General features: G+C 44.9%; 1 protein-coding gene across 3 annotated transcripts; it reads left to right on the top strand.

Annotated features, from left to right (window-relative positions):
* The first annotated feature begins 8,201 nt into the window (after positions 1 to 8,201).
* PSAT1 (phosphoserine aminotransferase 1) lies at positions 8,202 to 33,096 on the top strand. Of its 3 annotated transcripts, XR_011233925.1 has the most exons (10): positions 8,220 to 8,341; positions 11,137 to 11,197; positions 12,123 to 12,192; positions 14,505 to 14,710; positions 15,740 to 15,912; positions 17,795 to 17,964; positions 22,863 to 22,991; positions 30,637 to 30,774; positions 31,982 to 32,542; positions 32,576 to 33,096. XR_011233925.1 is itself a non-coding variant. In XM_069474094.1 (9 exons), the coding sequence occupies exons 1-9, from the start codon at positions 8,282 to 8,284 to the stop codon at positions 32,085 to 32,087; spliced, it is 1,113 nt and encodes a 370-aa protein (XP_069330195.1). In that variant the 5' UTR covers positions 8,202 to 8,281; the 3' UTR covers positions 32,088 to 33,096. The 3 variants fall into 3 exon arrangements, 2 of the variants coding, with proteins under 2 accessions (XP_069330195.1, XP_069330194.1); XM_069474094.1 differs by having other exon boundaries at positions 8,202 to 8,341; positions 31,982 to 33,096; XM_069474093.1 differs by lacking the exon at positions 30,637 to 30,774 and having other exon boundaries at positions 31,982 to 33,096.
* Positions 33,097 to 66,602: the final 33,506 nt, after the last annotated feature.

Here is a 66,602-nt window from a genome sequence, read left to right as displayed (position 1 = left end):
TAAATGACTTTACTGACATCTTTAAATCATTTTAAGAAAACAGGGCAGCGTGCATAACACAGAGGATTGTATCTTTTAGAATAGAAATGCAGTGATTTGGTGTCCTCTCCTTGGTTCAATGACCAGACTATTGGTGACCCTGGATAAATCCTTGATGTGGGTTTCAGCTTGCCCATCTATGGAATGGGTGGATATGTTACCAAAAGGGGACAAGAGATACACCTGTGAAACCCCAGATGGAAGGAAAAGCCCAGCCTGCCAGCATCATTTTTATCCTCTTGGGCCGCTTTCTTCATCAGAATGTGAAGGAGTTGCCCCAAATTCCTGAGATTTGTGATTTGAATTCAATAATTCAATAACAAACACCAAAAATATATGTAAGACCCATTGAAAATACTTTATATTTTGATACATGAAAATGATCCTATATTGTTCAAAAGAGAGTGGGTGCTTTTGACTTTATTCTTCATTAAGTACATTTAGTGATTTTCTTCTTTCTGTAACCTTAGAGTTCAGAATGCATGCAGAGTTTCTTTGGGCTCCTAAATTCCACAGGGTCAGAATATTTAACCAGAATTCGTTAATCATCTTTAGCTGCCCAAGGAAGTTTATTCACATTTAGAGATTCGAGACACATGGGGCTAGTCTGAGGACACTGAGTCATGCTATATTACCTAAGAGTTCCATTTTGGTGATGCAAGTTAAAGGATGATAAGATATACAATCAGTATAAATATTATTACTATTTTTAAAGTTCTTTCGTCCCATTCGTTAGTTCTGCAAACCTCCACCCAAATCCTCGGGCAGTCATCCAGAACGGCTTTGTGCTGACTTAGAAGGTAACTTTTCCTCCTCACTGCCTTAGAACAATGCTGGAAGAGGCTGGCTCTCAGAATGAGTGGGTAGATGATTCTAGATGACATCCCAAGATTGCTTCCAGCTCTGTGAGTCTGAGGAATAAACGTACACTGTCCTCTCGCCCTGGCCCTCCAGCCGCCTCTTCTCCCTCCACAAAACATATCCCATCTGTAAACGTCAAGGTCTACCATGAACTTTGAGTGGTTGTGCAAATTCAGAGGAATGTGACTGGATCCAGTGCAAGTTGAAAAGAAGTGATTATTGGGTAAGCTCCCACATGTAGTATCATTTGTCAGTGAAAACGCTGACCTAGAATTCTAATTGCATGGTGACATGTTAGTACTTGATGAGGCCGTCAGCCTCTGCAGAAATGTCCTGTGGGAGGAGGGCCTCCGCAGACATAGGCTCACAGAGGCTGCAAAGAGGTGTCTCAGGATCTTCAGGGTTTCACCCCACTCTTTTAAACTTACCAGCCCAGCAACTGACTGTTAGCATTTTCGTTGATTTCCTTCTTCTTGCCCTGTACTTTCGCTCAGAAATATTTACCAAGCGCCTAATATGCTTGATACTGGGAAATAGCAGTGACCAAGGCAGATGCAGTCTCAGCTTCGTGGAGAACTTACGTGCTAGTGAGGAAATGGACAATAAATACGCTGTATTGCAGAGACTGGTAACTTATGAGAGAAATAGTTAAGGCTGAGCCAAGAGGTGACCAAGAACCAGGTCAAGAATGGTCTTGTGGGCCTGTTAGGAGTTTGGTGGTTGTTCTGAATGCAATAGGAAGCCGTTAGAGAGGTTTAAGAAGGGGACTTCCAAGAACTACTTGACATGCTTCAAAAAGATGACTGTGGTTGCTGTTGGGAGAGTGGATTCTAAGTCGGGGGAGGGGGGCAGAAAGTCAATGCAAGAAGACCAGGCCCAGGCGTCTGAAAAGGGTCTTGGGACCTTGGACTATGCAGGCAGCATGGAGAGAGGATGGATGGATAGGAAGAAGGTTCTGGGGTAGAACAGACAGGATATGAGAATGAGGAAAGATGAAACCCCCTTTGAAACTTTGCTGAAAGGGGTAGGGGAGAATTAATTAATAATGGCAAGCAGTTTTCTGTCTCTAGAGGTGAAGACTTCAAGTTTGGGACAGACTCTTTGTTTTAGGAAAATTATCACAGTAGGTACAGTATGTATAACTTCATTCTTTCATCCAACAAGTGCAAGGCGATGTTCTTGGTATATCAGCAAACCAAGCAGGAAAAAAAAGCACAGAGTTTGCATTCTACCAGACAATATATGTAATAAATGAATTTATTATATAACATGTTAGAAAGTGATTCACGCTTTGGAAAAAAAGAGAAATGTTAGCAGGGTTAGAGGAATCCAGAGGACTAGGTGTGGAGGGGGAGGTTGCGGTATTAAACAGGGGATCGGGGCTGCCCTCATTGAGTGGATAACATTTGTAAATAGGAAACAATTCTATGTAAACATACCAAATACCAGCTCCAGGAGGGCAGGGGCCATGGCTGCTTTCTTCATTCTACAAGGTAGGTAATGCAATACTGTCACGTGCTGCATACTGACGTCTTGATCAACAACAGACTGCATATACTACGATGGTCCCATAAGATTATAATACCATATTTTTACTGTGCCTTTTCTATGTTTAAATGTATTTAGATTACACAAATACGTTGTGTTCCAGTTGCCTACAGTACAGTAGCAATAAGCCACACCATATAGCCTAGGTGTGCAGTAGGCTACACATCTAGGTTTGTGTAAGTTGTCTGTGACGTAAGCACAAAGATGAAATTGCCTAAGGACACATTTCTCAGAAGGTAACCCCGTTGTTGAGCAATGCATGCCTGTCTTTGTTGAATGACTGAATGTTGAATGAACGAATCTGAATGCATTTGTTAATGTTCTGGTTTGGGACTATGAATTGTTGTCTAAGTTTCAGTAGGAATTGTGATTCCAAGGAAGTGGGCGTAAAAAAATTTTTAGTGGGGGAAATCATTGTTATTTTCTTCTGCGTGCAAGCAGAGATGGTTAACTGCTGTGGTGATGGGAAGCAGCTTTTATTTTCATTCTGATACTTCTCATGGAGCATATTCCTGTGTCACACACCATGCTCGGTGGTGTGTGGAAGTGTCCCATTTGCACACACCACAGGACAGGCCAGCCTCCCCTCCCCTCCAGCGACTCTGCTCCCCTCACCTCCCCCGATTCGTTTCTAGTGTGACAGAAACATTCCTCTCACCACTGGCAGGGTTGAGTTCTTGTTTTTTTTTTTTTTTATTTTTAAATTAGTCTTTACTGCCTTTCTGTACCAAACATAAGCCAAACAATAAAGTCAAATAACAATCCGTGTTTATGTCTAAGGCAGTGTATGTGGTTCTTTGGAGTTGGGACTTAGTTTGGGGTATAAGAAAAAAGAGAAGGAAGAAGCAGGAATTTTCAAGTCCTGAACTGGCTTCTGCCCCCATTATCCCTGAATTTGCTCTGTCTCCTTCCTTTGCCTGAGTATTTTCTCTGGCTCCATAAAGAAAAGAAAGAAAAAAACAATTCACAGATTATTGGCTCTATAAAAGTCATTCGAAAACTGAGACTGGATGGTTGTCTATAACAGGTGCATGCAGACTTTGTACAGGTAATTAAAAAAGTGCTCTGTGGCTGATTTTCATGCTTCCATGTGGAACCCTCCCGAGAGGCAGCCCTGGTGAGCAGAGCTGCTCCAGCAAAGCATACGCACATGAGCAGGGCCAGCAGGGCTGGGAAAGAGAATACCAGCAGGCAAACAAGTCACAGAGACGGTGCCAGGAGCTGCGCTCCTTTCCTTCAAAAAACAAAAAAGTAAAATAAGTATATTTTCATGCTTAAAAAAATCCTAATGCTCTTTCCATATTGGAATCTTTTTTTTTTTTTTTTGAGACAGAGTCTCACTCTGTTGCTCAGGCTAGAGTGCCATGGCATCAAGCTCACAGCAACCTCAAACTCCTGGGCTTAAGCAATCCTTCTGCCTCAGCCTCCCGAGTAGCTGGGACTACAGGCATGCGCCACCATGCCCGGCTAATTTTTTTCCTATATATATTTTTAGCTGTCCAGATCATTTCTATTTTTAGTAGAGACGGGGGTCTCGCTCTTGCTCAGGCTGGTCTCAAACTCCTGACCTCGAGCGATCCTCCTGCCTCGGCCTTCCAGAGTGCTAGGATTACAGGCGTGAACCACCACGCCCGGCCCCATATTGGAATCTTTTGGGGATGTTAAGAGACAGGAGCAGTGTGTAATTTTGTGTAATTTTGCCCATTAGTCCGTCGACAGCATGTCTCTTAAAAGACCCCTTCAGGGACTTTATTTGTGCAAAGCTTAAGGGGAAAGCTCTCTATAGCCATCATTTAACAATGAAGCAAAGTGGTTAAACCTTGAAGACATTACCCTAAGTGAAATAAGTCAGTCACAAAAGGACAAATTCTGTGGGATTCCACTTACAGGAGATACTTAGAGTAGTAGAATTCATAGAGACAGAAAGTAGAATGGTGGTCACCATTCTGGGGCCGGGGGAAGGGGGAAGTTATTGTTTAATGGGTACAAAGTTTCACTGTGGGAAGATGAAAGTTCTGGATGTGGATGGCGGTGAAGGTTGCACAGAAAGGTGAATGTACTTAATGCCACTTAACTGTACATTTGAAACTGGTAAATTTTATGTTATGCATATTTGATCACAATAAAAAAAAGTGAAGCAAAGTAGGGTAAGGAAATACACTGAGGTAGTGAAGTGAGTAGGATGGATATCTTTTCCTGTCTGTTGGGGTCAGAATAAAGAATATAATAGGATTTTGACTTTTTGTTTCTTTTTGCCATATAAACTATGATTATTCTTTCTCCTCCTTCCTCACTCTCTCTGGAAATCATGAGGGAAAATAGTCGTTAGCTCCAATTACAAAAGGGGCAGCAGAAATGATCTTGTCTCATTCCAAGTAGGTTTTCTTCCCTGCTCGTATGGCCTTCTCTTCTTCCTACTCCCCTCTACACAGGACAGCCAGATCTGACAGGAAATCACAACAGAGTCCAGCATCTTTCATTGTATATGGGGTCAGGAATTTGAGACCAGCCTGAGCAAGAGCAAGACCCCCGTCTCTACTAAAAATAGAAATGATATGGACAGCTAGAAATATATATAGGAAAAAAATTAGCCGGGCATGGTGGTGCATGCCTGTAGTCCCAGCTACTCGGGAGGCTGAGGCAGAAGGATTGCTTAAGCCCAGGAGTTTGAGGTTGCTGTAAGGGCCCAATAAAGAACACCTGCAGGCTAGGCACAGTGGCTCACACAGTAATCTCAGCGCTTTAGGAGGCTGAGGCAGGAGGATTGCTTGAGGCCAGGAGTTCAAGGTTGCAATGAGCTATGATGGTGCCACTGCACTCTAGCCTGGACAACAGAGTGAGACCTTGTCTCTAATAAAACAAACAAAACAACCTGTGAAAATTGAGAATTTGCCCTTTTACAAAATTTATATTTCATACAGAAGCTCTTTTTTAACTTGCTAAATGAGAATCTATTAAAGAAAGGAGGGGGGATCTCCCGAAATGCAGGGCCTCCCTGGGGTGTCTTTGTACATCAGCACTGCACAACAGGCAAGGTGAACAGAGTAATATTTTGAGATTAGATTATATTTCCCCCAGCATTTTCCCCTTTCCTGTCTCTTCGTTTACGCAGTAGCTGAGCATGTTCCTTGTTGAGCTGGGGGCAATTCGGGCAGAACACCATGGAACAGTCGGGAGGAGAGCTTGTGACCTGCAGGCTCCATTAGGCCTCAGATAAGCGGGGTTTGCCCCTCACGATATTGGTCTGTACGATGTTTTGCTGAAATGTAAATTTGTAGATGTTTAAAAGACGGGAGACTTCACATAAAAATCTGGATTTCAGGCTTTTCTTTCAAAATGTGAAGACAGCCCCAGCAACCGTGTTTAACCACTTGACAACAACCAGCTGGAGCTGAACTTCAGCTGTCGCATTTAGGATTAGGACAATGGGAGCCTCTGTAACAAATAGTCCCTCCGATAGCAGTGGCATAACACAAGAGAAGTCCATTTCTCACTTATATATGACAGGTCAAGTGCGGGTGATTCAGAGACCCAGGGCTCCTTCCTTGCGTGTCTCCACCATCCGTGAGGGCCAAGTCTTCTGTTTTTAGCCTGCAGAATGGGAAAAAGAAAGTGGAGAAGCACACCCATTTCTCAACCATCTTGACCTGAAAGTGACACATACCCATTTGGCTCATATGCCCCCGGGGGACCCAGTTATGTGGCCCAACTAGACGCAAAGGGAGCTGGGAAATGGGGAGCCTGCTGGGAAAGCCACTTCCTGCCAACAACTCTAACCCATGGGTGGGGGACCACAAACACGTGGTGGACACATGCACCTCTGCCACAAATAGGTGTATGTGCTCAATTCGCCACTGTCCCCACTGTTTGTTTCATATCCCTCAGTGGCCCCTGGAGCCATTTGAGTTTGTGGCTCTGGTTTATGTATTCACGGACAGAGAATGGAAAAAACATGAAAAGAGATGGATTTTTCCTTAGACTGAAAAAGAGATTCTGTTGAGCTGTCAGGAAGAGAGAGACAGAGGTCAACGGGTCCCGAGGCCAAGGGTTCATGTGACCCGTCTCACTGAAATATGGTCTTGGAAACCGCAGGGCCAGGTGAGGAATGGCTGCACGGCATGTCTTAGCAGAGAGGCAACATCTACTCTCACCCTACCCCAAATTCCTGGGCCACTTGTAGTACGTAGAAGTAGTAGAGCTGATCAACTGAAGCAGCCAGGTCAACCTGAACAGTGGAAACAATTCAGCCATATTTTCTGGGGACAGAGGACCAAATGGATGTGTGGTCCCTCCTCCCAACCCACTCTATGGGGCTGTGTAAATCCCTGGGGTTAGGAACTCTAGGAAGAATTAAGGCTAACTCCCTTACTCCCCCACAGATCAGCTGCTAGGGGTGTAAACTGAGTTATATAAAATAATGGATATGTGACACTTCTTGCATGCCTGAGTTTATGGGCTGAGTCATACTCTGTAGTCAGTTTTGCAATTTTCTTAATGAAGGTACTGAGGAAGGCAGTGCCCTTGTTTATTTGAGCTTTTTCTAGAAACTTTGCCCTCCAACTCCCAGACCCAGAGCTGGACCTCTGCTCCCAAGCTCCATTCGCCCACATACTCAAGACCAAGAGCAAACAAAAACCCAAACCTTGTGAGATCACAAATTGGGGTAGTTGCACTGTGCATATTCAGTTTTACTCAAAGACATGGAAAATATTTTTGCATTAAAAGAAACGAGGTTAAATTATGGAGTTGAATGCACATTTAAAAAAAATGATGAAATCCCAGACCTCAAAGGAACTTTTTTCTCGCAGAGAAGGTGGCCTCCCTGTTTCAGAACCCCATGTGGGTCTCCACTGGAGTTCTTTTGAGAACAATTCTGTGGAAAAGTTTCAGCAGCTCTGGCGCTGCGCCTGGCCTGGCTCAGGGCCACTTTCCTCTGGCTTAGGCTGCAGCTCCCGATGGTATCGCGTCCAGTTAGTATCTCCTCACGTTTCTAAACGCACAGCTTGTCAGTATGGGCGCAACCTGAGCACTGTGGCCAGGTTCCAGCTCACAAAGCAGGAAATGGAGAATCCGCGACTTTAGGGGACTTCCTAGGGGGCACCCAGGCATCCCAGGCCAGTGCTCTCCCGGTGTCCTTGGCTACATCCATTCTTTCATCCTGCAGGAACTGGGGACCCATGTGCAAATACAAAGAAATTTGTCCACCCCCTACCCCCAACTCCATCCTTCACCCGGCCCTTTCCATCCTTGAGGGTCCTGCCTCTCCACTGGGGTATCTGGCGCCCATCGGGGTGCTTAGAAGTTTGGGGAATTAATGGCTGCTGGTTCTGGAACAAATGCATCAGAGCCCACCTTCAGGGCTGGTGGAGGACGGGTGGGTGGATGTCCCCGTCCGGCCAAAAGAGAGGGGCTGGGGTCAGGGTGGAAGGAACGGAACCGGCCTGATGGAGGCTCAAAGGCGCGAACGTATGTTGGCAGGGGCAGCCTCTTCCCGCCGCCCACGATGCTCAGGCTGGCGCTCAGCCGAGCCGCTGGCTGTTGCAATCTCCGCACGCCTTGCATTGATCGAAAGGGGGGTTGAAACAATAAACCCAAGGAGGAGCAACTGCTCCCAGACTCAGCCCGAGAGGGCGACCAATGAGGATGCGCGCTCCTTTGCACAAGCCAATCAGCGAAGGGCCTGCAACAGCGCGGGCCAATGGGGCGCCGGCTCGGCGCTGGAGCAAGGCAGCGGTCGGAGCGCGCTGCAGACTTGCACCACCGCGGCCCAGAAACGCTCGGTGTTCGCGTATTCGGTCCCACTTGGCTGACTCGCTGCCCTTGCCGCCGCACCATGGACGCCCCGAGCCAGGTTGTCAACTTTGGGCCTGGGCCCGCCAAGCTGCCGCGCTCGGTGAGTCCCCGCGAGCGCGCACCGGGAGTGCGGTCCGGGCGGGAGCATGCGCGCGGTGGGTTCGCATCCAAGCCCCCTGCACTGGGATCCCCGCTCCACGCCGCGAGGCTCCTAGACGCTTTGCACTTGCGTGCACGCCGCGTTCAGTAGCGCTCGCGAGCCGGCTTCTGGAAGAATGCAGCTGGGGAAGGGAGCTCGGCGAGGCGTGCCTGTGCAGCCGCCCCTGGCGCCGGTTGCCGGTGCGAGGCGTGCACGACTCGGTCCGCCGGTGCATGCTGTCCTGCCGGTGCATGCTGGCCCGCCGGTGCTGGTCCCTGTAGACTCTGGGCAGTGTCTTCTCCAGGGCTGGGCTGTGCCGGGGTAGGGGGCACGGCCGAAAAGAAAGCTCCCATCTCTGCGCTCGCCTCGCACAGCTAGCTGTGCGGAGAGCACGGGCAGTGTGGAACGGATGCTTGAATGGCACGGAATAAATGAATGAATGGATGGTAGGTTTTGCACACCGCAGTGGATCACATTAACTGAAGGAGATTGCAAACTGCAGGCCCGCGTGTCCCTCCCCCAACCCGCCCCCCAGTGTTTGGTTTACTCAGCACTTGGGAACGCTGCTTTTCAGAAATGTAAATTTGAAAGCCTTTACAGCTTCCCCCCCTTGTCCCCCAGATAACCTACTCTTCCTTAAAGCCTTTCTCCCCTATTTTTTTTAACCTGCTTATGCCCTAAAGGCATTCGAGTATTCACACTCTGGTAGGCATTGGGCTGCTTAACTCAGTTCTGTTCAGTTTGTTCTGGAGCAAATAGAATCATTGAATTCTCCACCGGGCTACGACTAGACTTTGCAAGTGCAAGTGGAACTCATTCTCTGCCTTCCCAGCCCCTTACCCTCCCCAGCCCCACTCGCTGTGAAGAAGGCAAAGCCTCTGATGTAACTTGAACCCATTGACAGGCAGCTGCCGCCACTGATAGTTTTATTTTTCTAACCAGGATAAAGCTGATAGTAATGTTGCAACAGCAAGAGGCATAGCCAAGTATTTTACAATTATCAATTGTTGAACAGAGTAGAAATCTCCCTGGGACAGAGCCTCCTCTGTGTTGTGGTAAGAACAGAGAATCTTACAATTTTAGAGGGAAAGGACATCTTGCTTTTCTAGGGGCAGCCCTCACAGTAGCTGAAAGAATGGGGGCTTATTTTTTCTATGATTACTGTTCATTTTAGGTAAGATTCCTTCTGCTCCAATTGTGGATACGTTTCCTCTAGTCTCCTGCTGCCCTCAGTGTTTCAGAGTCTTCTAAATATTTGTTCCCTGTGTATTTTTTATGAATTTATCATAATGGCAATTATCATCAGTAATGCAATTATTTCTTCATTATTTTCCTGGGAGGATTTTTGCCCTCAGATGCTCTGTAACCTGGGGTGGGGGGACGGGGAGAGAGGCATATGTTGCTTCTTAATTTAGTTGAATTGTGAAAATTAGAGAAGCTTTCAAACTTTTTTGACTGTAACCTACAATGAAAAATGTATTTTAACAAAATGACAAAGTACCTACATACAATTATAAAAATAAAAGCCTTATGAAATGATGTTTAGCCTAATTATCTGTGACATACATTATTTTTTATTCTATTCTGCTCTAGTCTGTTCTATTTCATTAAAAAAGTTAGTTGTGATTCACAAAAGTGATTGTATTCTGCAGTTTGGGAAACACCCCACTGAATTAGGGGGGTGTGCTTTTTAAGTAGAAGTCTTTAAAACTCTTGGTAATGATTTTGGTTATAAACTTTTATAGATGTCTTTTCAAGAAATACTGTCCATAAGAAAAATACAGTCTTAGAACAAGTTCAAAGATGATTCTCTCACAGATGAATGTTTCTGTTTTCCTAAAGGAAAGGATTCACTAAAGTTTATTTGATCAGCCAGTGCTAAGAAGCATCCAACATTTCAAAAAAACAGTGATATGTTCTTGAACCTGGTTGTCGAGGCAGTCTTTTTTTTTTTTTTGTCTAATTCTTCATCGTTAAAGTACTGTTTTTTCAGACAAGTTGCAATCCAGTTTAGGTTAGTCCTGTGTTTTATTGATGTCCTCTTTACATGGTCTCTTTTAAAGAAATGATCTCCCATTTGTAGACCTTCCTTGTGGGCTGCTTTTACCGAGGGTCTTTTGCACTTATTTTATGTTCATTTTTAGAGCTTTCTTTTTTTTTCTCTTTATTTTTTATCGTGGAAATCCTCACATAAACAAAGACAGAACATAGTGAACCTCCAAGGACCCATCTCTATCAACATTTTGCCAATCTTGTTGCAGCACCCTGGGACGGATCTTAATTCACAGTGGCTCTTCCTTCTTCCTGCCTACCCCACCCATCTCAGTCTAGCACCTTAGATCAAAAGAGATCGGAAAATTGAGTTATCTGTATAATTTGGATATAATTTTTTTTTGTTTTGTTGTTGTTCCCAGAACCCAGAACTTTGTGCATTCTGTACTTTATGTAGGTTTAGGAAAGTGGTGAATGAAATTTGTGAAGGGGACATTTTCTAGGAAGTTGGTAAACTCACACCTTTGGAAAAAGTGTATCTTGGCATCAATCATGTTGTCTAATCTTATGCTCAACTTGTGTGTAAGTTGCATCATCACAGGCTTTGTAGACAGACGGGGAGGAAGGGGACTGGCTGTGGGCGGGGACAGAAGCCTGGGGACCTTACTGGCCTGTGAGTAGACCTCCCTTCCTCAGGTTTATATGTACAGAGGGAAAGCTGTGCACAGCATATTGAAATCAGCTTCTTTTCTTTTTTTTTTTAGGTGTTGTTAGAGGTACAAAAAGAATTATTAGACTACAAAGGAGTTGGCATTAGTGTTCTTGGTAAGATTTACTTGTGAATACTGTGAATGTCCAGGTTTCAAAGGGAACTAATTTAAATGCATCAATCTTAGAACTTCTACAGGGTCTTCCTACAGGCCTTTGTAGATAGATTTTTAACTTTTAATAACTTGGGTTGCATGTTTGATAGAAACAATTTTGAAAACAGCATAAATGCCAGTGAGAGGTTCAGACATCTCCACTTACCGTATCATAATTGGTTTTTTGCTAATCACAGGATCTGGGATCAGAAGATTTTGTGCATTTGCATAACAGTGCCCCCAAATGTTTATAATATTGCTTTACTTTCAATTTACATTTTTATTACACTTAAATATAACCTTATTAAAGTTTAGAAGTACACAAACCTTTTATGAAGGGCTTGCACATTGTTAGGGAAGAGGACCTCTGCGTTTTAAAATTTACTTTCTTTTATTTGTTGTTTTTTTTTTTTTTTTTTGTGGTAGTTCCAAAGGCTGCATGGTATTAAGAGACCATGGGGTAAATTGTATTGCTTATTTCCATTAAATTTTGTTCCTGTGGGTTTGGGACATACACTTTGATTTCTGTGAAGTGAGATCACAGCATGGAATTTTGTGCTTTTGTCTTAGAGGGCAGCCATTGCACATGGATTCCTGTTGGGGGAAGGAGATGGTAAAAAGAGTCACAGAGAACATCACAGAGTGTTGAGTTAATAAATAACTCGTTCAGTGAGCAAGCCACTTGAAAAGTCGTCATGCCATGACTATAAGGCAATTTGAAAATCAATTTAGATTGTCCCCTAAACTAGTGAGCCTTGGCCCACAATTTGAATGCAGAATAACCGAACTTTCCGTATATTATATACTTGCAAATTTTATAATTATTTCCGTTCATTTGGTTTTGAACTGAAATTTTTCTTTTTTGTTGTTTATCTCTCTTGCCACAGAAATGAGTCACAGATCATCAGATTTCGCCAAGATTATTAACAACACAGAGAATCTTGTGCGGGAATTGCTGTAAGTTTAAAAAAGACCAAATTATATTACTTCTGTTTGATACTCTCTAAACCTGGGTGTCTGTTACATTATTTTCTATGTAAATCTTTTAAGATTCTCCCAAATTCACTATTAGTACATAATGCTTTTTATTTGTTGCCCACCCTGTACTAGTGCTTTTGTTTTTATTTTATGCGATTTTCCCAAAGATTTGAATCATTGTATCTGGGAAAGACTTTTCTGCCCTGTGGCAGTTAAACTGGCTTGGGGGGGATTTAAGTGACAAAGAAATAGTCATCTTTGTCAGTATATTTGAATATAAACTAGTTCAGGGGTTCTTAAAGTATGGGTCTCAGATCACCTGTCAGAGTCACCTGGGTGGCGGGGGGCGATATTTAAAAATTCAAGTGCTGGGCCCCACCCAGACCTGCTGAATAAGAATCTCTGGAGAAACTTTATTTTTATTTTTAACTGGCTCTTTGGGTGATTTTATGTGTTCTAAACTCCAGGAACTGCTGCTTAAATGAAGCCTCATGGGCTATCTGCACTGCCTTTCCTGCCCAGAGGACACCTTATTCTTAAATAGATTGCTGTTTAAAGGAGAGGTTTTATATATTCTGTAAAAGTACTCATATACACCTATGCATATAGTAAGCTTGAAAACAAACCACTTTTCTTCTGCTCACAAAAGTAATGCACATTCATGGTAGACAGTTTAGAAAAAAGCTGGAACTCACAAACTGGAATCATCTATAGCCCCACCAGTCAGGGATAATCATTAACATGTCAATGTCCACTCTTGCATTATTTCATTAACAGAGTTTGAGTTGTACTGATGTTTCCATAACTTTCCTTTTCAAATTGCCTTGATAAAGTGATTCAGGCGGGGCAGGCTTGGTGCTATTTCTGTGAGGAGTGGTAGAAGCCTGTTGCTGTGTGAATGTTCAGAACTGGTAGTCATCTGCTTGGCTTCACACGCCCGTTCTTCATGGAGGGGTGTTTGGAACCTCAGCCTGGGGAGAGGCAGCATTTGACCACATGCCTGTGAGCCTCTCCTGATTGGCGTCCCAGTTCAATTTATGGGCCTATCCTCTCTTCTCCTAACCAAGTTCTTACCTTGTACCCCTGCACCTGGGCCTCTGTCTGGTTTCCTTTTATCCAGTTCTTGGCCTTGTTAACTGCCCTGCCTCTGAGTACCATAAATGTGGACCCTTGGGGTACCAGTCTTCCCAGCTGGGAAGAACATTGAGGTTAGAGTCCCTAAGGCCTGGCTGGCTGCTTCACCGTTCTACTGAGCATTGAATGTTGACCACGCATCTTTCAGAACAAGATATTTAAGTACCTACCACTTGTTCCCCAAGACCTTGCCACCTTGTCCTGCTCTTAATTATTTTACCTTTGTGTCTGAGAACTCTGTTCCCCTGGTCAGGTAATCTGCCTTGTGCCTACCTGCTCCCTAAGTCTGACCTTACTCAAAGGGTTGGGTCCAATTTCGGTGGCCTCATCCCTCCGGACCTGGCCTTATTCTGCTGCCGGTGGCCACTCTAGTCATCGTCTTCATTTTGCAACCTTGAGTCAAAGAATTTTGCTCTTTATCTGGATGTATGTTGGGTATGTGATTATGTGACTAGGCCTAAAGCATCATCAAAAATCCCTCTCCAGTGTCCATCTGGTCCATAGCATGGTGCTTAACACATAAATACTTCCAGGATTTTTGGTTTCAAGTGACTGGATCCCAACTCAGTGGCTTAAAGGGAATGTATTACCTCACCTAACAGAAAGTTCTGGAGGATTTAGGAGCTCAGCTGACACCAGGAAGGTCTTTTTCCCCCATCTCCTGGCTCTGCTTTCTTCTGTGTTTGCTTCACTGGATGGCCACCAGGGGTTGCAGGATCAGTTCCTATATGTTTATTCTTTTCCTCAATAGAAAGAGCTCCTCCTACCCAGAAGTTTGGGCAAAGGTCCCCACACCAAATCCCATTGGCCAGATTGGGACAGGTGCTCACTCTCTGCAGCTGGGGTTGGTCATAGTCGAACCATGTGGACTGAGAGGGCAGAGGGGTGATGTCCTAAAGGAACGTCAGGATATTGTTACTAGGTAAAGGAGGAAGAGCTTCTGGTCAAACAGTAACCACGGGCGCAAGTCCCCAGTGAATAGTTGTCCAAGGAATGAGTAGATAAAGGACTGAATTAGGGAAGCCAAAGTAGCAGTGGAACTTGACCATATTTCTTGTTGTAAATCCACCCAAGGTAAAGCACTTGGTAGAGTATGACTCGCCCCCAATCTTTGACCACGTGAGACTATATTTACTGTCACCTGTGCTTCTGCCCAGAGACGTTCCAGACAACTACAAGGTGATTTTTCTGCAAGGAGGTGGGTGTGGCCAGTTCAGTGCTGTCCCCTTAAACCTGATTGGCCTGAAAGCAGGAAGGTGTGCCGACTATGTGGTGACAGGAGCCTGGTCGGCCAAGGCCGCAGAAGAAGCCAAGAAGTTTGGGACTGTGAATATCGTCCACCCCAAACTTGGGAGTTATACGAGTAAGTTCTGGAAGCTGAGCTGGACGGTGAAATGCTGGTGCTGGGTTTCCCTGCTGGGCGCCATCTGCAGTTTTTAATGCTTAACTCCCCTTGTCAGTAGTTAATTTCATACCATTTAGATTTGGTGGCTATACTAGTTAAGACTACTAACTAGCTTCTGCAAAAAGAGTTATCCATAGGCCCACTTAGCTGAAAAGCCCAGCGGCTGGTTTGGTTTGATTGGGGGCCCCAACAATGTCTCCAGGTCCTGGTGTCTCCCTGTCTCTCCATGCTGGCTCCACAGTCAGGGGAAGCTGTCCCCTTTTTCTTGGAAGGTGGCTGCAGCTGCTCCCAGCCTTATATTCTCCCAAGTCTCATTGCCTTTGCGGAGCATTCCCATGAACAGTCTCGTGTCTCCTGTGCTGTATTCTCATCAGTCACTGTGGCCACGCCTGGGTCACATGCTGCCTCTGGGCTGCGGGTTTCATTGGCTCCACTGGAACCACATGAGCCGAGAATGGGCGAGGGCTGGGCTCCCAAGAACAAAGTGCTAACCCATCGGTGGATATACGATAGATGGATGCTGGGTGACAAGAAAAAAGACCCCAATATCCCCCATGCCTTTTTAAAAAAATTATTTTATTTTGAGGCAAGGTTTCGCTGTTGCCCAGGCTGGAGTGCAGAGGCTACTTGCAGGCGTGATTATAGCACACTACAGCCTCCAACTTTTGAGTTCAAGTGATCCTCCTGCCTCAGCCTCCTGAGTAGCTGGGACTATAGGTGCGTGCCACCATGCCCAGCTTCCCATGCCATTTTTGAAGATTATTTGTACCCAGCAACAGTCGAAGGGTGGGATAGATCAGTTCCTTCCAGGATATTGGTGGTGATGATAATGGAGGATCGGTAGGGCGCTTTCACTTGCGAAGTGCTTTGGGATTAGTCTTTCTCTGCTGGGGGAGATGTGTCAGTCTCCTGGTCAACTGCCACCTACCTACATAAAAAAAAGAGAAGAGTAAAATTGTGAAGTACAAAACTTGTCTTCTGTTATAGAAATTCCAGATCCAAGCACCTGGAACCTCAACCCGGATGCCTCCTATGTGTATTATTGTGCAAATGAGACCGTGCACGGTGTGGAGTTTGACTTTATACCTGATGTCAAGGGAGCAGTACTGGTTTGTGACATGTCCTCAAACTTCCTGTCCAAGCCAGTGGATGTTTCCAAGGTAGAGTATAAAAGAGGCTGGGTTGGGGGAACCCAGTGACTCGGTTTCTTTAGGGGCATTTTAATATATCCAAGAACAGGAAGAACCATGGGCGTCTTGGGCCAGCAGAGCCCTGAGCCAGGGCAGCTGTCAGTGAGCAGGGTGACAGTTGCTTATTACTGGCTGTCAGAATGCTTTACGTCCTGGTATTCTCAGCCTCATGGTAATGGTCGCCTCCCAGGGTCACACTCAAGTCCTTGGGGAGTACCTGCCTCTGAGAGTGGCTCATAGAAACTTTTTTGGTCAACACATTGGGAGTAACATGTTGTCTTCAAGGGCATAATCAAGCTCAAGGGACCTTTGTGTTGGAACCATGTCAACTCTAAAAGCATCAGTGGGACACATAGACTTTACAAGTGGCTCACCAAGGCGGGGCAGTGGGGCCAGTACACCAGGTGCATGCCACAAGGGCAGTAATGTCTGTAAAGAATTTACAAGCAACAGTTGAAGCATCTGAGTGGTAGTTTGCCCTTTCAATTATGATAAAAAATATTTAACATGAAATTTACCAATTTAAACCAATTTTTTTTGTTTGTTTTTGTTTTTGAGGCAAAGTCTCACTCTGTTCTCTTGACCAGAGTGCAGTGGTGTCTTCATAGCTCACAGCAACCTCAAACTTCTGGGCTCAAGTGATCCTCCTGCTTCAGCCTCCCAAGTAGCTGGGACTACAGGCTTGTGCTATCATGCACAGCTAATTTTTCCATTTTTTGTAGAGGTGGGGTCTCTCTATGTTGCTCAGGCTGGTCTCAAACTCCTGGCTTCAAGCGATCCTCCTGTCTCAGCCTCTCAAAGTGCTGGGATTACAGGTGTGAGCCTCATGTCTGGCCCATTTTAAGCCATTTTTAAGTGGACAGGTCAGTGGCATTAAGTATACTCACATTGTTATGCAACCATCACCACCATCCATCTCCAGAAATTTTTCATCTTCCCAAACTGAAGCTCTGTCCATTAAACAATAACTGCCTATGCCCGCATGCCCCCCAGCCCCTGGCAACCACCATTCTTCTTCCGTCCCTGTGCATTTGACTACTCTAGGTACTTGTGTATAAGTGGAGCCATACAATATTTGTTTTTTTGTGACTGGCTTATTTCACTTAGCAGAATGACTTCAAGGTTCTTCTATACCATAGCGTGTGTCAGAACTTCCTTCCTTTGAAGGCTGAGTACTATTCCATTGTGTGGATATGCCACATTTTGTTTATAGTCTACTCTTTATTATCACCAGGCACTGGCGAGTCTAAGTAATGTCACTGTAAAATACTTACCACCCTCTGCTGCCGCTCGATTTTCCTAAAGGTTTCACGGAGGGGCATGGGAGGGGGTTTTATATCTTGCTCAACAAATTTCCTGGAGTACCTTTAAACGTCTGTTGTTTTCTAAGGTTTCTTCTTCCTCAGGCAGCTTGTCCCCTCCTTTCTCTGTGTCACAGCAGTCCCTTTCTCAGCACCTTCTGACTGTCCCTTTATACAAATAAAAAAAGATAAAAAATTCTGTTTCATCTCTTGGTTGCTAAGGAGAGTCAGAAGCCCCCTTTGAGAGGCTGGCTTGGATGTAGAAGGGAGGTGTGGAGAGTGGACGTGATACGTGTGAGGCCTGGGCAGTGATGGGCTTGGGTGGCCCCTTCCAGGTGAGGACCAGGCCCAGACCGTCTTTAGGCCTTGGAACTCTGCCTACGGATTTGCTGTCCCAGATGGAGAAGCCTTCAGAGCATGGATTGCTCCCTAAACAGGAATAGAGTCACTGCCTCGTAAAAATCGTGCTCTGGGTAGAGGTTGGGAAGTTTGCATACGTGTATGAAAAATGACCAAATGCTTCTAAAGCAGCACGTCTTTCTCTTTTTAAGTTTGGTGTGATTTTTGCTGGTGCCCAGAAGAACGTTGGCTCTGCTGGGGTCACCGTGGTGATCATCCGCGATGACCTGCTGGGGTTCGCCCTCAAAGAGTGCCCCTCGGTCCTGGAATACAAGGTGCAGGCCGGAAACAACTCCTTGTACAACACACCTCCGTGTTTCAGGTAACTGGGACGCAGCGTTGCCGCGTCTCGCTACTTCCCGTGAGAGCGGAGCGTGCCTCCGTGAGCCGCTGACCAAACAGCCCCAGAGGTCCTGCCGGGGTTCTCTGCCAGCTCACTCTCTCTCTTGGCCCTCTGTCCACTGTTTGATCAGCTTTTCTTCCTGCCCTTTTGGGGGGATGGTGGTGTGTTTTGTTTGATCTTGCTAACCCAGGCCTTGGTGGTTCACCATTAACCCAGAAGCTCGCTCTGCACGCAGGTGCTGTGGCCTGCGTCTCTAACAACCCGGGCAGCTTTGGAGAACTTTCAACGGTCGGGCTCTTTCCTTTCCCTGCTGGCCCTGCACGAAGCTGGCTGCCTGACAGCGCGCCTACTGGCTTGGAAACACCTTTCTGTTTTTTAACGCAGTCTTTCAGGGGTCCTGTCAGCCTGGCTTCCTGTCAGCTGAGTGGGGGCTGCATTGCAGCACTTCAGGGAGAGCAAGGCGGCCCTGCCTCAGGGCCTCAGGGAGCAATAATAGGACCCTCTTCGCTGGGTTGCTGCGGGACTTAAGTGAGTTGACTATAGATAGATGGGTAGATAGAGAAGGATTTTTTTTTTTAATATTTGCACTTGTTTTTTTATTTTTTAATTTTTTTTTTTTTTTTTTTTGTTGAGACAGAGTCTCACTTTGTTGCCCAGGCTAGAGTGAGTGCCGTGGCGTCAGCTTAGCTCACAGCAACCTCAGACTCCTCGGCTTAAGCGATCCTACTGCCTCAGCCTCCCGAGTAGCTGGGACTACAGGCATGCGCCACTATGCCCGGCTAATTTTTTCTATATAGATTTTTAGTTGTCCATATAATGTCTTTCTATTTTTAGTAGAGACGGGGTCTCGCTCAGGCTGGTCTCGAACTCCTGACCTTGAGCAATCCACCCGCCTCGGCCTCCCAGAGTGCTAGGATTACAGGCGTGAGCCACCGCGCCCGGCCTATTTTTTAATTTTTAATTTACTTTTATTATTATTTTTAGAGACAGTGTCTCCCTCTGTCCCCCAGGCTGGAGTGCAATGGCACAGTCATAGCTCACTGCAACCTCAAACTCTTGGGTTCAAGCAACCCTCCTGCCTCAGCTTCCCGAGTGCCTGGAACTACAGATGTGCACCACTGCGCCTGGCTAATTCTTCTATTTTTATTTTTTGTAGAGATGGGGTCTCACTATATTGCTCAGGCTGGTCTTGAACTCCTGGCCTTAGGCAATCCTCCTGCCTCAGCCACCCAAAAGTGCTGGGATTATAGGCATGAGCCACCATGCCCAGCCTATTTTTGCACTTAGTACCTGGCACTTGGTGATTTATAAATGTTAGCTGCTAAATTATTATTGTTGTTGTGTTTGTTAGTTCCCAGGGTCACAGAAGGGGTGGACACGGGGGAAGAACCAGAATTTCTGGATTTATCTTTCCAGGACGGATATAATGTAAAACAGTGATACTTTATGTGTATAACCCCTTTAATCCTCCCAGCCACCCTAGGAGTGGGTACTATTATTCTTCTTCCCATTTTGCAAGTGAGGAAGCCGGGGCCGTATGTTAGGAAGGGGCACGGCTGGGATGTGAACCCAGGCAGTCTGATTCTAGGTCGTGGGCACGGGTGCCCTGCACCTCGGTGCTCTCTCTGCACAAGCAGGAGGGTGAACGCGGATCTGTGTGTACGAGGGGTTCTGCCTTAGGAGGGTAGATCGCAGTTGGAGTCCAGCTTTTTCACGCAACAGGATTCTTCTGTGACGGGTGGAAGTTCTATTAAAGGAACGGATAAAGGGAGGGGTCGGGCTAGCGCGGGCGATGGTTCCATCTGGGTCCCGACCTTGTCAGAGCTCCTCCTGCACCAGGTGCTGCCTATGGAAGAAGTCCTCCATATAATTTACCATAGGAAAGATTATCCGCTGGGCTTCTGTGTGGTCGCAGGATACAGAGCAGCTCCTCACTTTGTGTCCCCCACTTTCCTCAGGGAGTAGGCGGTCCAGGGTGAGCTCCCCTGGTTTCCAAACCCCACTCTCTTTCACCCAGAGTGAAATTGTTCCTAAGATGGATGTGGGGGTGGGGCAGAATCCTGTCTCCTACTCACCTGTCCTACCTCTGGGGCTCTAGGCAGCAGGTGAACACCTGTGGTCACGGGCCAGCTGACCTGGCCCGCCATGAGAACCGGGCAGGCTCAGTGGTGAGGGTGCAGGTGCAGACCTCCAATGGCTGGGCTCCTGGAGAAGGGGCCGAGGATCCAGGCTGGCAGGAGGGAGAGATGCATCCTTACCTGTTAGAAGGTGGGGCCGGAGCCCGGGCCTGCCTCGCAGTGAGGTGAGGCTTCCAGGGAGGCCGAGGCCGTCACCGGCTTCAGCAAAGAGGAAATGGGAGCAGACAGGGAAAACGTGCTGCCTTGGGAGAACTGTCCCATAGCCTGCAGGCCAGCAAGTTGGGGGGCACAGCCCGGGCAGGGCAGGTGGCACACCCCCGGGCACCTCTTCCAAAAGTTACCTCGAAGTGCATTTTTAAAAATGTAATGAACACCTGCTTGTTAATATTAGGGCGAAAACCCCTTAAAGAGAACAGTGAGAAGGCAGGCCAGTTGGTCTATCGGGAGATGAAAATGGCCGGAATCAGGCCTGGAGACACGGAGAGAAAGTCGTCCTAGAAGTGTGACTTTCTTATACGGGGACTCCACCACCAGTGCCTGTGCCGGCCTTGACCCGGCCTTGACTGTTGGCTCAGCTGGCCCACTGGGGGTGTGGACCCGGGCTAGGGAGAGGGCAGGAACTCTCTTTCCAGATCTTTCCTGCCTGAGGAGGAGGCTGAGCCACAAACAAGGGCAGAAAAAGGGCAAAGTTCCTTTCCCAGATGAATCAGAACAGCAGTAATTGAGAACAGTCCGGGCCAGTCAGGATTGATAATAACAAGATTAGAATCCTGTAAATGGAGAAGACGGCAGATACTGGATTAAATGTATTCTGACTCCACGATACTCCCTGGAAGTTGCTTTGCTTTCTTTTACCCCAAAAGAAGAGAAAAAAAAAGTTTTGTATAATTCTGTATGATTGAAGAATAACCTTAAATCTGTGAGTTTAACTAGAGTTCACTTGGAGTACCTAAATACGCTAGAAAATTGTAGCTCACCCCGTGAGAACAGTCTCTAAATGGAGACACAAAGATTTGGACAAAATACCCTCTTTAGTCCTTGAACATAAGGCTTGTGTTTGCATCGTAGGGTAGAGTCCCAAGTTTGAAAAGATGCCATGTTTTTTTGTTTTTGTCTCTGTTTTTGTCAGAGCCTAATGACCATGGGCCTGGGAACTCTGATTTAACTGTGCTGGATAAATGGCCCTCAAATAGTTGCTCCGTAGCCCTGAGCGATGAGCTGGGCTGGAATGAAGGACCCACTGTCCTTCTCTTTAACCCTTCCGGAGATCATACCAACCCCGGTTAGTGGATAAAGAAAGAGATGCTTAAATTTTCCTTCTGACCCTGCAAAACAGTTTTTATGTAGCATGACTAACTGAACCTACATTTGTTTTAGCTGCGGTATGAGCTAATATAACAAATATAAATACAAAACAAACAAACATTAACCCAGGCCACCTTTGTTAAGGATGGGAGGGTGCAGAATAAGCCCAGGGGCCTGTCCCACGGTCTTCTCTGGGACCCAGACTACCTTCCCCTGGTTGGGACCAGGGAAGCCTGGAGTCCTGGAATCATGTGCGTGCGTGTGTGTGTGTGTGTGTGTGTGTATGTAGTGGAATCAGCTTTGGGAGCTCTTCTCTGGGAAAAGTGCTCAACATGGTGGTTACTCTCACCTATTCCTGAGAAGGTTGTGCCAGAACATCCATTCCAGAAGCTCCTCTGCAGAGCCAGAATCTTTAGAATAGCCAGAGTCTTCCGGGGCAGTTTCTGGTGTGCTTTTCTAAGCCCTGCTGCCACACAGGGAATATTTTGTTCTGCTTTGACACATTGACTGCCATGGGAGTGGAATTTAACTCACGCTAGTTTTGAGCCTGGGGCCTTGTGAAGCAAAACCCTGCAGTTGGTTCATGAAGTCTTACTTGTTGATGTTCTTCTTCTTGTTGCAATTAATATTGACAATTTAATTCTAAAAACGTGGATTGTGTTGTACGTAACTCATGCAGAGAAAACAAAAATAACAAATTAGAAAAGATCGTTTTGTTTTAATGAACCGCTGTGACCCCAGGCAAAAAAATTTTTTTTCTAGTGTGACAGTCAAGTTGTTAAAAAATTTATAAAAGTAACACATACTCTTAGTGAAGAATTCCAGGTGAGCAGAGTCACCAGGGTAACCACTGTTAACTGCCTGCCGTGCATCCTGACAGACCCTGACCTGGGGCTATTTCAGTATACAGGGCTGAGCATGTAATATTCCTGGGGCGACTAATCCCGGGTGGTCTGGAATTAGGAGCCCATACCCTAAACCCAGTGCCACACTGCCTCTCTGCTGCTGGGAGGTTCTGAGCTGGGGCTGTGGGTAGGAAAGGTGAGCAGTATGTGCTTTCAGGCTTCCAAGACCACAGAGTCCAAAACACAGGCACACCGAAGTCTAAAATAAAGGGGCGAATGGTAAAAATCTGCACAGGTAATGTGGGCGAGGGGCTCAGGAGTTCAGGATGTGAAGCGCTCACCCTGGGTAGGGTGGGATGGTGCCCCGTGGTGGGGAGAGGGAAGTGCATTCCAGGTGTCACCAAGAGTTTGCCACGGGGCTTGGCCTGGACAAGGAGGGACGGATGCTCTTGTTCACATGTGTTCATCTCGTCTATTTCTAATGCTGTCTTTAAGTCTGTTTTAATGCAACTTAAACAATTTGCATGCATGTCTTTGCGTTTTTGCAAAGCTGAACTAAATGGCTTTTTTTTTTAAATCTTCATTTTAGCATCTATGTCATGGGCTTGGTCCTGGAATGGATTAAGAACAACGGCGGTGCCACAGCCATGGAGAAGCTTAGTTCCAGCAAATCTCAGATTATTTACGAGATTATTGATAATTCTCAAGGATTCTACGTGTAAGTCGATGGATTTTATTTCACATTTAGCTTCTTGTGAGTTTAAAACTGTATGCATACTCCATACCTTTTAAAAATGGATGCATTCACCTTTCTCTGATGTTGAAGTGCTGGTGAGCGTGGGTGGTCCTCGGCCCCAATGAGCAGGGTGCAGATTCCTCTCTCCTGCGCCCCACCCTGGGACTCTCTGGCTTTGGGACCTGTGTCCCAGTGGGTGGTGGAGTTTATCCCACCAAAGACATTGCCCTGGGGAAGATTCTCAGTTCGCTCCCTGGGGTAGATCCCTTCTCCTACTCCCTGCTTCCTGTGTGTCTCTTGGGGAAAAAAAAGTTTGTATTCTCTGGAAGGTCTCAACTGAAGGGCTGCTGTTAGAGACCCACTCCTGGCCCCTCCTCCAGGTTACTTCCCTTGTTAAGAGAGTTTGCTGCTTCCCTTCTTATAGGACACGTGCTCCCATTCCACGCCTGTACTCTGTGAATGGAGTTGGCCGTGGCATGGGTTGACTCCTAATTAAATATTTTCATGACCAAATGATTAATGAACATGTCTTGACCACTGGACCAGCCCCTGGGAGGGCTGCAGAAAACATGTGGGTCTTGTATTAGTCCCCCAGGGCTGCCGTTATGAAATACTACAGACTTGGGGGCTTAAAACAATAGAAGTTTATTCTCACAGTTCTGGAGGCCAGAAGTTTGAAATGAAGGTTTCAGCAGGGATTGGCTCCTTCCAGAGACTCAGGAATCCATTCCTTGTCTCTTCTGGCTTCTGGCAGCTTCACGTGGTCCTTAGCTGTGGCTGCATCACCCTAGTCTCGGCCTCTGTCTTCACGTGGCCTTTGCCTGTCTGTGTGTGTCCTCCCTTGTGTACCTTCGAAGGACAGGTCTTTGGATGTAGGGCCTGCCCAGGTAATCCAGGATGACCACATCTCAGAATCCTTAAAAGACCTTTTTTTCTACAGAGGTCACAGTCACAGATTCTGAGGGTTAGGACGTGGGCATTCGTTTTCAGGGGCCACCATTCAGCCCACTGCCATGGACCCATCACCAAAATGCCAGATAGGAAGCACCCGGTGCACTGCCTGGGACGCAGAGAAGCGAAAGAGATGTTATCTTCATTTGCTTTGCCCTTTCCCTCAAGGTGGCTACAACTTCATGCTGTGTGTGCGTATGTGTGCATATGTGTATGTGTGTGTATTTATACACATGTACGTAAACACTTACACCCACTTATCAAGCTGGGACACCCCTCCGCCTTCCTACTGGTCATTGCTTTTTGGGGTTCAGTCTGTTGTAACAAAAATATCTGCCTTATAGTAGCCTGGGAATTTGTACTGTCTTTGAGAATTCAGTGGCCACGTGAGACAGACAGAGCGATGCCTCAATCCTGACTTAGAATCTCATTTTTCAGCCAGGACTTGCTGACATAGCTCCGTAACCACCCAGGGGCGGGTGTGGGGGTGTACTCTTTGGACAGCACAGCACTGCCACCTCTGCCCTGAAAACGCTTGCTGCCTGCCCCGTGAGTCCTTGGCGTGTGGTGACCCTGCAGCCGCAAGCTCTGCGGGAGTGAGGCTTGGCCGGGTTCCTCGGCTTTTGGGCTGCTCTCTCAGTGCCATCTGGGGGAAGGGCACACGGGCTGCCTTGCTGCCTGCTCTGTGGTTCTGGGCAACAGAGAAGCAAGTGCAGGCGGGGGGCCTGGTCCCGGGGAGACTTCCACCCTAGACCTGACGTGTGAATGGGGCACCCAGAAGAGTAAGTCCTGCCTGGCTCCCTGGATTTCTCAGCAGATGTCTAGGCATGAAACTGGAGGACAGAAGGAATGGTGATACCCCCAGGGAAAAATCCAGGGAATTATAATAGAAACAAAATAAGAAAGCACAGAAGGAACCCTGGGAATCTCCTGAGGTCTCCCACGCTCCACCCCTGGTCCTTTAGATCCAGGCACCCAACCCGGTTGGCCTTTCCCTGCAGGCAGCCAGGTCGTCTTCTGGGGAACCCGATCACCCTTTGCATCCAGAACTCCTAGTTGTCTTATGAGTGGCCTTGACCCAGGACCCTAAACCTCTCTCTGGGAACTCCCATCACCCCCTCGGCCGCCTGCCTAGAAAATGTCATCCGGGGCTGACGATGTCCTGTGGGACCCCATGACTCTTCCCTCTGTTTACAGCTGGAGACTCACTAGCTGTTCCTGAATGTACTTGGGTTTTCAGGAAATTCTTCCCTTTTCTTTTGAACTATGGAAATAGTTCAGCAACATGGCCCCCAAGGGGAAGCGGGCAGTTTAAAGAGGAATCCCAAGGGACCTAGAATTACAATTTGCAACTCACCCCTGCCTTTGCTCCTCACTCTGTCTCTGAGCAGATGCACCCCTTCCCACCTTCTGTGCCCCGACTCGTAAGGCAACTCCTTGACTGAGCACAGTCCGGGCAGTTTGCTGGGGACTGCGCCAGCCCTGCCCGTGACCTTGGCGGGGAATTCTGAGACTAGATAAGACAACCACTGAAGCCCCTGAGTTTATTCCATAGCTGGACCTCTCACATGGCGCTGGCTGACCCCAAGTTGAGCCCCCATGGACAGATGCCATTTATTAGCATGTGACCTTGGGCAAATGACCTAACTGCTCTAAGCCTCAGTTTCCTCATCTGTACAATGTATGTAATAATGGCACATACTTCTTATGACTGTCATGAGGATTAGATGGAAATGCATGTGAATAAAAATTTTGTATTATAGGCATTGAGAGCATGGGCTCTTATGCTGATTAATTTGTATAAAGTGCTAGAAACAGTGCTTGGCACGTAGGGGGCATTCCTTGTGTGTTAGCTCTTAATATTATTATTTGTGGTTATTATGTGAAGCAATTAGGATGTTCCTGACACACAAGGCTTAATATATAGTAGATATTAATTTGATTATCATAAGGATGTCCAAGTGACAGATTGCATTTCTGGATCTGAGGTCACCTTTATCACCCAGGCCTTAGGAAAGAGAAGGAGATATGTCACGGGTCTAATGAAGACCCTGAAATGAAATGGAGCAGGCTGGGCCCCAGGCCTTTGCACATATGCATACATCTTGTCATCACAGTGCTGTGCAGTAGACGCCAAGCCCGTGTGGCACAGGCAGGACTAGGTTGCAGCTGGGAAGTGGCATCAGCCAGGATGTGAACGTGGGGTGTGGGGGGCGTCGTGGGAGGCTCATTCCAGAGCTTGTGCCGTTCAAGTCTAGGAGGGCAGGAGGCCTTCCTAAAGAGGCCATAAAACTCAGAAGCCTTAAAGTAAAAGATGACATATTTAATCACATGAAAATGTGAAATTTTTATACAGTTTAAGATGTCTTAAACAGAATTAAAACTAAAACACATGACAGACATGAGAATGATTTTGTAGTGTCTACCATATAAAGGTTACTATCCTTAATAATAGGCAAGAGCCCACAGATGCATGGAGAAGGATGACCGAATAAAAATGGGGCAGGGGTGGTTGCCGAGGGTATGAGCAAACAACGCAGAAGAAATACTCCTGCCTAATAGGCAAACGAAAAGATGCTCAACTTCATTCGCTCTTTAGGAAATGTAAATTAAAACCGTAAGGTATTTTTTGCTTTTGATCTGCAGAAATCAAAAAGATGGATAACATCTGGTGCTGGCAAGGAACTGCACTTTTGGTAGGAGTATAAATCTGGACAAACTTGGAGCAAAGTTTGAAGCACTTACCAAAATTTAAAACTCAACGTGCTGTTTGACCAAGGATTTTTATGTCTAGGCAGGTACCCTCCCACGGAGCCGTGCCTGGGTGCGGTGGTGTGCACAGAACCAGGCACCGGCAAGTCTGGTGTAGGACGTGATGCTGAAGATCTGGAGACAGCCCACGTGCCCATCAGTAGGGGTGTGACAAAAGAAATTAGGATTGTTGGTAGCATGGAGTTATATATGCCCTGAGAAGGATGAAACAGGTCTGTGAGCAGACGTAGGAAGATGGTCACGTTACGTCATGAGGCCAAGAGGAAAAAGAGCAAGTGTAGAAAAAGACTTATCTATTAGTCTTTATAAAAACCACAACATTTATGTATACATACATATATACACATGTATACACATACATGTATGCTTGTATATTTAAAAAGATCCTGAAGAATGCATACCAGACTGTTAATGATAACCACCAGGGAAAGGGGATGGTAGATTTGCATATTTTTACTCTAAATTTTCATAATTGTATACAAATTTAATTTTTTATTAACAAAACCAGGCAGTAAGAGGCCTGCATTTGTATCTGGTGGGCTCTTTCCTCCTGAACTTTTATCCTTCATTCCTTTTGTTTCTTGACATGTCCTTTCAGAGGGACAGATTGTGACATGAACGTCTCATTATCACCCGCCTACTTCCTGCGACTTCCTTACGTGCCCTTCCGACCCTCGCCATCTTCCCGAGATGGGTGTCTCTGGCTGAAGCTGTACCTTCCCTCGTGTTCCCCTCCTGATACCTTGGGAGGTCCCGGGCTTTCTCAGAGGGGGCTCTCTGGAACACCATTTCCTGGCAATAGGAAGAGATTTTCAGTCACTTACGTTCAGGGAAAATTGTGTTCCTGTATGAGCTTCTGGGGTTCATCATTCACACCAGCACATGAGAGGCTGCAGGAAGTCGGGAGTAAAGACACCTGCTCAGCCCTGTTAATGTAGCATTTGCTAAATTTTTCTCTGGCCATGAAACTGCTTTTCCAGTGAGACCTGTTGCCACCTTCCATGTCCGTGCTCCACCTGGACTTTGGGAAGCGCTGCCGTTGCCCTGGCTCCCATCCGCACTGTCTCCTAAATTGTTGCAGCCCTGGGGTTGCCCAACTGGTTGTGCGCCCACTGGGGCCCGAAGTTAGCCTCTCAGTCAGCCTTGGCCCCTTCTCCTACCTCAACCCTTCAGGCAGAGGCCCTGCTGCCTCAGAGGCTTAGTGTTAACTTCAGGGGTCGCAAATAGAGCAGCGTGGCTAGATCTGGTCCACAGTGACACTCGATGTGGCTCACCCTGTGTTCACCAACACAATTTGAGCCAATATGGACATACTGGAAGATATTTAAAAATCTAGGTTACTGATTTTATAATCCATGGGTCTCTGAAAATGGCTAAAAGAAACTCTGACAGGGAGGGCCATATGTTTACAGAAAAAGGGAGAGCCTCTTTCCCTGTGGAAGTCAAGAACAGTCCTCCGTATTGAAAATGGAACAAAGGGAGCTGGTGTGGAGCCTTCTTGTTCTGCTCATTTATGTGAGTGGTGAGGGGACCTGTTCCTTCTCACCTAGAAAGTTAGAGCTTTCTAGCAGGTCTCTCAGCCTCCCAGTTTCTTCACCCTGCAGTCTCTCCCCTGCATGCCATAGTTGTGTTTCTAAAACACAGACCTCATTTGGTGGTGCAAACCTGACGGCTCCTCTCTCAAGGGTCCAGTTCACAGCAGAGCACGTCCACAGCCCAGGCCTGTCCTCTGCTCAGCCTCCCTGGCCAGGGAAGCCAACACCCCTGTTAAGTCAGCTGGGGACCCCTGCGCCTTTGCAGCTGCAGTTCTCTGCCAGATGGCCTTCCTTCTTCTCATCCATCCTAACTACCTGTGTCCCTCCTCTGAAACCTGTCAACCTTCTCCCACAGAATTACTTACCCGGCTCTCTGCCTCTGCAGCCCTTTGCTGTTACGGCAGTTCTCTGATGAAACCATGATTCCCTACAGAGCCCTCTCTCACTAGATTAAGGGCACTTAATTCCCGTTAATCTTATTTTTTCCCCTTAGCCCCCCGATAGAGACATATTGCCATAGGTACAGTGCAAATATTTGTGGCATGGCGATTTAATCTTCCATTTCTAGCTTTTATGACATTATTGCTTCATGGTGTCTTTTATTTCCATGATAGGATGGGTAAATCTGGGGGGAGTAAATTGTAAATACAGATCCTTAATTCTTCCTCCTTGTAATTTTTTTCTTAAATTAAATGTGCTTTTTGTTGCTCTACCTCTGTGGTTGGACCCTCACATTGGGAGCATGAGGCAGCAGAATATCAAAAGAGGATAGCCAGAATGTTTAATTTAAGTGTCAGCCATGAAATCTACCACCTGGTGGATAAGGGAGGCCTGGAATTCAGACTCCAAGTTCATTCCAGATGTTTGGTCCCGTTTTTTGCCTTTCTTCTGCCTGAAGGTATGCACTTGACTCCCATTAACTTGAACAGGAATTATGGATGTGCCTTCAAGGGACTTCTCACACTGGTTTTATTTGCTGTTTAACTTTAATGGATCCCATTTGTAAAGTGTAAGAATAAAATAGGATGTACTTGAGAAAAGGAAAAGAGAGAGGGTTATCACATGTACTTTTTAAAATTCTAGAGTATCCTGTCAGCTCTTCTTCAATTTGTCTCCTTTGATTGCCAGGGGAAAATAATTTTGGCTGCTTATTTTCCAAATCAGAGGCTGAAATCAAACCTTTCCTAGACAAAAATTCACTCATTCATTTTTGAGGGTCTATATGTGCCTTATGCAAGATGCTAGGAATAAAAAAACCAAATTTATTGTATTGAACAGGTATTTATGTGGCATTTAATATGTTCCACACACTGTTTTAAATTGTGTCAGTTATCTTTACTGTATCATAGAACATCCCAAAACTTAATGACTTAACCACCATTTTCTTTGTTCATAAATCTTTGGGTGGGAGGTTGGGCTGAGCTCAGCTAGGTGGTTCTTCTGCTGGTCTCAGGATCCCTCATTCAACTGAAGTCTTCTGGTGATTTCATCTGGAGCCGATGGTCTAAAATGGTTTCACATGTCTGGCAGTTGGTGCTGGCATTGTCTGGGACACTTAATCTCCAGCATGCTAGCTCAGACTTGCTTAAGTGGCAGCAGTATTTTAAGAGAATGAAAAGAGAATCTGTAAGGGCTCTTGAGGCCTATTCTTGGAAGTTACAGAGTCACTTCTGTTCCAATCTCTTGACCAAAGCAAGTCATAAGACCAGCCCAGATTTGAAAAGTAGAGAACTAGATTCTACCTCTTTTTTAAAATTTTTAAATGGACCACAAAAATTCTTTATAAATACTGACTTATTTAATTCTCACAATACCTTGAGGTAGGTTGAGGTAAGTTCCATCATTATTCCCACTGTTTAGATGAGGAAAGTGAGGCACAGCAGAGAGGTTAAGTAACTTGTTCAAGGTCACACAGCTTGGGACAATACAGGGTGTAGTAAGTTCTTTGAAAGTTACTGCTCATTATTTTTGTCTTATAGCTGCTATTGGGACCAACTTATTATTTCTCTGTAGCTTTGCAGAGAAAGCATCATTCACATTTGCTGTGTGGCTGCCATGTGTTGGAAGCTTCATGTATGTTGTACCACTGAGCTATCACAACAAGTTTGAGATGAAGGTATTATTACATCCAATATTCAGATGAGGAAACTGAGGCTTATGAAATTAAGTTCAAGTCATTATAAGAGGATGCTAACCCACTGTTCCATATACAAGAGTCTGGTCTCCCTAGTAAATTATGAATGTTCTAGGGCAAATTTCTTTTGAATCTCCTGCTTGCATATAGAAAATGTTTAAAACAATCTGTTGATTTGTTAATGACAACCTGTACATTTCAGAAAAGTAGCTAAAATAATAAACACATTTTTCAGATGTCCAGTGGAGCCCCAGAATAGAAGCAGGATGAATATTCCATTCCGCATTGGCAGTGCCAAAGGAGATGATGCTTTAGAGAAAAGATTTCTTGATAAAGCTCTTGAACTCAGTATGATCTCCTTGAAAGGACATAGGTGAGTACACCTCCAGTCCACAGACTCATCAGAGAATTGGCTTAGTTTTTCAAATGTGAGATGAAACAAATCTAGGAGCCTGCTTAGCTTGGAGTAGCAGTTATGTAACTTGTTGGGCAAAACCAGCTGTCACAGGTATGCCTCCCTCCAGTTGTTTATGGAATGCTTCACACATTTCCCCAACTGGGAGTATAGTGGAGCTACATCTTCCACGGGAGTTTTGTCAAAATTGCCTTTGAAAACCTCTTAAACCACTCATATGGCACAGAGGTGGCCAGCCCACCTCAGATGAGGCTGGTACCACTCCATTCTGGTGTTAGAACATCACTGTCACTCCAGCTGAACATCTGATAGAGCAGTTAATCTTGCACGCTCTATGAAAATAAACGTCGTCACACGTGAGAATGGCAGCATTGAGATGCTCATCTTGCCAGCACGTCATGCGTGACAGGCTCGTGATGGCTCGGTGAGCAGAACTGCCGTCTTCATCCGACTTGTCTTTTCTTCCCCCATCTTGTTTCTTTTTTTGGCAAGAGTGAATAGTTTGCCTTCTTCCTCCTTCTTCCCTTTTCCTCCTCCTTCCTTCTTCCTCCTCCTTCCTTCTTCCTTTTTCTTCTTCTTCTTTTATATAAAATAGAAGCTTTATTTGTCTTCTCAAAACACATCAGACCATTGGAATTGGCCATTTCTCTAAGGAGCCGTGATTCCTTTTACTGGGAAATGGTGCAAAGAGACCACAATCTGAAGCATGGCTGCTCGATGTTTCTGGGATGCTGACACAGACAACTACACTCATGGTGTTTTCATGAATGACAGTTTATTCTGTGTTGTAGCAGCATTTGGCTATTTCTACTATTGAATTATTTTGAAAGCTGAAATGAAGAAATAGGAACTTTTTAATACTGTTAAATAGCTTGACACAATAAAGATAAGCTGGCAGTTTGTCAAAAAAAAAAAAAAAGCAAATAGTTTGAATGAATCTAAGTTTAATGTCAGCATGGTGAACCTTCACGGTATAACGGAGGATTTTCCAATGACTGAAGTGTGGGAGGCTCTTTACCACCTGTTGGGGCTTTTCAGGTGGGAAGTTGGACACGATGGTCTTAAGCACTGCAACACTCTTAGGAGCTGTTGACTACAAAAAGAATTGTTTTGTTACTAAATTAGATGCCTTTATTCTTAATGGTTGGATCTTTGGTCACTCTAGGTCTGTGGGAGGCGTCCGGGCTTCTCTGTATAACGCCGTCACAATTGAAGACGTTCAGAAGCTGGCCGCCTTCATGAAAAATTTTTTGGAGATGCATCAGCTATGAAAACATCCTAATCAGTATATACTCTGCCCTTGAATGACATGCAAAATTGAAATCATCTTGGGAATAGCTACCAAAAGTTAACAAATACGGTTATTTTTCTCAAATGAACATGCTTATTCTAGATTATTTTTTCAGAGAACAACAGCAAAACATCCACAGCTCTGCAAAGCTAGGGGGACCTAATAGCCATCTTAATTCTGACTTGAACTGGAAGCATTTTTAAAATTTTCCTGTTGCTTTTCTAATGAATTCCAGCTTATTTTGTCTTTGCTATTGCTTTTTCTAGCTAGAGCTCAGTATTCAAATGCACCTGTGGACTTAATAATGCAAGTTGCAATTAATTATTTCAGGAACTGTGGGAACACACAGCATGGAGGGTAGGTGGGGCCCTCTAGGTGCTGAATCTAGACAGCGGGGGTGGGGGAGCCTCCTGGGTTCGGCAGCTGTTGCTTAAGGTCAACATGGATCATTTGGTGAGCGTTTAGGAGTACCAGGTAAAAGGGCAAACTGCAGATCTTTCTCATAAAGAGATAAAAATGACTATATATGAGATTATACAGGTCTTTTTACTACCATATACTTTATATTTCTATGCATTTATATTTCTAATAATATGGTTCTCAGTAATACCTGTAGAGACTTTTAGAATTTGTTAAATCCTTGTGCACTGTAGCATTGCATTAGCAACAGATGTGCCCCTCCTTAGTCCTCCTGTCCTTTTTAAGCTGTTTCATGGATAAGATCTAGAAATTCTTGATTAATTTTTACTCTCCTTTCCCTAGGTAGAGGAGAAGGTTGGTTGGATGGTTTGTTCTCTTTTTTAAAAAAAAATTATGCTGTTAAACTGAAAATCTCTGTTAAACTGCCTTATCTTTTGTTCACTCGACGGTTTCCTTTGTAGTGTTTGACGACAGTGATACTTTGGGTTCTAGATCTCTGCTGCAAAGTATTTTCCCCTATTGTTTATCTGTTGTCAATATTTTATGTTGAATATGTGAAGAACATTAAAGTCCTAAAACATCTCAGTCCTTCTTAATGAATTTCTCTACCCTCTTTTTAGACAAATGGTTCTCTTTTAAACTTTATGATAAGGCTGGGCGAGGTGGCTCACGCCTGTAATCTTAGCACTCTGGGAGGCCGAGGCAGGTGGATCGTTTGAGCTCAGGAGTTCGAGACCAGCCTGAGCAAGAGCGAGACCTCATCTCTACTAGTCTCTACTAAAAATAGAAAGAAATTATATGGACAACTAATATATATGTAGGAAAAATTAGCCAGGCATGGTGGCGCATGCCTGTAGTCCCAGCTACTCGGGAGGCTGAGGCAGGAGGATCGCTGGAGCCCAGGAGTTTGAGGTTGCTGTGAGGTAGGCTGATGCCATGGGACTCTAGCCCGGGCAACAAAATGAGAGTCTGTCTCAAAAAAAAAAAAAAACCTTTATGATGGGAAAACTTGATTCTAAAAATAGCACTTAATTGGGGTAATTTAGTTCAACCAAAGGTGTAAGACTCGAGTCTTGCGCATTTATTTTTTAAAGATGATTCAGCACAGTATGGTAGTTTTCCATTTGCTTTTAGAATGTGCATTATCAGGAAACCACCTTCCATCCCAGCTCAAGGTGCAAAGTTCTGTGGACTTTGTCCCACTTACCCCAGAAACACACCACTCGGACAGTTCTGAGCTATCTTCCTGTTTTGCTTGATTGCATAACGAAGACTCCACTGTTTTCTCATCTGTCTCTGCACTGATAGTTTGGGAGCCCTAGTCGGGTCTCAGCCTCCCAGGCTTTGTTCTCTCATCTGTAAAAGGAGGATTGAAATAATTCCCTCACTTATCTGAGGGATGTTTAAGAGGTCTTTTTTTAAAAAATTTTTATTTATTTTTTAAAATTCAAGCCCATGTCATCAGAAAAAGATGTTCAAGAATTTAAAACAGGCCTGGCGCGGTGGCTCACGGCTATAATCCTAGCACTCTGGGAGGCCGAGGCGGGTGGATCGCTTGAGGTCAGGAGTTCGAGACCAGCCTGAGCAGGAGCGAGACCCCCTCGTCTCTACTAAAAAAAATAGAAAGAAATTATCTGGATAACTAAAAATATATAGAAAAAATTAGCCGGGCATAGTGGCGCATGCCTGTAGTCCCAGCTACTCAGGAGGCTGAGGCAGGAGGATCGCTTGAGCCCAGGAGTTTGAGGTTGCTGTGAGCTAGGCTGACGCCATGGCACTCTAGCCTGGGCAACAGAGTGAGACTCTGTCTCAGGAAAAAAAAAAAAAAAGTTTAGAACAGGGGCTCGATGCAGGATGTGAATAATAACCACAACCCTTAAACTGACACTAACTATCATAGTGCTCAGTCAGCCTCCCCGCCTTCCTCACCCTGCACGTGTGGCTGCACATCCCTGTCGTCTGACCCAGACCGGGCTTCTGGAACCTCTGCTTATTTCCATTCCCACTGCCAGGAAATGAGCTCTGCTGTGTCCTCCAGGGATTATTTCAGCAGCCTCATCTCTGCCCCACCCCTCCTTCCCACCACAGCTGGTTGGACAACGACTTCGCCTCATGCTCCTTGTTGATGCATAAAAAGCCCAGTCCTTTGAGCCCTGAAGCCAGAGCTTTGTATTAATAGCATCTGGCCTGGCCTCTTGCTCCTCTCCTGTGTTTGTAGTTCTTGGAGTGTGCCATGCATGTGCCCAGCTACATCGTAACCCTGGAGTTCTCCCCCTCTCAGTACGACCAGCCGTCATGACGCCTGCCAGCCTCTTCGTGACTGTGTTTGTGTCTCTTGCATTGGGAAATGTTCTTTTTCTCTGTTTTAGCCCATCACAGCGTCTCCCTTTGGCCCATAGCTGTGCTGGGGCGGCTGCGTGGCTGCGTTCTCCATAAAGCGGCGTGGAAGGAGCCTGGTTCTCCACCTCCGGCACGCGGCACCCTGCCTTGCCCATACAAGGTGCTCAGTAATTGTCTGCTGACTGAATGGAAAATCTTAACGTGGGTCGTGTTGGTCTTCCTGAGCGTCGTAAACTGAGCCTGGACTCAAGGGGGAGAGGTAGCATCTCTCACGTACATGGATTTTTCCTTTTAATATTTTCAAAAGCTTATTAAACAATATAATTTCACTTTCTACTAATAGCCAGCTACAATGCCATCGCTGAATGGGGAAATTTAAAATCTTGGAAGTTCCCCCAGAACCATCTTCATAAACCTGAAAGCTTTTGGAAAATAGTCAACAGCTGCCTAGAGACAAGGGGTGATCACTGTTTTCTGGCCACATGCGGAGGTTCCGGAGCACAGATTGCTGGAAAGTATTTATCAGAGCGAAAAACTTGACCTTTGTATGCCTCAAGAGAATGAGCTTATGCCAATCTGCTGACAGTGTGGAGAGGAGAGGAGGGGAGATAAGGATGCGGGCTTTGAGGGCAGCAGGCTGCGGGGTCTAGAGCTGGCTGGTCTCCCCTGAAGATCAAAGGCAACGTAGATACACAGGTGGCTTTGGGGCCTCGCATGGCTGCCTCATGTTCCTTTGGGCATCTAAATTGTACTTCTTCCCCAAACTAAATTTGAAACTTTATTTTTCTCTTCTAAAATTCTTTAACACAGATAATCATTCTAATGCCATCCAGCTGAGAAAAAACAAATTTGTTCCCGTATTCCCTTCTGTTTACCTCCCCACACCACTTTGTCTCCAGTAATACAATTCTATTCTTTGCACAAGAAACAAAACCGTGTTCTGTCCCTAACTCCTCAATCCCTTGCTAGTCTCTGTTTATTGAGTACCTAATGCCGTCTCATCACAATTTAGCCTACGCTGGAAGGCTGGGCATGCTCTTAGGTGAACTATGTTAGGTAACAAATAATTAGTCCCTCCTCCCCCCTTCAGAGCAGAAGGAGCCACTAAGACTCGTAAAAATGAACAAGACTCATTGATATATTAGATGTTGTCCAATTCTGCCAAAGGCATTGCCAGGTCTGGCCTTGTATCACTCCATGATTAATGTTTGTTGTACCATGTTCTTTGGAAGGAAAATAAAACGAGGAAGAATTTTCTCACATTTGATGGGAATGAGCATGATTAAAAAGACTCAGCTACTGAGTCTGCTAAGAAATCAATCACTTTAATTGGAATGAAGATTCCTAGCCTCTGTCGGTAATTGGGCTCCTGGTAATTTAAAATCCGAATCCATGACAGTTTGTGATAAATTGGCTCCTTTTGGGCTAAAGAAGGTAAGAAGTTCTAATTACCCCCGGATTATTCCAGAGTGGATGGAAAATCTTGATCAAAGAGATATTGGGGGAGAGAGAGAAAAGCTAGCAACGAGCAAAGGTTTATTGAATTTATTTTAAGAAGTTAAAGAATAAAATTGTTCATTTGACGTGACAGGAATAAGAGCTTGTGTTATTTGAAGATGTAAATTGCATTTTCTAAAAAATAGGGACCTGGGTATATTCGCAGAGGTTACGTTATACAGAAAGCCATGCTTACCTGTTCGCATGCACAAAAATATTGACAACCTTGGACCCCACTTGGGAAAAAGTCTGGAATTTGTACTTTGAGTGTTTAAACGTGTAAGTAATCTGCACTAAGTTTAAGGAAGTGTAAAATGCTTTATTTAAGTGAAGAAATAATAGGAATATACACAGGGCTCTGATTAATGAATCCACTGGCCCCATCTCTGTGGGTTTCCTAACCTTTGTTTCTTTGCATATTGCCTAAGAATACTGGAGGAATAGGTTGGATTTTAGGTTGACATACTGGGTTATAAACTTATTTTGAATTGTGTGTATTTTATATATTTGTATCTATAAAACCTATAATATCTATATATTATAATATATATAAATATAGATGTAATTTCAAACTTACAGAAAATGTGCAAGGTGGGTATAAAGATCTCTGATATATGCTTCACCTAGATTCACCAATTATTAACATTTAGCTTTATTGGCTTTGGCATTTACTCTTTTCATTACATATATTTTTTTTTCTGAACTGTTTAGGATAAGTTGGAGGTATTGTGCCCCTTTAGTGTTTATTTTCTAGGAGCAAGGACATTCTCTTATATAACCACTAAACAGTTTTCTAAATCAGAAATTTAACATTGATACATTTAACTAATCTCTAGTCCATATTCAAAATTTGCCATTTTTCTCAGTAACACCTTTTGCAGCTATATTTTCCCAGCATCCAGTCCACAAGCATGCATTGCACTTAGCTGTCGTCATGTCTCTCAGTCTAAGTATGAATTAGTTTTTCAGCCTCTTTATTCTTCATGTTATTGACAGTTTAATGAAAAGTACAGGCCAGTTGTGGTGTAGAATGTCCCTCAATTTGGGTTTGTCCAAATTTGTTTCCTCATGATCATTTTGGGTTATGCGTTTCTGGCAGGGGTACCGGAGGAGCAAGACTACATTTTTCTCCATACATCCTGCCAGGAGGCACCTGATGTCAGTTTGCCTTACTGGTGATTTGCCTCTGGTGTCTTGGGTAAGGTGGTGTCTGAGGTTTCTCCATTGCCAAGTTATAACTTGTCTCTTTGTAATCAATAAGTATGGAGAGGTATTTTGAGACTCTATAAATATCCTGGTCTTCATCAAATGAATTGTCTATCAGTTCCATAAAAAGGATAATACAAGTGGAATTATTTGATGGGGAAGGTGAAGTGACTTTTGCTTATTTTCCACCAGTATTTTTACAACGCATCCCCCTTCCCCTCAAAAAAAGTAGAAATCTTTAAAATATATTAATATAATCAAAGGTGTGCAAAAAAGTACATGGGGATGTCAAAAACCAGTAGCTGAGGGATATATATTCTAGGGGCCCTGAAAGTAACAAACATATTTTGAGAATAGAAATAGTCTGGGCAAATGGGCTTTTTGGTGAACAAGTCTCTGAAGCATCTCTCCTGTTTAGCTCTGAAGTTCAGTCCTGTAGGATTTCAAGTAAAAACTCCTATCAACAATCAATCCCCAAGCAAGGAAAGAATTCCCTGATCAAAATATAGGGAATTCAACTTACAGAGTTTTCCTTCCCTGTCGAGTCAACTTTGTTTATTTCTCTATATTTATAAAGGTACGGTCCTTTGGCAACACATACCTTTAATCGAATAGCCAGATCGTGAACCACACTGCATGATTATACTTCGAAAGAAGCCATATAACAACCTAAAGTAAAAGTTGCCTCTGATGACTGTAGCTCAGCAGAATGGTCCCCAAGAGAATAATAAAATCTTGGCTTCCATCTAGCCAGGTAAAAAGCCGAAGGCATCTTAAATGCCTGAGAAATGAAACTTGAAGTTGAAACGTAAGAAGTTACAGGTCATTGGGGGGTGGGGGGAGATTATCTTATCCAGCAAGTAAAACGCAGCTAGAGGCTGCATCATTCCTTTTGGTCCCTTCCCCCAGTTTAAAACCCATAGTTTCTTGAGGTTGAAAGTCCAGGGTTGAAGCAGAAATCTTCAGGAGTTACTGGGAAATGACAGGTGAGCAGGTTAATAACTTCAGGTAGCAAACATCCTGCTATAAAATACGCTGGGGGAAATACTTCTGGAGTTCTGATGCATTTAAATCTAGGGCAATATTACACATTTTCTAAGGACATAGGTTCAAATTAAGGCTCTGGCTGTCACCTCCTCCATTAAGCCATCCCTAATTCTCCCAGCAACACATTCTTCAGCAGACATAGTCATTGTTTAGTATCTTCTATGAGCACGGCTCTTGTGAATACAGGGGCAAGCAAACCAACCAAGGTTTTGTATTAACTAGGATTTTGGTGGTCATAATAGATCCAAACTGGTTAAAGCAAAAAAAAAAAAAAAAAAAAAAGAAAAGAAATTTATTGGTTGCTATAAGCTGCTCTTATGGTAAATAATCCATTGCACAAGAACTCACTCACTCTTGAGAGACTGCGTGCATCCCTCCTGAGGGTAGACCCTTTATGACACAAAGGCTTTGTAAAGGTCCCACCACGGCTCAACATCCTTAAATTGGTAATTAGATTTCAACATGAGTTTCGGCAGTGACGACCATATCTAAACTACAGCACAGGCCAGCCCCAGGTCTGGTTTGCTCCAGAGGGTCCACCTATCTAGGGCTCTGCGACTGTGCCCTCCTTCACTTCACACAGGGCAGCCACAGGTCCTGACATTGCCTCTTTATGCTAGGTTGCACAGGTGACCAAGATTGGTCTGTATCTCAGATTTCCCAGTGAGGGTGTCAAGGCTCGCTCTGATTGGGCCATCTTAGGTCAGGTTCTCATCCCTGAACCAATGAGGAAGGGCTGTGCTAATTGGCAAGAGTAAATCAGGGTCCACCTTGGAGCTGGGCTTGGGGCCAAGCCCACCTAAACCACATGGAAGCCTGGGTAGTTTGCTAAATAAGTTCTGCCTTCTGTTGCTCTCATGGAGCCTACAGCCTGGCCATCTGTCTGGGGAAGCAGACAATAAACAAATAAATGCAATATATGAAGTTAAGGCACACAGAACTGTGAGACTCCTATGTCAGAGGGGCACAGTTCAGAGTGGGAGGTGTCAGGTGACATTTGAGCTAAGATTTTAATGGTAGAGCAGGAGTTAATTGTTTTAAAAGGGGATTAAGGAGAAACAAAAGCAATGTGGGCATCTTTGAGGGGACACTTTTTATCTGACTTTCTCTTAGGAGAGTTGGTGTGTGATATTCAATATTGAAAAACCAGGATTGGTACTCTTCAGAGGCTGTAGTTCCTACAAGTGGCCACAGGAGGGCACCTGCAGAAAGCACTAGCTGGCAGCAGGTGGCCACAACCCGCGGGAGTATAAATAAAAATATAAATGTACGAGTATATAAACCACTGTAAACCACTGGTACAGCACAGATGTGTACAGCCGTGGATGCTTAATGATGGAGGATACATTCTGAGAAACTTGTTCTTAGGCTAACATCATAGAATGTACAAGCACAAACCTAGATGGTACAGCCTACTGCATACCCAGGTCATATAGTGTAGCCTATTGTTCCTAGGCTACAAAACTGTACAGCATGTTACGGTACTGAATACTGTGGGCAGTTGTAACACAATGGTATTTGTGTATCTAACCACAGAAAAGATAATGCATTGTGCTACAATGTCACCAACTGCTACAACGTCACTAGGCAATAGGAATTTTTCAGGAATTATCATCTTATGGGTCCGCCATGGTATATGCCATCAGTCATTGACCAAACCGTCATTATGCAGCATATGACTGTACTTGCTGTGTGCACCACGTTCTTCTCCACCTCTTCCCACTGTCTACAGACCACCAAGCCTAAAGTATGTGATGGTCAATAAATGTGGACTAAACATATAGGTGAGAATATTGATGGCCATGGAAAAATAACTTATATTCATGCTTGATTGATATTGATAAGATTTTGTCCCAGAGCAAATTAGCAAATGGTTTCCTCGATCCCCCTCCAAGGTTAGGTGTCGATTCTCTACCTGAGGCTTCTGAAAGATGAATCAACATTTGCTTGAAGTTTTCAGGGCGGGAGGATCTCAGCCTGGAGATAAATGTTGATTCTATTGTAGAATGAACTCATAGTTGTGTTTTGTTTGAACCATCTAATGCTTGTTATCATTATGAAACTATTGGCCCCATTAAAAAATCATGAGGTAAAGCATCGACATCTGGATTCCTGTCTTTCCTTGAAGGGGCAGGTAATTTGGGCCTGGACTGCAGTGTAGCAACAATTGTCTGAAACCAGTAGAGGCTGCCTCTTTATACAGAGTGTGCTCTAATTTGTCTTTCCTTTATTCTGCCCACTTCTCTCCTATTTGTTACCTACCTGACCCTTAGGTACTGGGTCTGCAAATGGCAAGATTTACGCTTTCTATAGAAAACCATCCCAAGCTAAAGAGTAAGACATTTTATCATCCCTGGGACCAGCCTTCTGGCCTTTTCCACCATTTTAACTTCTGCAAACAAACATTACAGCTGTGTGAAGGACGTTAGCTTCATGCAGGTTTAAAGCATTACATAATCATTTCCAGTTACACTCTCTTGTCATTTCCCTTTAGTCTCCAATTTCCTCCATTACTTTCCTCTCATAGCCTGAAAGTCTGGTGCAGAACTAACCCTGTCCGGCTTGGGTGAGTAACTGTCATGACTCTCTTTTTAGTCTCTGAAGCATCTCTCCTGTTTAGCTCTGAAGTTCAGTCCTGTAGGATTTCAAGTAAAAACTCCCATCAACAATCAATCCCTGGTCACCCAAGTCCCTTACGCATTTACTCATTCATTTAGCAAACTGGGGAATGATACTGACAAGATCATTATCTTCAAGGGATTTGGAATCTAGTGGGAAACTAAAATGGGAACCTGCAATTGCAATACTTTGGGACAAATACCACCGCCCCCCCCAGGATTGCCAGATAAAATACAGGATGCCCAGTTCAACTTGCATGGTTGAATTGTTAAATCTGGTAACCGCCCATCAGGGAAGTATCAAGTGCAAGGGAATATATCTGAGCAGGACTGGGGAAGGCTTTCTGGAAGAACTGACATCCAGGTCAGCATGAATAGGGGTGAGTCAGAAGAAGGATGAGGATAGGGGAACAGGAGAGTGTCCTACCCAAGAACAGAAGAGCACCTGTGAAGGCCCAGATGCAAGAGCTGTCTTTGGCATTTTCAGGGGAATGAAGCGGAGGGAGGCTGGGGAATGAAGTGGAGGGAGGCTGGAGCATGGAGTGTGAAGGAGCATGTCTGAGAGGGGAGGTGGGAAAGGCTATAAAGTCCTGCCGTGGCATCTGGACTAGGCCCTGAGAGCAATGGAGAGCTATTGTGGGATTGTAAGCAGCAGGGTGCTGGAAGATAAGCATTTGAGACAGCTCCTGGTTGGAGTGTCGTGGCTGATTAGAGGGGCACCTGGAGACAGGAGAACAGAGACCAAAACTGCCTGTTGCAGTAACAATGGTGCTCGGTGGTGGAGGCTGGGAGGAAGAGAGAGAAAGGGATGAGCTACTCAGCCGGTAGGTGATGAGACGTGGGAGATGCTGGAGAGAGAAAGGTCAAATGTGAATTACACAATGAGTGGAGGATGGTTTGCTCACTGCGGTAAGGGACATAGGAAGAAGTGGGCATCATGCACGATTCGCCTGTTTGATCCAGATGCACTCTCTGGCTTTCCACTGCTCTGCTCAGTGTCACAGGGGCTGACCCTGCAAACTCTACCTCCAGAGCTCCTTGCCAACTCTCCTCCAGGTAAGTTCGGCCAGTGGAAAGCATTGGCAGGAGGCTGGAGGGCAGGAGCAAGAGAGGAGCCGGGCTGTTCCTCCCTCTCTGCTCAGGCTGCTCTGGGCAGCTGTGACAGGACAGCTGTGCAGTCCCCGCCCTCGCCAGGCAGCTCCCTCCCCTGCCCTGGTGCTTGGCCTGTGGTCACACCACCTCCTCTACCCCTCCAGCCATGGAGTAGCTGTGGCTTCCAGCTGTTACAACTCTCTGGGCTGTCTCACCCTCCTGTTCGGCCTTTTGGCTTTTCCATCACCAGATGAAATGTGCTTTATTGAATGACCTACCATGGGCTGTTCTCTCTGGACATTGACTAATGCGGGTGAGTGGAGTTTGAGGTGTCTGTGCGAGGCATTTAAAGGAGATGTTTCACAGGAAGTCGCACAGAGAGGTCTGAAGCTGCAGGGAGCAGCTGTAGATGGAGACAGATGTAGATGGTAATCGAAGCGGGGCGTGGATGAGATCCCCCAGGGAGATGGCAGAGAGGAGGAAGAGCAGAGGACCTAACACGGAGCCTAAGGAACACCAAAAGGAAGGAGAAGCCCAGGTGGGCTGAGACGGCACGGCGAGAGGGAGAGAACTACCAGGAGGGCAGTGGCACAGAGACCAGGGAAAGATACTTTCAAGCTAGAGGCATCTTCTAAGGTGGTCAACGCTGCTTGGAGATCACATAGGATTGAGAAGGCTTGAGAAGTTTTCCTTTGGATTTGTCAACAAAGAAATCATCAGGGGCTTCAAGGAGGGCAGTTCCTCTAGCGTGGTGGGGCAGAGGCCAGCCCGCAGCAGGCCGGCGGGGAGAAGGCAGGGGCGACAGCTGGGTGAGGTTGCCCTTGACTCCTTGGGGGGGGCGCCCTCCTCTCTCAGCACACCTGGGTCATATGTTATAGGAAACTTGGGTTCTTTTTCTAAATGTTTTTTTTTTTTTTTTTTTTTACCTTGTCAAATAATAATCGTACATATTCATGGAGTATGTATAGTGATCAGATCAGGGTAATTAGCACATCCACCATCTCAAACATTTATCACTTTTTGTGTGGGAAACGTTCTAGCTATTTGACACTCTATATTATTGTTATTGTTAACTATAGTCATCCTACTGCGGTATAGGACACTAGAACTTATTCCTTCTATCTAGCTGTAATTTTGTATCCTTTAACAAATCTCTCACTTTCTCCTATGGGAAGGTTAGGTTCTTGAATCAGTACATCAGACCAAAAACCCCATTAATGATTTTTTTTTTAATCCCCTAGGTGTATACCCTATTGGAGACCTATATACTATTTCTCAAAAAGCCAAAGAAGCTGGTATTTTCCGTAGCATTGGGAGAGACTGCTGTTTCCTCGAGAACCGGTTGAAGGGGTCGCTTGCTCTTAGGAATAATGTAGCTGGTGTAGAGCAGGCAGAACTTCACCTCTACCCTCGTAGGGTCTTGGCTGGAGCTGAGGATTAAACTGACATAAGACAGATTAACAGGAGAAAGGCATTTCAGTTTCATGTGACACGGGAACCCTCACAAAGAAGTGAAGACTCAAAGAAGTGGCAAAGCCCAAATCCTTTTATATTAGGTTGGACAAAGAGACGCAATTGTGGGAAAGTAACTAGATTATGTAGGGAGGCTAAAGGAAGATATGAATTATTTTAACAAAGTGTTTGTTCAGAATTCTCTTGGCTGTGACTCCCCAGCAAAGAGTGTTTCTTTTCTTCTGGTTCATCTTTCACCTGGGCATTTTTATCTCCTGTTTTCAGGAAGAAAAAGGGGAGATTAGAATGTCCTCTTGCATCTGCTGTTTTTAAAGTGCCTTTGGCTCAAAATAATTCTTATACACAGTGGCATATTTTGGGATGCATGTTCTGCCACCCTTCACATGGAAAGTGATACAAGTGAGATGCTTCTGCAGTGAGAGGCACCGGAGGACGAGCCTTCCCGAGAGAACGAGAGATTACACCTCCTGTCTCCCTCCCGCTCTGGGCTCTGGGCTCTCTGCGTGGAATGGTAGGTAAAATCACTGACATGGCTTAAATGATCATTTTTTAAATCGCTTTTTTATTGAAAGCAAACTTGAGTTTATATAAAACATATAAATTAAATGTTCATATGATGGGGCTCAACTGTATCCTCATGGTCGCCCTTCCCTTTCTCCTTTCCTACCTCTGCCCTCTCTGAGTCTTCAGAGCTCAGCTTCATGCCATCAACCCATGTGCCCGTCACACCCAGCGAGTCCTCATCCTCCTCGTCTGGGTGTTGTTGACAAATTGCGTTTTCTCCCCCACTCCTGGTGATCTCAGCCCTCCACAGTGGCTGGAAGGCCCAGGGAGATGTGTTCACTTTGAGCCAACACCTGTGGACTCCACGAACAGGTGGAAGTGACGAGGCGACCCGAGTGAGCCGACGCCGAGATATTTGTATCGATGGGCACCGAGGAGAACAGGAGAAATAGCAGTTCTGCTGTGCCCCAGGGGTTCTGCGACACACGTGCTTGAATCCACACGTCATTATACACCCAGCCTTCCCTTTCGTTGCTCTCTCTTTTGACTCCACTCTGGTTTCTGCCCTCTTCGTCCCTTGGGGAAATCAGTACCAGCCCAGGGAGAGCCCCCAAATACTTCCTACTGCCAAGCCCTATTTAGGCTTCAGAGCCACCTCCTTGGGTTGCCCTTTCAATCATTTCCTGCCTTGGGCTACTGTCCTGGCATCTCTCCTTATCAATAAACCCCAATGATTTGTTTTCTTCCAAGTATGTACAACCCATATAACACATTTGTGATCAAAACATACAAAGAAGCAAACATATACTTTCCATTAGACCCTAGAGGTACTAGTTGGTGTTAAATTGTTTCTTCACTCTTCTTATTCCTTGGACAGCTTTTTCTTTTTTTTTTTTTAAATCCAAGCCTGTTTTTCTTTAGGTGATCATCTACTAAAATACACAATATTATGTGAGTTTGGATTAGTGATATATTTTACTCTCAATTTCAATTTGCACCATTTAGTCTGTGGTATTCATTGGAGTGGTATTTTCAATATGCTCATTCAGGGATTCACAATGACAAAAATTCTTTTGAAAAATAATATCTTGGCTGGGTATGGTGGCTCATGCCTGTAAACCCAGCACTTCGGGAGGCCGAGGCAGAAGGATCACTTGAGGCCAGGAGTTGGAGACCAGCCTGGCAACATAGCAGGACTCCATCTCTACAAAATATAAAAAAATTAGCTGGGTGTGGTGGTGCACACCTGTAGTCCCAGCTACATGAGAGGCTGAGGCGGGAGGATCACCTGAGTCCAGACATTTGAGGTTGCGGTGAGCTATGTTCACACCACTGCACTCTAGCCTGGATGACAGAGTAAGACCCCATCTCATTAAAAAAATAATAAAATAATAATATATTATGATTGCCAAGCCATTTTTACAGCATAGTCATATATTCTTAATTCTTTCTCAAAACCAGGCTGATTCTGGCTGGAATTGCTATTGCATCTGTGGGGTCAGCTGGGGGCTGGCTGTCAGCACTGCTCGTGGAGCTCACTGCTCCCCATGTCTCTCATCCTCCAGCAGGTATCTGGGGCTTGTGCTTGTGGCTGTGGCAGGGCTCCAAGTGGGCTTGCAGGAGCTGCAAGGCTTCCTTAGGCTGGGGCTCCCAAATGGTCCATCATATTTCTGCTACATTTTATTGGCCAGAGCAAGTCACAGAGTCAACCCAGATTCACTGGGTGGGGAAACAGACACCACCTCTTGATGGGAGAAGCTGTAAAGTCATCTTGCAAAGGGGGAGGATACAGGAGGAGACTACTTGGAGCCATTTTTGCATTTTTGGAAGACAACTGCTATCTTACTCAAGGAGGTCATCAAAAACTCTCACTTTTCAGACATCTGGGTTTCTATAAATCTCCATCCCTGGTTTGGCAGTACCTAAAAATTCCTAGTCCATTTTGGTGAGGGGGCATTTTGTGATGAGTGTTGTCTTTCTATGTGAGTAGTTCTATTATTCCATTTCTACTTATCCATTATTTATAAGGTTTCCTGTATGTATGTGCAATTATATTTCTGTGTATATTTTGAGAAATAAATTGCACAGGTCTCTTTTCTTTCTCACCCCCTAGAGATGTTATAGAGGTAGTAAAAATGTCCAAATTTGTGAGAAATTGGAATAATCAAGAGTTACCTGGATGGAATGCTATTACGATAGCAATTCATGCTAGAGTACCTTTCATCTGAGACACTCAGGGTCTGTTAACAGATTAAAAGTACTAAAAGACACCGATCTAGAGAATTTTCATTATCTTGTGCTCTGAAAACTCAGACTTTCATTGGTTTGAATGGGCCTGAAAATACATTTTTATTACTAGGGGCATAGAAGCCTCTAGCAGTGTTCTTAATAAAGCAAGGTGAGTTATAAGCAATCGTCTGATGAAGGTAAATGTACTGTACTCCATTTTAAGAAAAATACAATATAAAAGTCTTACCATGGAAGAAAATCTTTATATGATCTTTTAAGAAAACTTCAAGAAAAATAAAGACATGACACTATATTAAATTTAAAGCCAGTGACTTATAAGCAAAGAAAAGCAAAGACAGTCTGATGAAGGCTGTTGCATTGTTCTGGCATTTTTTATGTCTCACCCATTTCTCTGGCCTTTTTAGATCATAAGCTTTTAAGGCACATAGAACAACCCCATCTTGATGTAGTACTGAGCAAATGCACCAGGAAGTTCTCAATAAATAGGCATTAAATTCTAAGTCCAGAAGGGACCTTGAGACGCCCTCTGTTCACTCCTTACTATTTCTGGTAGGACCGTGTTTTAGCCAGCCCAGAAAAACGGATTTTTTTTTCTTTAATCTCCAAATTCAGAGACTCTACAATTATTAATTAACTTTCCACCTTTGCCTTGTGCTCTTTTTTTAATGTCAATTTTTAAACTATGGTAAAAAAGCACAACAAAATTTACAATTTAACTATTTTTAAGTGTCAAGTAGAATAGTATTGCCTATATGCATATTGTTGTACAACAGATCTCTAGAACATTTTCATCTTGCTAAACTGAAACTCTATACCCATTGAAAAACTACTGCCCTTTCCCCCTCGACCTGCAGCCCCTGGCAACCACCATTCTACTTTCTGTTTGTATAATAAGAGTTTGACTGCTGTAGATGCCTCATGTTTGGGGAATCATGCAGTATTTGACTTTCTGTGACTGGCTTAGCAAAATGTCCTCAAGGTTCATCCATATTTTAGCATGTGACAGAATTTCCTTCCCTTTTAAGGCTGTATAATATTCCATCATATGTATAGACCACATTTTATTGATCTGTTTGTCCACTGATGGACATTTGAGTTGCTTCCACCTCTTGCTACTATGAAGATGGGTGTACAAATAGCTCTTCAGAACCCTCCTTTCAGTTCTTTTGGATATTACCCAGAAGTGAGATTGGTGGATCATATGGTAATCTGTTATTAATTTTTTGAGGAATTCTCGTACTGTTCTCCACAGCAGCTGCACCATTTTATATTCCCAGTGTATAAGGGTTCCAATTTTCACCACATCCTCTCCAACACTTGTTGTTTTCTGTTCTTTTGGTAGTGGTTATCCTAATCTGTATGAAGTGATATCTCATTGTAGTTTGGATTTGCATTTCCTGATGATTAGTGATGTTGAGCATTTTCTCATATGCTTGTTGCTCATTGGTGTATCTTCTTTGGAGAAAATGTCTATGTAAGCTTTTTGCCCATTTTAAAATCGGGTTACTTGTTTTTCAGTTGTTGAGTTGTAGTTCTTTAAATATTCTGGGTATTAACCCAGATATTTTCATATTCTATAGTTTGCAATATTTTCTCCCATTCTGTAGGTTTCCTTTTCACTCTGTTGATTATTTCCTTTGATGGGCAGAAGTTTTTAATTTTGATGGAATCTCATTTATCTGTTTTTGCTTTTGTTGCCTGTGCTTTTGGTGTTATATCCAAAAAAATCATGCCAAACCAAATCCAATGTCATGAAGCTTTTCCCCTGTGTTTTTTTCCTAGAAGTTTTATAGTTTCAAGTGTTATGTTTAGGTCTTTAATTGATTTGGGGTTAATCTTTGTATACGTATAGGTAGAGTTACAACTTTATTCTTTTGCATGTGGATATTCAGTTTTCCTAACACTGTTAAAGAAACTATTCTTTCCCCATTGTGTAGTTTGGCACCCTTGTTGGAGATCATTTGACCATATATATAAGGGTTTATTTCTTGGCTCTTTATTCTGCTCCACTGGTTTGTATGTTTTTCTTTATGCCAATACCATACTGACTATAGCTTTGTAACAAGTTTTTAACTCATGAAATGTGAGGCCTCTAGGTCATTTTCTTTCTTAAGATTTTGGTTATTTGAGGTGCTTTGGGATTCCATATGAATTTTAGGATTTTTTTTTCCTATTTCTGCAAAAAAAAAAAATGCCATTGAGGTTTTGATAGGGGTTGTTTTGAATCTATAGATTGCTTTGGGTAAGTATAGACAATTTAACAATATTAAGTCTTCCAATCCATGAACATGGGATGTCTTTCCATTTGTGTCTTCTTTAATTTCTTTCAGCATTGTTTTGTAGTTTCATCGTACAATTTTTTTGCCACCTTGGGAAATCCTAAGTATTTTGTTCTTTTTGATGTAATTATAAATGGGTTTGTTTTCTTAATTTCTCTTTTCAGATTGTTCATTGTTACTGTATAGAAATGCAACTAATTTTTGTGTGTTGATTTTGAATCCTGCAACTTTGCTGAATTTGTCTATTCTAACTTCTTTTTTTAAAGGGTCTTTAGACTCTTATAAAGAATCTTATAAGATCATGTCATCTGAGAACAGAGATAATTTAACCTTTTCCTTTTGGTTTCCTTTTTTTTTTTTTCTTTTTCTTGCTTAATTTCTCTGGCTTGGACTTTCAGTACTATGTCAGTTAGAAAAGCACGCTTACCTTATTCCTGGTCTCAGAGAAAAAGCTGTCAGTTTTTCACCATGTAACCAAAGTGTTTGCACCCCTGTAACATTCTGAAATTAAAAAATAAATTTTAAAAAACAGATTTTTTTTTTTGATATTGTGGCTCCTGGGGCTATCTGTACAGGGGTGTGAACTCTACTTGGAGACCCTGGCCATCTGATCTACAATGTGGGTTGCTGGGGTGTGTGCTAAAGGGTCTTCCTGAGAGGGGCTCTGGTCTGGAATGAAACCTTGGTGTCATGTTCTTTTATAGAAACTTTGGTGCTTCTGAGCCTCAGTGTTATTGCAGGTTCTAGGGAGAATTAAATGAGCTAGTGTGATACCAAAGTGACTGAGGCAGAGTAGGTGCCAAATGAATCTTTGCCTTCTTTTAATTAGTTGCAGAAAAGACCACCACCCTAGGGATAGAATTTTTGCACTCCACCTTGGTGCTTCTTAAACTTTAACATGCGTATGAATCTCCCCTGCAGATCTTGTTAACATGCAACATGAGACTGTAGTTCTGGGGCAGGGGATTCTGCATTTATAACAAGCTCCCAGGTGATGGTGATTCTGCTGGATCAGAGACCATACTTTGATTCACAATCTCTGGCTCCTCCCTTTCTCACTGCCTCCTGGTAGAGCAAGACATCTACCCCCAGGAGGAGAAAATGTGAAAACTATAACCTACTTCCCTCAGGGGCAGTGGCCTGTGATGCCAAGTCAAGGTGAGCAGAAGAGACCCGTAGGCCTTGACTTCACCCCAGGCTGCTGGGGTTGGAGGTAGACAGACGGCCTGGGTTTAAAAACTGGTTCTGCCACTCTCTAGCTGTGTGATCTTGAGTACATTATTTGACCTCTGTGTGCCTGTTTGTCCATCAGCAACATGGAGATAATAATAGTCCTTCTCTCAAGAGGTTGTCATGGGGATTTAATGAGATAATAGATGTGTGCCCATAGCAGCACCAGAACAAAGGAAGCACTCAGTGTATGGTACTTTAGTTCTTATTTTTATTAGGAAACAGGTATTGTTAGAAGATAAGGTGTAAACAGGACTAAATACACTCTAAAACAAAAGCTCCTACCAACGTGTCAGTCTCCTTTCCTCCTGCAGCTGGGCAAACAGGAAGGAAATGGGAGTAGTAAACAGCTCCACGCCAGGGGTCCCTAGTCTCCAGCAAGGGTCGAAGGATTGCTTCCAGGGTGGTATGCCAGGCCCTGTCACACCAGGCCTTTCCTTCGACTCCACCCTCTTTTTCTCTGTGGGTGGATTTCCCTTTTATTGCAAGAAGAGAGAAGGAACGTGCATTAAAACTAAATCTAGGCTTACTTGGAAACTTCATGACTTTTTAAATTGAAAAAACTCCTGACCAGGAGAAAGGAGTCAATTCAGGATGGGCTTTAATTGGCTATTAGAGCACTTGCTGGGCAGTGGAAATCGCTCGGCCTTTAGCTTCAGGCCGTGCTGGGCACCCGCGGCAGGCATTAATAGCCCATTAATGCACACCCTGTCACTGCTTTATTCCCTAATTAATACTGCCTGCTTTAGGGATAGCAGAACACAGCTATAAAATTGTTTTATCTATTGCTTCAGCAATGAGGGAGAAAAAAATGTCATTAGCATTTCATGCCTGTCACCCATGTATGGCTGGACTAGAAAATCAGAAGGATCAGCATGGGTTTTATTTTCTTAATCTTCAACTCAGGGTGGAGAAAAGTCAATCCCAAACCCAAGCCCAAGCTTAGGTCAGGAAACTTGAATTTTGTTGGTGTTCTCAGCTCTTGGGTTCCATTGAGCATCGTAGAAGTTTGTGAAGTAGAAAGGAATGATCAAAGGTAGGGCAGATTAGCCTCAGTCTCCCATCAGGCTTTGAGAAGAGCGAGAAGGGGAGGAGGACTAACATATGCAGTTGGATGGGTTGTGCACTGTACAAGGGTGGCCTGCCCTAAGGCAGCTCAATGCACACGATAGATATAGAACATTTGCATAGCATATTATAACAACTTTCTGACAGATGGAAGTAAGTATCTTAAAGTAGTATTTTTTTGTGCTTCTCTTATAAGATAGAAAAGTGCTTCTCAACAGGAGTAATTTTGTCCTCTAGGGGATATTTGGCAATGTCTGGAGACGTTTTTGGTTGTCACAAGTAGGCGCTGTGCTACTGGCATCTAGTGGGTAGAGGCCAAGGATGCTACTAAACATCTCACAGTGTACTTGGTAATCCCTGAATTATTTGAGCTGGAATTATCCAGCTAGTGCTGATATTGAGAAGTGCTGGTCTGGAGAATGAAGACAAGCCTCTCAGTTCTGGCATGTTTTCTCTGTTTGTCCTGGAGAAATGACTACTGGAGAGGGAGTGAGCCATTTCTGACATTAAGCCCCAGGAGCCCATGGTGTTCCCTAAGTGCCCACGGGGCCGGAATGCCCAGAGGAACACAAGGCCACCTGACAGCAGACCCATGTGCCTGGCAGGGCTGGGGATCAGGGTAGCAGCCCCCCTGGAGAACCTTCCTGCCTCTGGGACCTCAGTGTACCAGCATCAGGTGTCTCTTCCTTTCATCCCACAGCCTCTGAGATGCACTAGCTTTCCTTGTCTCTCCCAAGCTTCCCAACTCGTGATTCCTTGACTCTGAAGAGGGGGACACACTGTTCTCATTTTGTCTTCCACGCTGCCTCCAACACCAGTTTTGGAAGGTTTTGTGGAAGATCTAGTGGGGACTATGGGCAGTAATTTTGAGACAGACTAGAATTCTCAGGCTGGTGACTGGCTTCCAATCCCAGTTTTCCCACTTGCCAGATGCATGGCCTTGGGTAAGTCACTGAACCTCTGTGTGCCTCAGTTGTCTCATCTGTAAAATGGCGATGATAATAATAATGCCCACTTCCTAGGGCTACAGTGGGGGTTGAGTTAACACAGCAATGTGTTCATAGCAGCTTCTGGCATAGAGCACACACCACGTAGGTATGAGCCATTCCAGTCTTCTTTCCACATTTGTTTTTTGGGTACTGTTATTAGTTAGCTAGGGCTGCCGTAACAGAATACCAGAGACTGGATGGCTTAAATAAGAGAAATTTATCTTCTCACAGTTCTGGAGGCTGGAAGTCCAAGAGCAAGATGCTGGCAGGGTTGGTTTCTCCTGAGGCATCTCTCCTTGGCTTGCAGATGCTGCCTGCTTGCTGTGTGAAGACATTGTTGTCTCTTTGTGGGTCCAAATTCCCTCTTCATATAAGGACAGCAGTCAAATTGGATTAGGGCCTATCCTAATGGCCTCATTTTAACTTCATCACCCCTTTAAAGACCTTATCTTCAAAGTCTTGTGATAGTTCTTACTATCAGGCATTTGTGCATAAGAACCCTGCCTTTATGGCCTTCTCTGGCTCTATTAGTCAGTTTTTTTTTTTTGTTTTTTTTTTTTTTAACACAAGTGATTCCATTTTAATTCTGACAACTTTCATACTGGCTTGCTCTATTAGCTTGGACACTTACACTGAACCTCTCCTCCTGTGTGTAATTAGGATAATAGTCCCTGCCTCGAAGGGTTGTGGACAATTTAAAAAAGATAACACACATAAATCACTTAGCACAGAGCCTGGCTCCAGGTATGAACCTGACTGCAGGGCCGTCCTAATGGGCTGGGGACGTGGTAGATGGACAGAGGCCAGCAGGCAGGAGATCCAAATTGCTTTAAAGTAGGAAGAGGAAGGAACTGACACATGTTGACAGATTTGCAAGTGCAGGAGCCTCAGCCAAGTCCCCGTCAGAAAGGGTTTCAAGTCTTATGAAAACGTCCAAGTGGGGATGACACTGCCTGATCAGGGAGAAGATGCCAGCAGGTCCTTGAGAAGCTCCCTTTGCCATTTTAAAAATACCTTCCTGTCCCCTCCCAGCTACTCTGGAATCTCTAACCACTTACCTGGTGTATTAGTTTCCTGGGGCTGACATAAAATACTCGAGACTGGGTGGCTTATCCAAGAGAAATTTACCTTCTCACAGTTCTGGAGGCTGGAAGTGCAAGGTCAAGCTGCTGGCAGATTTGGTTTCTCCTAAGGCCCTCTCCTTGGCTTGCAGACAGCCACCTTCATGCTGTGTCTTCGTGTGGCCTTTTCCCTGTGCATCCCTGGGGTGTCTTCCTCCTCTTAGAAGGACACCAGCCACATTGGGCTAGAGTCCACCCTAAAGGCTTCATTTTAATTTAAGTAGCTCTTTAAAGGTTCTATCTCCAAATACAGTCTTATTCTGAGGTACTGGGGTTAAGGCTTCAACATATGCATTTTTTGGATGGACACAATTTAGTCCATAACGCCTGGCAAGGACTTGGTAACAACACCAACACAGTCCTAAGTGTTTACCTGTGATACCAAGTGAAATGAAAGCCAAAATCTCGGGTATAAAACCTCCTCCCTTCTCCTTCACCCTCAGGTTTAAGGCAAGACCTCAGGCCCAGGTCTGACACCTGCTTTAATATTCCTGTGTCAATAAGCAGCAGGTGCTTCCCTTCCCTCACCTTCCTTTGCCAGCCATTTGGGGATATGTTGGAGCCACACTATTGGAGTGATCATCTAGCTTAGATTTTTCCAGACAGTCATGGTTTCAAACCTTTTTGTCTGGCTGTCCACCTAAGAACACTTATAACTTTCATATAACAGGTTTCTGAATTTGGTTTAGAAATTATGGCCACTGTGCCAACCATGCTTAAGATGGCAACTTGGGCCAGGCATGGTGGCTCACCCCTGTAATCCTAGCATGCTGGGAGGCGGAGGCAGGAGGACTGTTTGAGGCAGGAGTTCAAGACCAGCCTAAGCAAGAGTGAGACTCCGAGTCTACTAAAAATAGAAAAAATTAGCCAGGCGTGGTGGTGTGCACCTATAGTCCCAGCTACTCAGGAGATGAGGCAGGAGGATTGCTCGAGCCCAGGAGCTAGAGGTTGCAGTGAGCTATGATGATGCTGCTGCACTCTAGCCAGAACAAGTCTCTGTCTCAAAAAAAAAAAAAAAAAAAAAAAAGATGGCAACTTGGAGGGTTAGAGAGTGGCAGGTGACTGGAGGCAAAGTCAGCAGCCAGGAGAAAATCCAGAGCTCTAGAACAAGTCCCCAGATAATAATAGTTTACTGTAGCAGCAAGTACTAGTTTCTAGTTTCCTGCAAATCTATTCCTCAAAGAATAGACTAGTAGAAACATTCAATCCCAAATTCCCTAGCTGTAAAATGGAAATTTTAAGATCTGCTTGTTGTGTTCAAAGATTATTTCAAGAAGTAATGCTAATATCAATAGAGCCCTTTAAAAGTGAACTAACGTTAACTTGAAAAGTATGACTTTTCTTCTCAACTGCTCTTCATAGCTACTGAGCAGTGGCTCTATTTGTACTGAATCCTGGAAGTATGAAATGACCCTTTTTATACCTGCAAAATATGCGTGCACAATGTGTGCATACGATTATGGCCCAGCTCTCAGGCCTGGTCTGGGAGCCACTGCGCGAGAGGATCAAATCCATATACATTGCAGCATCCTCAAGGGTCTTTGGCAAAAGCCTACAGATTACCCTGCTGAAGGCATTTGTTAATTGGACGGCAGACCCTGAGTGGCAGATGTACTGCGCTCGGCAGCTGGGAAAAGCCCCTCCGAAAAGCAACAGATGCAAACACGCCAGTCTCAGTGGTGAAGGCTGATTAGAACGTGGCTTGTATTTTGGACAATAAACTCTATTTATGGTAGTCTCCAAGTCATTAATTATCGCTGCTGTAAGAGAAAACTGAGGCTATTAACTTCTTCAGATAGAACTGGGGGGGAAGAGTGAACATTTCTTTTATAAGCAGAAGGGAAGGTTCTGCTCAATAAAGATCAATTAAACATCTCTGTTAAAAGGCTGCTTGGCAGCCGGTGCCAATAGAAATTCCACCGTATCAAGCCCGTGTTCTCTCATTCCCTCCAGCCCTCCCCACCTCTGTATTTCACTCTGGGAGAATTTTTAAGAGGACACTGGCTATTGTGAGCACTGTCAGGTGACAGTGGCTCTCACATCCATGGCTGAATGATCTTTGATGTTGAGTGACTTTTCATGCGTTCAGCAGGGTCCCCCCCCCAGCGCCCCCAGAGGACAGCAGGCAAATCAAACGCACCTCCGGATTCAACAGAGCACCAGCCATCTTCGTGAGGGAAGAAAGAAGAGTACAGTAACAGGTACTCCCCAAATTGCTGGGTGGTCACAGCTACTAATTCCTAGGATGCAGGAAGAGTTTCAGGGGCCCTGGAGGTTCATTGCATAAAAAGCATCGGGCAAAGCCTTCTACCATCTCCACCAACGTTTTTCACTTGAAACCTCATTCTAGTCCTTTAAAATACTGTGTGCTTCTATTCCTCTGTTTATACTGTGTCCTCTCATGTCAGCTCCAACTTTTTTTGTTCGGAATTAACTGCCCTGTCTTCTGATCTCAGGTATGGTTTCTTCCTCCACTCCAATTATAATGCTTGCCTAGGAGTTAATTTTTCAAACCTCTGTCTCTCATCCAAGATGTAAACTCCTTATTTGTCTTTTCATCCCCTCTCATCCATTCATCCCCAATATCTGGTTGGAGGCTTTCCATGTGACAGGTGTGTTGCAATAAGCTCACAAGTTGGTCTTGGATAAACCTCATGGCAGCAGGCACCCTGATAATCACATTCCTAAGATTCCTTGATAATCCACATTCCCAGTTTGCACACTGGTTGGAGTTATCTGAGAATCCAGGTGGAATGAAAGAATATGGCCTTAAGGGATGGACACATCCATCTACATTTAAACCCAGAAATTGTTGGACTGAATCATCCCCAGTAGTAATTCAGACATCAAAGCCCTGGGCCTCTGTGTATTAGCTTTCCATCGCTGCATACAGAATTACTACAAACTTAGCAGCTTACCATAACAAAAGTGTATAATCTCACAGTTTCTAGAGGTCGGAAGGCCAGGCATGGTGAGGCTGGATTCTCTGCTCTGCTAAGGGGCTCACTGGGCTGATGTCAAGGTGTTGGCCAGGGCTCTGGTTCTCATCTGGGACTCGGGGCCTCTTCCAAACTCACTAGTTGTTGGCAGAACTCATTTCCTTACTGTTGTAGGACTAGAACTCCTCTTCTTGCTGGCTGTCAGCTGGGGCACTCTCATGGTCCCTTTCATCCCTAAGCCAGGAACGGAGACTCAACCCTACATCGAATCTTCCTTCCGCTGTGATTCTCTCTAACTTGCCTGTCTCTGCCTCTAGCTCAAGTTTAAAGCCCTCAATTGATTAGATCAGGCCCATCAGGATAATTTCCCTACCCCAAGGTCAACTGATTTGGGTCCTTAATTACATCTGCAAAATCCCTTCTGAGTAGCACTTAAATCGCCGTGATTGGATAACTGGAAGAAGGTGTGTATACGCCAGGTGATGCCAATCTTGGAAACCATTGTAGAAGTCTGCCTACCACGCTCGCCAATGTGACGAGTTGCAAGCTTTGCTTATCAGTCTGTGCCCCACCCACCGATGTCCTCCCCCTACGTCATGCAATTGTGTAGACAGAGGAGGTCACAAACCTCGATCTGACATTAAAAGTGCTGTTCCCTGACGAGGGAGGGAAGATCCAACTGTGACTTTATTCTTTGACAAGAGTGCTGGTTCATGGTGTTTGGAAGATGCTCATGTAGATCAATTGCCTGATTGAGACACGGCCTTAGTGAGGTGACAAATAGCAAGCATTAATGTCTCTTTTTTTAAGGGTCTTATGAATGGTCTAAGATAGGGGTCAGCAAACTGAAGCTAGCCTCCCAATTTTGTAAATAATGTATTGGACCACAGCCATGCCTGTTCATTTGCAAATCATCTCTGGCTGCTTTTGTGCTAACTACGGGCAGAATGGAGTCATTGGGATGGAGACCTCGTGGCCCACAAAGCTGAAAATACTATCTGGCCCTCTAACCTGCTTCCCCTGGGCTAAGACCATTCCCATAGTTCCCTGATGATAAGAATCACCGGAATCATATGTTAAAAAGACGATTTCTGGGCCTAGCCCAGAGCCACTGTCAGAATCTCCAGGGTAGGGGGTTTGGGAAAAGCTTCCCAGGTGATTCTCATTACCACGCAGATACTGGTCTCAGGTGTGCCTTCCTTCCTGCCTGGGGAAGAGCCTTTAGAAGAGGTGTAGCCATCCGAGCACGGATTTTTGAGTTTCTACCGTCTGGGTCTGTGTCTCAGCTCTGCCTCTCAAGACCTCACCATCTCAGGTAAGTTACCTTTAACTCTCAGTTTCTTTACTTGAGAAATGGGGACAATGATAACTCATTGTTAACCTGTACATATGTGTAAAGTGCCTAATACCATGTGAGTGCTCGATAGTGGCGACCCTCGTTAAGAGGAGCGGCATGGTATACACATCAGATGGCCCGACTATGGAAGCAACTCGTAGACAAGTCGAGCCCAGCAGGGCTTTACAACAATGGTGCACAGGTATCTTCTTCAGAAAGAAAAACTTCCTATAAAGCAATCTCATTGCAGAGTATGTTCAGGACAGCATAAAGACCTTTAGAAATTCAAAATTCCCTGCAGATCACTGAATATTGCAAGAGGTCATAATTGATTAGGATATAACTGAGTTTGCAAAGGAATATTTAATTTTATGATTGAGAACCCTGGTACTTAGCAGGAAACCTTTCTCCCCCACCCCATTTCTAAGGTTAATGCTTTTAAAAATCATTGCCTGATGAGATCATGCAAATTCAGCCATCTGTATAGCTGCTGAAAGAAAGTTTTTAAGATAAATTGCTATGCCTTTACCACATAAATCCTTATAAGATACAGGACTCCAATAATACTTCAAGTTACCAGGGAGTTTCATATTTTACTAAAAGGGGGGAAAAATCAATCTTGAATCTCTTAGTCCAATGACCAAAGAATCACTCCATTGATTTTGTTCAGCTATTCAGGTGGGTGCGCAATTTATCCTGATCCGATCTTATCTGATTTAAAGTTTACTTTTTCTGGGAAGTATTAATTTGAGTGTTCTATGGACAGTACTGTAATACCGGATCCAATTTAAAGCCACTTTACACAGCTTATGTAAACATCCTGGGATAAAGTTCCCTTTTAGCGTTTTCTCGAATTAGAATTTGTGTTTGCAGCACGTTATTCCTCTTCTCAACAGAAGAGGGAGGCAAAGGCCTGGCTAAATAGCATACCTGAGCCCCAGCCCAGAGGCAAAGGGATCCACACTCCTAGAGGATCAGGTAAACAAGATCAGGATGAGTTCTCCCAGGTAGGATTTAGATTTGCAAAAAAAAACAAAACAAAACTCTTGGAAATTGAGTATGTTTTGCCAATTTAATTTTTTACTTTCAGTTTTTTACAAAAGTACCAATTGAGAACTGAAAAAAACAAATCTGCAGAGGGCAAGGGGGAGGGATATTCATTTTTGTGAAATTCAGTGTTGGGATCTTGCTATTACCTGTAAACATGGCTGGATGAACAGGGTGCTTCTGGTTCTGACAGAACTAACATCCTAAGCAAACTTCCAGGCCCCCAGGCCACTTGTTTGAACTCCAGGCTAGTGACTACTAGTGCTATAGTGTTTCTTTCCTCTCACTGCAGGGCAAAAGCCGAGGTGCTGACCACTGGTAGCTGCATGAATTTCTGCTGGGATTGTCTGACTCAGATTCTCCTGGACGAATGTGTCCTGAGCAGATGTCCCATCCTAACTCCCACGGTTCTAGGTTCACGCCTGCCGCCAACCAGCTGCCAAGGACCTGCTTGTAAGCCCTGGAGAAAGGCTGCTGCTGACAAAGCAATCAGAGGGGCTTCTCCTTGGCGAGGCAGCCCTCATGGCTAAAATCTCTCTGTTGTCCATGGGCATCTGTCTCCTGGAGTTTTGGACGGGGCAAGGGAAGTTGCAGGGTCTTCTTTGAAGGGAGATATGAATATTTGGGTTAGTTTCACTTTGGAGATATAAGAGAATGACCATTTTTTTGGTGCCTCATGTCATGGAAACAGTAAGGGAGGGAGTCATGGTGTAGAACAGAAAGGAGAGCAGGAGTGACTCCATCCATGACAGGCTGAACCTCCTGGAACAGGCCTAAGTTTCGGTTTCCCCCACGCGGGTCCTCCCCTTCCCCGAAATACCGCTGATAACAACTAAAAGGTCCGGGGACTTGGAACCAACCAATCAGAAGCCAACACGACCTTGGAGCCAACCAATCAGGAGCCAACACGATCAGCCACTTTTGAAGGAGCAAATGAACTAAGGGAGGGAGGGGGATGGTGTGCCCAGTGCATGTAACCTACTGAAAAGTATAAAAGCTTAGTTTTTACCCCAGGGCGGGGTCCTGGTTCGTGGAGAGGCCACTGTGTTGGTGCTCTGGGACTTGGACCCTAGCTCTAGCTAGCCAATAAAGTCCTTTGCCTTTTGCAGCCTCGGTGACTCTGCCTCTCTGTTCCTGGGGCCGAGGGAAACCGGTTCTAACAATGGGAGTCAACTGAACTGGATTGAATTGATGCCACTTGCCCTAAGTGTGACCTTGGAAATAAGTCTCTTCACTTTTCTGGTCTTTCATCTGTAGAATGGGAATTGCAATACTTGTCTTCCTCAGCGACTGTTGTGAGGAGCTAAGGAAATATGTATCTGAAAGTACTTTTGAAATGACCAAGTACTCTACATAGCGTATGTGGCAGATAGCATCCCAGATTGAATTTGAATGAGGTTCGGAACTATGGTCGGGAACTAGAAGAAGGTGGACAGGGCCAGGAGCAGGGTGAAGCAGGCAGGGTGGCATCCTCACAGGGGTCAAGCCCCTGAGAGGGTGTGCCTCCTTAAGTTTATCTCACCCACCCTACCTACTGCTGGGCTTGAGTGTAAAATATATATCTATTAAAATAAAAAATGCAATATGTGTTCATCACAACCAAGTTCACCAGTACCTAATCTAATTTGCAGAGGTAACCACTGGGACAATTTCTTAGGCTTCCTTCCTTGCATTTTTCATGCATTTGCAACTTTAAACGAGGCCTCTTGCTCTCACCTCATGGGCAGCCAGAAACATGCAAAAGAAACACAAATCTGATCCCAAAAAGTTCACTGGTGTTCTAGATCATGAAGGGTTTGCTTGCAGGATCTGTGGAAGGGTCACATGGCACATACCGCAGCAAAACATGCTTAAACCCTGCTTTCCCCAGCTTTCTCTCCTCTGGGCTGTCTTGTGGCAACTACCAGGTATCTCCATCTGTTCTCTCTTTCTAAAAGCTCCAGGTACCTCTTTTCTTCCACCCCCTGGCTAGCTGCCGCCCTTCACCTACTACTTACTTTCACCTGTCTCCTGTGAAACAATTTGGCCAATCCAGGATTCTAACACTTGTCTCTTTCTATCTCCCAGATCAGTCCCATAAAGGGTCTGAGTGATAAGAAACCACTCCTTTTTAGGGATCGGGAAGAAAGAAGTTGCCAGTACTTCAACAGATTTTGTTTTGGGTATGGACGTGTATATTTCCCTCATCAATTTTTTACGTGGGACTGCACTGTATACCTAATGTCTTCTTATTAGCTTGTTTCACTTAATATCTTAGAGATCTTCTGTAGCAATACTTATAAGCCAACTTCATTGTTTTTAATATCTGCCTATATTCTATAATTAACTATTTCTGTACTAGTAGACATTTATGTTGTTTCTCCTTTTTCACTCTTGCAAATAATCTGCAGTGAAAATCCTTCTACGCTTCTTGTTTCCTTGCACACCTACTTTAGTTAGCTGGGTCAAAGAGGATGTACATTTTGATTACAAATTATGGGAGGGACGATTGGAAGTATAGAATGGGATCTGTGCCTGGTGTTTTTTTTTTCCCTGATCAACCTCCATTGGCTTCATGTTCTTGTGCAGTTTTTATTTATAGCTAAAGGGCTGTAAGTAAAAACTGGAAGAGCTATTTTTCTAAAAAAAAAAAAATCCTCAGTAATATATTGTAGCACAGATATTACTATTTGGGGAGTAGAAGCTCAGAAGAGGAAGGAGGAGTTTCCCCCACTACACCGTGTAAACCACCCTGCTGCTTTGGATCGGCTGGGCTCTGGGCTCTGAGGCCTGGCAGCGTGTGATGGAGCTGTGCGGATGCAGCGCCACCCAGTGGCTGACTGAAGAGGACGGGCTTGTTTGCAAGCACGCGTGCAACATCTCCGGAAACTCCCAGAAATGCCCCAGGGAGCATTTTACTGCAGGCTGAAGCCCCGCATGAACAGCAGGGGAGATTGGAGCCAGTGACATTTGGGTTATTGTTAAAGTGACTTCATGTGTAGCCACAGGCTGGTGCCTGGGGCAACTCAGGTTATTGTTGCTTTTGAATGAATTTGCATTTTATGTCTCACACGGTATCTGCATATATTAGAACAAAACAGTGGCGCTGTATGGGAGCAAGTTCTTCCTTGCTCTCTAGGCAGTGCTTATACGACTTCAGGGACCTCTGCCATAACTCTGTGGTCCATAAATTGGGAACCACTGAGATGGGATATTGAAAAGCTGAGTGCAAATGAACTCATTAACTCAGTGCCAGGGGGAGCACGCTCTTTACCGGAATCCTGAGGTGAATTCTCACCATGCTGAAGGGACTCCCGGTGTCTCCTACTCAGGATCCCAGAATGACTCCCCCATGCAACAAACCAGCTTCTCGGGCAGCTTGTTACCCTTTCTTCCATCCCAAGGCCCCACCCTAGCAGGGGCCCTATTTCCTACGGCTCTGGATTAGGACAGGCGCTGTCATTGCTATCATCAAACAACTATGCTTATTTCTGCTTCTAAATCTCAGTTTCTGTTTTTCTCCCTCTCTGGAACGCCACCTCCGCCCCTTTCGTAAGCCGTAGCCTCCTGTATTTCAATATCATTTTTAAAGCCCTTCTTAAAGCTCCCAGAAGTACTCTCAGCCAACTTGGGCCTGAAGTGAACTTCCCTTCTGCAGGCTCCTAGTCCTTTGACCTTTGGTGTCATACATTTGACGTGTTCTCTGTTCTGGGCATGTTACTTGTCTTCGCAGCTAGACTGTAAATTCTCTGATTTCGGTGATGTTCAATGTCTTCATAGCTCCTTAAAGCAAGATGCTAGACACAAAACAGTGTAATAGTATTTAACTTGCTGCATAATGAAAAACATTAAAGCCTAATGATTTTTCTGGTAAATTTGGATCTTTATATATTGGATCTGCTTCAGGCAGATTTAAAAAAAAAATCTTTATTGTGTCTCTCACTCGCTTTTATCCCTTCATTCATATATATGAAGTGCTGGTGATATGCCAGGCATGTCCCTATTTGGCAGAGAGTGGAGAGAAAAAAACCTTGGTTTTCTAGAACTGTGACAAATGGGCAGCCCGTGCTCCATGGACAGGACCCGTATGACTCACCAGCCTGTTTCCCTCATAGTGTTTGTCCTTTACATTCTTGTCCCCAGAATTTTTCCTCTGTGTTCTTACCTATGCCCTGTAGACCCACACTAAACGATTATTTGAGGCTGGAGAAGGATACGGGGCAGAGCCTTTCACTCACCACGGAGATGTGTTCCTGTGAAAAGCTTGCTAACCAATGTGGAAAACTGAGCCAGTTGCTCGTAAAACTGAGCTAGTCTGCCTGGATGAGGGGTTGAGAAGCCAGACCACCTCGATCATCTGTTGAATGAGTGGTGTTCACACTCCTGTTGGCGATGACTGAGCTTGCTCTGCCCTGGGTTGACTTTTTCTACAAGCGACGTTTTGCAGGCCTGTGGGTTAGGAGAAGTTATTTAATGCACACAGACCAATGGGCAACTGCTAAATGCTAGTTTAGGGGATCTAATATCTTTGAGGATTTATAGTGATTACTGAGCTGCCTGAATACCAAGTTCCTTCATATTAGCTTCATAACAAGATAAGCTACGTCTCACATTTATCCCAAGAAGACAAGCTTATCCCAATCATCTATATTTTAGCAGGCAGTACCAAACCTCAAGCCTCCACACACATTTTAAATAATTCTTGCCATGCCATATATTTAAAGTATCATTAAAAAGCCATTTTCTTACTTTTAAAAGTGTGTGCAATACATTCTATGAAACCTATAACAAGTCTATGAAAAATTGATTATTTTTTCCATGGGGATCTGTTCAAATGATTTTCATTCTGCTCACTAAATGAAAAACCTAGCGTGCATTATGTCCTTTATCTTATTTGCTCCGTCTCCTGTGTGTAATCACCGTGTTCCCAAACAAAGAGAGCTGGGTTGCTGTTTGGGTCGCCGAGTAATTTCCTGTAATGGGCAAAGGAGTTGATGCAGATCTGAACCAGGAAGCCTGGATTTTCCTTTCAAACACCTTATTTTCCTATTCTGCACCTCCTCTCCGTCAGCTCCACGTGAGCTGGGTCAGAGTTAGATGTGGGTGCTGCGGCGAGTGGGCGCAGCCGTGAGTGCTGGTGGAATGTATGTGTGGTGGAAGTCGGTCTCTTTAGGACCCAAGAGAGATGAGAAGAGCTTCCTAGGCCAGGATAACAATTGTTCTGTCCTTTAGTCAGGATTATATTTTAAAGTTAAAGGTGTGTGCCATTTACTTTCTCCTTGTAGTTCTCCGGGGCTCCCCGCTGCAAGCTGACGCTGGCTGAGGCTGTCTTCCCCAGCCTACCCCGCCCTCTTCCTTAGGGTCAGAGCCACGGGTGCAGGTGTCATCAATGCTGCTCCATGCCTGAGTCTCTTCCCGACTGCACCCCACCAACTCTTCCTTCTGAGAGTCCCGGATACTTGTGAAACCCTCAGGACAGCCGTTGGGCAGCCTGTAGGAGTATGACGATAGAGCTTCACGGTGACTAAGGTGGAACTAGGAACAGCCTTCCGAGCTGGGGTACTGGTTGAGCACACTACCTTTGTTTCACAAACAAGGATGAGAGAGGCAACAAATAGAGTCTCAAGAGACAGTTGTGGTTAATTCTGAATACAGGGGAACAGCAGAGGGAAGTAGGATTTGCCAAGCAGAGGGAGCAGGAAATGGGACATCATGACATCTGCGTGCTAGTGCCTGACCCAATAAGGAAAAGAGGAGTCAGATGTGGCTGGAGTGAAGGGCACAGGGGTGGGGGGGGGACACTTAAACTGGGGCCACATCCTGGAAGATCTCAAGGACCACGGTGGGGAGCTTGAATTGATTGTGCATGGAGGGGCCATGAGGACTTTGGAGATTGAGATTCTTTTGAGAGTGTGATTTGACCTGAGGCTTTTGGGATCATCCTAAAGAGAATTTAGAAGTGGTCTTGTGTAGTGGTTTTAATGTGTACTCCAAGGAACACACTTGGGGGCTGCTCTGGTGGAGGTGGTGGGAGGGTCTGGGACAAGAAGCTGAGAGGCTGGGATCTTGGGTCCCTGATTCTGCTAAATCGGAGAGGTCCACCCCTGTCTTACTTAGTGAGCTGCCAGGTAAAATTTCTTTTTTTTTTTTTCCCTTGTAGTAAAAAAACATGCATCCTAAAATTACCATCTTAAGCACTTTTAATCGTACAGTTCAGTGAAGCACGTTTTGTGAGACAGGTCTCCAGAACTTCTTCATCTTACAAAACAAACTACACCTTTTGAATAACAACTCTGCCTCGGACCCACCCCCACCCCTGGAAACTACCTCTCTACTTTGTTCTTACGAATTTGATTAGCCAAGTAAGATTTATTTTGAACAAAATAATCCTATAGCTGAGAAGGTTTGGAGAGCCACTGATCCATCATCCCGTCCCCTCCGCCATCCCCTCCCCTCCACCATCCCCTGCTCTGACGTGAGGAGACTGAGGTTCTGGGAGGCCACAGTGGCCACACAGTAGAGATGTCATGTGCACAGATACTTAAGCCGGCCTGCCAGGTTCAAATTCTGGTTTTACTGCTAGCTGTGTGAGCCACTGAACAGTTGATTTAACTTGGGGCCTCAGTTTTATCTGTTGTAGGGACATGATAGTAATAGTCTCAGCCTTATAGCTTTGTTGTGAGCTATGGTCCCTAACCTCCTGGCTGTGCACTGGTACTAGTTTGTGGCCTGTTAGGAACCAGGCCGCACAGCAGGAGATCGGCAGTGGGTGAGCAAGGGAAGCTTCATCTATACGTACAGCTGCTCCCCATCGCTCACATCACTGCATAAGCTCCGCCTCCCGTCAGATCAGTGGCAGCATTAGATTCTCACGGGAGCGTGAACCCTACTGCAAACTGCGCACTCGAGGGGTCTGGGTTGTGTGCTCCTTATGAGAATCTAATGCCTGATGATCTGAGATGAAGCTGAGATGGTGATACTGTCAGGTTTCAGTCTGAAATGTTCTTAGTGCGCTCATGGCCAAAGAATGACCACACACACCAAAGCAAGGCAAGTATGAAACTGAGATTTATTGAGGAGAGAAAGATAGGATCATAGGGCAAGAGCAAGATACAGGTTTACAGAGCATGATACATACGCCACAGATGACGACCACACCCATTGTCGCAGCAAAGGGAGAGCAAAAGGAAGGGCACAGAAGAGGTTGGTTATGGTCTTGCATCTTGTTTATAGTGCCTGGATTGGGACCTCCCTAGTGGCCCAGATGTCACTGTGGAACCACTTTGACCGGACAGTTGGGAATTACATTACTATACATGTGGGCGGTTCTAGGTCAATTTCTAGACTCTATGGTACCTATGCTGCTTGGCCCGTGGGCTAGAGTCCTCTGCATTCTTTTGCAGCTGGCATGGGAAGTTATGATTGGCCAATTTGTAGGGTATTTCTTCCTCTCCAGGTGTGGCAGTCGCTCAGGAGATTAAGGTGGGCCAGGACCAAGATGGGGGCCTTGTTCCCAAGGGGGGCAATTGCACCAAAGCAACGGCACCCACTTGTGTCTAGGAGACCTGGAATCTCTCACTGTCTACCTAACAATGCTAGTGCTGGGGAGCGGCTGCAAATACAGATTATCATCAGCAGAGAGGTTTGACTGCACAATAAATGTAATGCACTTGAATCATCCCCAAACCATCCCCCACCTCTCCCACCCCCCAGTTCATGGAAAAATTGTCTTCCATGAAACCAGGCCCTGGTGCCAAAAGGGTTGGGGACCGCTGGTTGTGAGGATTAAGTGAGGTAATGTTAATTAAGTGCTTGGAATAGGGCCTGACACTTCTGCAAGTGTTTGCTATGACCACGTGGCTTCCTACCATGACACAGCTCCTTATAGGGAGAGCTGTTTTTACGGCCCACAGCCAGCTGTGTTGCCACTGTGTGTCTTGAGAGTTTCTCCTAACACTGAACAGATGGCTTTGACTCAACCTGCCTTCCTCCTACACATCAGTATTTCTCATCTGGGGCCCACCATTGATCTCAAAGGATGCCCCATCAAGACCTTAATC

The sequence above is a fragment of the Eulemur rufifrons genome, chromosome 7, assembly GCF_041146395.1.
Source record: "Eulemur rufifrons isolate Redbay chromosome 7, OSU_ERuf_1, whole genome shotgun sequence".
Taxonomy (NCBI): Eukaryota; Metazoa; Chordata; class Mammalia; order Primates; family Lemuridae; genus Eulemur; species Eulemur rufifrons.
This window is presented reverse-complemented; position numbering and strand designations above follow the sequence as displayed.

What these genes read in the sequence shown, in the direction of transcription:
- PSAT1 (XM_069474094.1), top strand. Translation starts at nt 8,282, where the DNA reads ATGGACGCCCCGAGCCAGGTTGTCAACTTTGGGCCTGGGCCCGCCAAG. An exon ending in CAAACTTGGGAGTTATACGA is followed by an intron (nt 14,711 to 15,739) that starts GTAAGTTCTGGA and finishes CTTCTGTTATAG; the next exon opens with AAATTCCAGATCCAAGCACC. An exon ending in AACACACCTCCGTGTTTCAG is followed by an intron (nt 17,965 to 22,862) that starts GTAACTGGGACG and finishes TCTTCATTTTAG; the next exon opens with CATCTATGTCATGGGCTTGG.